A 72089-nucleotide genomic window follows, 5' to 3' on the forward strand; every position below is an offset into this window, starting at 1 on the left:
GGTGGTTTATTTATTTTCTGTAACTTTCCTAAATTATGAGCACCCATGGCAGTTCAAATGAATATTCGATTTTTATGCAATCATATGCTTAAAAAGCATCAACTGGCTCATGAGTTTACCGGGACGCCAGTCCTCCTTCCGAGGGAGCCTATAATGTCAACATGGAAGCAAGTGCACTGAATCCTCCCTGTGAAGTTTGGTTTGATTATCTGCTTTTCTTGTTATGAGATTTGAATCGTTACACAATTTTTGGAATGAATATCAATTTGAAATTAGAGACTTGATGATCACATGTTTACAAGATTTTAATATCTTTTAACTTTTCTATAACCATCAGCCTTGTGAACTGAATTCATGTGTACCTGAATTAGAATAAAAAAAACCTAATTAATAAATTGCCGATGAAATCTTGTACTTCTGTAATTGCAGATGCATAAAGTGCTGTTTCCATTCTTTCTTGCACTATCTGTGAATGCAAGTATGCAAAGCCTTGAAGGAACTTTGCTGGTAAGTTTACATGCTGATGGAGTCTTTTTTTCTTAGCAATTTCTTTATAGTCTGTGTTAGTCTAGGGTGCGTTCCTTCTTTAATTAGACTTCAGATCATAAATTAAAAACAAATCTGAAATCATAAAAAATGTGCCCTTGATTCCCTTGAAGAAAGATAAAGTGGAGGTGAACAAAACTTTGCACTACAGATGATCTGTGCATGTTATAATTTAACTGATGGTATCCTGTGCCGCTGGATGCAAATGAATTTTCAACACCTGAAATTCATGCTTCATCTCTGCTAATTGTTGAGCACCTTGGAGTAACCTGTTTAGTAAATCCATCTGTCTTTGCTGTTTTCTCTCTCTTTTTCAAGTTTCTCTTCAGCAGCCATTATTATCATAGAACAAAAGTTTGAAGACAAATATATAGAACCTTATCTAATATCAAAATTTTGGTTGGCCGCTTGCAGGCTGTACGGGATTTGAAATTTATTAGTTCATCAATGAGCATACTTTTCTCTTTGGGTGCTCTTCTTTTGCTGGTATGCTTATTTCACTTCTACTCGCTGGGGATCAGTTTTATGATCTCTTTTGTCGCTTAATTTTTTTAGACTTCTTTTTCTTTTAAAAAAAAAAAAGCTAAATCCCTTTCCTTTTTATCTCGCCATTTTATGTTTTGTTTTTGTTGAGAAACTGGGACAATAAACTTGATGTCCTTGAAACCAAGTATGAACTGGAAAGTTTTTTTTTTTTTTTTTATTGGATGCTTTTTCGCCAGCTGTTGAGCAGCAGAGGATGTGGTTTGCGTGGGTGCTGGTTTGCTCTTGTTGCATTTCAATGGGTAAAAAACCACAAATTTTTGGTTGTATACTGCTCATTTACTTTTCTCTGGAGTTTTCTGATTGCTTTTATTTCTTGTTTATCTGCAGTCTTTATTTTCTGTTGCTCTATGGCGTCTTACCTTGCCAAATGGGATACTTTACGTGGAAGACTTGCATTCTAATCAGATGGATAAGCTGAAAGTAGCATAATTTTGGAGCATATAAGAATGGTTATAGATAGCTTTTAAACTTTTGGTGCCCTAGGAACAGCTGCATATACGAGAATACCAAGATTAAGGCTTCATAATTACACATGAATGAAAAACAGTAAATACAGGTGTTGCGAGTCCTACAAAACTTCATTGAACGCCAAAAGATCTGCTTTAGCAAAGTTGTATAACTTGTTTCACAGGCATTGTAGTTTACAGGGTATTTTGTTTTACCTTTTTCTTTTTCTTTCATCAAATTTGAGTATAATAAATTGTTGTACTTAAAGTCCAAGGATATTACAATGTAAATGACAATTTTGCTTTTACTGTACTGTGATGTAACTTGAACCTTTTTAATATCTGAGTACCAGACGCCATTTGCTGAAATCAGTTTTGAACAAATGAAGGCTGATGCCTAGGAATGTGTTCCATGTTCTACTCTTTCTTTTCTTGTATGTTTGACAAGCCGCCTGTTCCCACAAAAACCATTGTTTGTGTAAACTAAGAAAAAGGAAAAGAAAATACTTTTTCTTCGTATTTTTGGACTACACAATATACAAATATATATACATAAGTGTAACCTAATTTAGATTCTAAAATCATGCTAATCTAAATCAATCTATTACCTAATTAATATATGATACTATAATCAATCAAATCTAATCTTTCCTAATATTTATAATATCAAAATTTTTCATAATATCAGATCACGTATCTTCAACACTCCCCCTCAAGATGGAGCATAGATGTTAATTATGTCCATCTTGCTACAAATGTAATCAATTCTCGGACCATTCAGAGGTTTAGTGAAAATATCAGCTAACTGTTCTCCAGTTCTCACATGACTGGTTGAGATCAAGTTTTGCTGAATTTTTTCACGAACAAAGTGGTAATCAATTTCGATATGCTTTGTTCTCTCATGAAAAATTGGATTTGATGCTATATGAAGGACAGCTTGATTGTCACACCATAACTTCATTGGAAGTGAATTATTGATTCCCACATCACACAATAATTGACGTATCCATATAAGCTCACAAGTGGATTGTGTCATAAACCTGTATTCAGACTCTGCACTAGAGCGAGATACTACACTATGTTTCTTACTCTTCCACGATACCAAATTACCTCCAACGAAGACACAATATTCAGTTGTAGATTTTCGATCAATTTTAGAATCTGCCCAATCCGCATCTGAGAAGCATTCAACATGAGAATGACCATGATTACCATATAGTATACCACGTCCTGGAGCTCCTTTAAGATAACATAAGATTTGCTCTAAAACTGCCCAATGGGTGGTTCTTGGTAAGGACATAAATTGACTCACAATACTAACCGGATATGTAATATCCGGACGAGTCACAGTAAGATAATTCAACTTCCCCACTAATTTTCGGTACATTTCAGGATCTGAGAATAACTCCCCATCATCTGCTGTAAGTTGCATGTTGGGGATCATTGGTGCACTGCATGGCTTAGCACCTAGCTTTCCTGTTGCTTTCAAAAGATCAAGAACATACTTCCTTTGGCATAAGAAGATATCTTGTTTACATCTTGTAATCTCAATGCCTAAAAAGTATTTCAACATAGCCAAATCTTTTGTCTGGAAGCGCGATTGAAGAAAATTTTTAAGAGCTGCAATACCTGCATTGTTACTACCAGTAATAACAATATCATCAACATAAACCACTAATAAGATAATACCAACTTCAGAATGTTGATAAAAGACAGAATGATTAGAATTACACTTTTTCATGCCAAACTCTTGAACCACCTCACTGAATCTCCCAAACCAAGCACGAGGACTTTGTTTTAAACTATATAATGACTTTCGGAGTCTACAAACTTTATCAGACTCCCCCTGAGCAACAAATCCAGGTGGTTGCTCCATATAAACTTTCTTTTGCAAATCCCTATGAAGGAATGCATTCTTAACATCTAACTGGTACAAAGGCCAATTATTAGTAGCAACGGCGGAAATAAATAATCGAACAGAGGTGAGTTTTGCTACAGGAGAAAACGTGTCTGAGTAATCCACCCCATATGTCTGAGCATACCCTTTTGCAGCAAGACGAGCTTTGAGGCGAGCAACAGAACCATCAAGATTGACTTTTACAGCAAACACTCATTTACAACCAATAGGTTTCTTACCTGTTGGTAGATGAACCAAATCCCAGGTACCATTATTATCTAGGGCCATCATTTCTTCCTCCATAGCAGCCCGCTAACCAGGATGTTCCAAAGGCTTAGATAAGTGTTGAGGAAGAGATATTGAATCTAAGGAAGCGGTAAAACAACGCAAGGAGGGAGACAAATGATCATATGAGGCAAATGATGAAACTAGCTAAGTGCACTGTCTTTTACCTTTCTTTAAAAGTAATAGGCAAATCAAGACTGGAATCTAGAGATTGAGAAAGCGGTGGATTAGGACTCAGATCTATAGACAAAGAAAGTGGTGGAGGATGTGAGTCTATGTGTTGAGAACAACGAGAATACACTTGAGTGATCGGTGGTCTTGTAGGAACAATTGTTGTAACAGTGTAGACTAGAATATCATCTCCCTCCTCCTAACTACTATAGACATTAGACTCAAGGAAAAATGGATGCGCCTCAAAAAATATAACATCAACAGAGACTAAATAACGATCTAAACTTGGAGAATAACATCTATACCCTTTTTGAAGATGTGAATAATCCAAAAACACACACTTGAGAGATTTGGGATCTAATTTAGACACCTGAGGACGGGTATCACGAACAAAACAAGTACACCAAAATATGCGTGGCTCAATAGGGAATAAAAATTGGGTTGGAAACAAAATTGAATAAAGAATCTCACCAGCAAACACAGAAGATGGCATGCGATTAATTTAGAAACAGGCTGTTGAATCGCATCTATCCAAAATTATTTAGGAACCTTCATGTGAAATAGAACGACTCTAGCAATTTCTAATAAATGTCTATTTTTCCTTTCAGCAACACTATTTTGTGATGGTGTGTTAGGACATGAAGAGTGGTGAAGGATTTCATTTTCTGACATATATGAATTAAAGGGTTTAGAAAAGTACTCTTTTGCATTATCACTTCGCAAAATGCGGACATGTACATTGAATTGTGTTTTTTTTTCAGAACAAAAGGAACAAAAGATATTAAATAAATATGACCGACTTCTCATTAAATATAACCAAATAACACGAGAGTAGTCATCAACAAAGGTGACAAAATACTTAAAACCAGCCTTAGATACTATTGGACAAGGGCCCCATATATCAGAGTGCACTAATTCAAAGGGGGATGAAACCTGTTTATTGACTCTAGGCAAATAAGGCAAATGATGATGCTTGGCAAATTGACATGACTCACAATCTAAATGGGATAAATTCTGAAAATTTGGACACAACTTTTTCAAGGTGGGTAGAGATGGATGACTCAAACGACAGTGAATTTCAAACGGAGTCAAGGTGGAGGAACATGCAACAGGTTTCAGCATTTTCGATGAAGGGGTTTCAAGTGTATATAGGCCGCCAGACTCACGTCCTTTACTAATAATCTTTCCTGTCATAAGATCCTGAAAAACACAATATTCAGGAAAGAATGAGACAGAACACTTGAGAGCTTTTGTAATTTTACTGACTGAGAGTATATTAAACGAAAAATTAGGTAAACATAAGACTGAATATAAGGGGATAGATGACATACGAATTGCTATACCAGAACCCACAACTGAAGCACATGACCCATCAGCCAAAGTAACGTTCGGATGATCTTTGTTAGGATTAAAAGAGGAGAGGATACCTTTATTACCGGTAATATGATCTGTTGCACCGGAATCGATGACCCATTTGTTAGAAGATGACACAAGGCATGTAGTAGGTTTACCTGAGTGATCAATAGAAGGAGAATTGGTACTAGAAGATGGGTTAGCAAATTTTTGTGAGGCCTGGAACTCAGTAAAGCGGGCAAACTCATCAGCAGAGATGAGTATGGATTTGTCAGAAGGCACATAATTGTTTTCCTGGGTTGCGAAATTTGCAAACGGGGGCTGCTATTGAGGTCTACCATGAAGGTCCCAACACGTACGTATGGTATGGCATGATTTCTTACAATGATAACAGACTCGCTGATTTGAGTTGTATTGTCCATGACCAGCAATCCCACCAGTCCCATTTTTGCCACTGTTTCTACCATTATTTCCTCGACCAGCTCCACTCCGACTCATGAGAGCACTAGTAACATTAGAAGTAGACAAAGATCCCTCGGTTCTCAACACTCGTGTGAAAGTTTTACGTAGGGAAACAATCTCTGTACTAGAGAGAATTTGTGTTCGAGCAGCATCGAACTCAATTGGTAATCCTGCAAGAAAACTCATTACAGCCATTTGTTCTCGTTGAGACTGTTGAGTTTTTACATCAGTACTAAAAGGAAGGAGAGAATTCAACTCCTCATACACACGTTTAAAATCCATAAAATATTCTGTAAGGGATCTCTGCTATATTTCCGGACGGTAAAATTCCTTGCAAATATCATATATATGATTTAAATTACTCTTACCAGAATACAAGAAAGCCAAATAATCCATAAGATCTTTAACAAACTCATAATGATTGATGAGACTGACTATCTCATTATCAATAGAGTTTCAGATCTGCAAAAATAGTTTTGCATCTTCCCTTAGCCAAACGTTCTTTTCTTCCCCATCAACGGATGGGTCATCAGTGAGATAATCATCTCTATCAATGCTGCGCAGATATATCCGAATAGTTTTACTCCAATCCAAAAAAAAATTTTCACTCAATTTGTGTTCAATAATTTTTGATGTTGTAGGAATAACATCAGAAATTACTGTTTTCATCTCTCTACTATTACCTTTCATATCTGCCATTATAATTCACACAAAAAAGACCTAAAAGTGACTCAATAGGGTCACGTCAAAAGACAAACTGATAAGAAAGGCTGAAACTCTGATACCATGTAAACTAAGAAAATAGGGAGAGAAAATATTTTTTTTCATATCTTTGGACTACACAATAAACAAATATATATACACAAGTGTAACCTAATTTAGATCTTAAAATCATACTAATCTAAATCAATCTATTACCTAATTAATATATGATACTATAATCAACCAAATCTAATCTTTCCTAATATTTATAATATCAAATCTTTCCATAATATCAGATCACATATCTTCAATAGTTTGCACCCAAATTTAACTGAATATCTTCCTCCTAACTCAGGTTGTAAGTTGAAGAGCAGAATTGCTTCTTGGTACTCTGATTTGATCAACAACAATTGAAGGCTTTAAGTTCTGTATAGATCCACAAGAAAGTTCCAATCGGCTAATTGGTGTTGCTGTCTAGAGTGTTGAGACACAGTATTACGTAGTAAGATAACCTGCATACAAATAAAAATGAAGAATCCTTCTTTTCAAAATTAGAATATAAAGGCAAAGATGAATAGATTGATAGCATTTCTTTTTTTCTTCAAAAGAAAAATAGTTGTCATTAAAATTAGCAAACCAAACAGTTACCTAAGGGAAGTTTCTGGACTGATTACATCATTGTAAAGAGTGGAAAAAGATAACTTGGTGGATTTCTAAGTAAAGTATATCCTTCTACAATATATTTTTTTTAAATGTAGATGCTTGGTTAGAACATCAGCAGCACTGATGCATTTCCCTTGGTCTGAATTCAGAGTAAGAGTTCCAGATTAAGCTCAAGATCTTTGACAGTCAGCAAGTAGATTGGCTTTCTTGTGTTACTATCCTACAAACATTAACTATCATCACTTTAGAATCCGAATGGACTATCAAATTTGAACAACTATGACTGGAGAGGAATTGCCAATCCTATGTGCAACACATATAACTCAGCGACTATATGCCCACGTTTCTGATGGAAGTTATTTCTGTACTGGTTTGAGTGCTGATTCTTATGCCCACGTTTCATATTCTTTTTCTTTGGTTTCAGTTGGGCATTATTTTTTGCATTCTTCTCATTGGACATGTTGTCATTGGAAGTAATGAAATTTACCTTGGTAGTACCCTTTTCATTACCATTCTATCCACTTTTGGCATCCTGATTTATTGCTTCTTCTTCAATCCTTAGACGAGTGATGAGACTTTCTAACGAAAACTCATTTTGCTTGTGTCGCAAGCTCTTTTGGAATTCCTTCCAAGATGGTGGAAGTTTATCCACTATCATAGCAACTTGAAGTTGTTCATCAATTTTAATTCCTTCAGACCTTAACTCATGTACAATCATTTGAAGTTCATGAGTTTGGGCCACCACAGATTTTTCATCCACCATTTGAAATTTGAAGTAGCGGCTTGTGGTATATTTCTTTGCGCCAGCTTCTTCAGTGTCATATTTTTTCTGCAAAGCTTTCCAAATCTTTTTATCAGTAGGATATGAATTTTCACAAAAATCATAAAATTCATCAGAAAGACAATTTAACAAGTAATTCTTACAATGAAATTCATCGTCTTCCCATTTCTTGATTTTTTTCTTCAAGAACTTTCTTGCCCTCATTACTCATCTCATTTGTTGAAATTTTTTTCGGATTTTTCTCCATTAGAATGTAAGCCACTTTCATCAAACTAAGATAGAAAAGAACTTTCCCTTCCACCGTTTGAAGTGGACTCCATTAAAATGAAATGGCTGGTTCAAATCACTTGAGTCTTCGATATGAACTTGTGAGTTGGTCTCCATTTGATCTGATTCACCTTAAAATTGTTGTTCACCTGGAACAAAAAATAAAAACTAATATGCAGAAAAAAAAAGATTACACAATAACAATACATTAGTACTCTCAAGTGTAGAGGGTTGAGGCACGAGTATCTCGTTCTCTTTAAGGTGATTCAAGCTTCTGCGGAAGAATTAACTCCAGTGTAGTAGCTTCTTTAGCTTGTCACCCCCAGGATATAACAGTTCAATCACACTTACTAACACTCTCTCTAGACTGCACAATTAGGAGAGTATAACTCTACAAACACCTTTTGTTTCTTGCCTAACTATGAGATAGAAAATAGTGAATTTGTACTCAAAAGACATAAGTTGTTGTAGTGGAACTTTTCTATCCCAACTATGCATATATATAGGTGAAGAAAAGCTAGACAAACATAACCTATGTTACTAATAAGACACCAAGTAAATGCTGAAATTATTGGCTATTCAAAACACATTCAAATTTATAGGTTAAAAAAAACTTATTGTAATTAAAAAATCATAATTTCACATAATGATTCTTTGGTCAATACCCATACAAATCCAAATTTGAATTGTCAGTTACAAAACTTCAATGTAATTGAAAAGCCATAACTTCATACAATAAATCTTTAGTAAAAACCATTCAAACACCTATAAATTTCAAAAAATTTTATCAATTTATTTCCCTTGTAACATGCACATTTAATTGAGAATTTAATTATTTTATTAAAATACTACAACAACTGAAAATGTAGTTGCCAACGAAGAGCTTCATTGAAGATATTCCAAGGGTCATATGCTTGGTCGTCGAGGAGTTCATTATTCCTTTCTTTACAAGATTGCCAGAGAATATAAAAGCAAAGTAAGATTAAAAAAAAAAAAAGAAGGAGAGCAGGGTACAACAGTAGCAACTGTTTTGTGACTCGACATTTTCACAGGAAATATGAACATTAGTTTCAATATCTTGTTTACAAAGAGGACATATGTCCAAAGGTGCAACAAGAAGAAGACTTTAATGGATTTGGTGCAACATGGAGTGTCTCTTGAAAGCCACAAGAAATGCTTGACCTTTCTTGGGACTTCTATTTTCCAAATTATGAACCAATGATGCAGTGAATGTTATACAAATGTACATATACATGTATTAAGTAGCAAAATACTAACTTCTAACTTAGGCCTAATAAAAAATACCGATGAATAAATGGAAAATCATAGGCTATTTATAAACTAGGTTAGGGATCCTCGCTGATATATACCAAAATTTCTAAGGTTTCCTTCAATAAAAAAAAAATCTTACCATAATTCATAAATGAATATATTTGACCAATTGATTGATGTGATTGATTATTTGATATCAATTAACAAAAGATATCAATCAATTATCATTAATAGGATATACTAATTAATCATAGATAAAATGTCAATCAATTAATTAAGATATCAATCATTATACAATCTTATAGTGAAAGGATTTAGGGATACTTTACATTTAGGAGACTCCAATAATTTCCTTTTAGGGAGCAGGCCCCTAAAAATATAAATTTGAAAAACAAAAAAAGATACTTGTAAATAAATAATTAGCGCCAATTCAACTTTATATGACCAAAACTGTTAAAATATGCAACTTTCTGTAGATTTTCTAGATTTTGTAGCACTAGAATAAATAAAATAGCTATTGAATAAATCTAATTATTAGGAGTTGTTCCACATTTTTAGTTTTTGGTTATTTCTAGTTTGTTAGAAGTTTAAAAATTTTTGTTAAGATTGTTTAGAAGATTTGTTATTTGTGTTGAGTTGTTAACAAGTATTTTTAGGTTAAGATTTACTAGGAAATACTTGTAGTTTGTTTGTTATTCTAAAGGAGAAATTAATGAATAAAAAGAAAGCCTTTTTTTTTGCAACACTAACTAAGGTGTGCCCTAAAGACCAATATAGTATCAAGAACTTGTGTCTTAAGGCATCTATTGTTTTTTTAGAGTTGTTTTTTGAGTGTGAGTGCATTCGATGAGTATCCTTTATCAGTTCAAAATCATGACAGGAAAAAACTTTTTGTCAAATGCTTTAACTTTTAATAGTGAAACTTGCCAATTTTGGGCTTATTTGGTGGTCTATGATATATGGCTTATGGTAGAGACAAATTTTGTTTTACCACTATTTGAAGAACTGATTGATGTACAAATTAAAAACCATAGAGTTGTAGTTAGATAGACATCAAGACTAGCATTCACATATAATTTTTGATGTCATTCTTAAAAGGATTTTGACAATTCAAAAGTGGAACATGATGAAATCAAGAATTCAAAATTCAAGAGGAGATCATTGATAAACCAATCAATGGTAATGACAAAATTTATGAAGAATCATATAAAAGTTTTAAGACTTTTTTTATATATCTCATTACAAGTATTTTATGTGTTAAATATTTTCTATACAGGTTCAAATATCGTAGATGAGTGTTCCACTTTGAACCTATGAAAAGGTCATTTCAAAACATCAAAGAAGCCATCTTTTATTTGAAGTTTGGAGCAAGAAACCAAAACACATGGCTAATCATTGGTTGCAAAGTTTTTTACAAATGTTTTGTCCAAAACAAAGTCCAAAGATTTGAAATGACAATTCAAAATCTATAACAAAAGTAGTACGAAGGAGTGTTAGAATATGGAGCTTCTCCAGAGATTTTTCTAGATTTTCTAGCCCTAGAATAAATAAAATAATTATTGAATAAATCTAATTATTAGGAGTTGTTCCACAATTTTTTATTTGGCTAATTCTAGTTTGTTAAAATTTTAAGAACTTTGTTAAGATTGTTTAGGAGATTTGTTACTAGAAGATTGTGTTGAGTTGTTAACAAGTATTTTTAGGATAAGATTTGTTAGGAGATATTTGTGGTTGGTTTGTTATTCTAACTCCATAAAAGATGAAATTGATGAATGAAAAGAAAGCTATTTTTTTATAACACTAATTAAGGTGTTATTTGTTAATTGATGGCCTAAAATACCAACCAAGACCAATATTTTATGAACACCATTTTTTTAGCCTCTTATCAACTCATGACCCAAGGCTATAAGTTGTACTAATCGCTATAAAAATCAAATCAAAATAGACAAAGAAAAGAGTATTGTACTCTATCATAATCACTTGAAAAAAGATAAATAAAATTCAGCTTGTTGTAATTTATAAAAGAAAACAAATAGTCATCCCAAAAAATGAACAAGATAGAATGTTAGAGAAAGGGGATGAGAAGAAAGTGACTTTTGATTTTTTCTTTAATTTTTGACCTCTACTTATTTGATATGTGTGTTATGTATAAAGTGAGGTTTAATATAGTCATTTTTCAATTGCCAAGGAAGGTAAGAGATATTTTTAAAATCTCAAAGGTATTAAGTGCTATTAAGAGAAATTTCAGAGAAGGTTTCACATTATCCCATAAAAGAAACCTAAGATTGATGATACAAAGAGTATATGACCAATTATACAACACCAAGCATCAAATTCAATTAAGGGGTACATACATTAACCTTAATGGGTCAACTTAGTTGTTCTTAGGCCCAAGCCCATAAAATTTATTAAGGCCTACTTTGTGAGAACTAAAAAAATTGCTTATATTTGCTTATAATCCTATTTTATTTTGAATAAGGTAATTTATACTTCCTTTACTACTAATTTACTCCCTTAATAGTTGTAATAAATAATAGAATCGAGGGTTTTACTTTTACTTTTATAGTTAGAGTAAACTAGGGCTTTGTGCATTTTGGTAATGTGATTAATTGGTGAGTTGTGTGTACTAAATTTGATGGATAAGAGCGAGTATTAAGTAAGAGGAAGTGTGTGATTAGAAGTACTAAGAATAAGTTAGTGAATCATAAGTTAAAACAAAAGTACAAAAGAATTAAGAAAGTAGGCTTGAACCGACGTACGCCGTTTGTTACTGATTGAGTACATCACTTAACCAATACTTTCTTTCCCTAATCTCCTTGTTTTTATTTCATTTAATCTTCCCCAAAATTAATCTTAAGCTGGCCGAAAATATTGACTAGGAGGAAGGAAAGAAAAAAAAAGGGAAAACTTGGCCTAGCCAAGTGTCAATGATCCAATACATGTTTGACTAAAAAACTTTCTTACTGTGACAACCCCACTTCTCTTTAGGGCGAACCTTAGGGTTTCGGCGGACCGCCTGCCAAACTCTCGTCAGGACTCAAGCACTCATTCAAGCTTAATAAAGGATTACAAATCAACCATCGACTTAATTAAGAAATACTTCGAATATACAAGCCACAACTTCTAAAGCTAGCAATTACAATTACAATCCACCATATCCAAAATAACAGAATTTACACTTTAAGAATCTCCAATAACAAACAAAAGGTATACTAGCTTCCACCAAAAGTCGCTAGTCTAGAACCTCCAATTTCCACTTCCAAATCCTGTTAAGGAAAACAAACTTAAAGGGATGAGCTAACGCTCAGTGAGGCCGAGAAAACCAGCAAGCAAGCAAGTAGAACCAATTAAACAAATAGTATATTTGAAAGAAACTTTAACATGAACTTTTATTTAAATGCGCAAGTAGGAAACAACACACATGAAAGGATATAGGAGCTCTCAGGAGCTCTTTCCACGTCCCGACTGCTTCAAGCCATCCGAGGTTGACTCTCCGTCAACTCAAGTAGTAACATGACCGTAGTGCTCCATTTACTTCCTCTATCCAATATAACACTCTCTCGGATCCGGAACCAAACATGCACGAAATGGCAGTACTACTCGAGTATGCCAAGCAAGATCTCAAAAGATCAAACTTTATAATATCTCATGGTTCACCAAGCTTCTCGACCAAACCCATGCCAGCTCGAGTTACAAGTTTAGCCAATGGAATTTGGGCGTCCCCACAAGTACAAGTTGATGAGATTTCTCTCAAATCGACACCAAGTCACGCACAAGCACGAATATGATTATAGAGTACGAGCAAGTCAATTATCAAGTCAAGCAAGAGAGAATGAGTGCGATAAAGTACACTCTCATCTCGACAAGTCCAATTCACATATTCAACAAGAAGTAGTTCAAGTATTATGCAACACTTCATGCACTTGACACTCACCAAAAGTCAAGGCAAAGCAAGAGCAAAGCGAGAAGTCAGATGAGTTCTTCGGCGTCCTCGTGATCACCTGAGACATGCACAATCGTGATTACCTTGGTACTCGACCAAGGTTATAAAGAATAACATTTTCTTACTACCCACTCTCAAGGTCACAAGTCAAGTCAAGTTAAAGGAGCTTTTCTTGCTAAATTATTGAAATAATGCTCAAAGAGAACTCACAGGTCGTTTTTTATTCAAATCGTGGTAAATAATCCCAATTCCAAAAGAAATTACCATGTTTGCTTTTGACATGAAAATCGAGAAAAAGGTAGATGGTTTTTATCTCTCAAAACTTCTAATCTCATGTCCAAACTTTAGAATATAAGGAACGTTTTCATTTTTCAAACTAATGGAGTCAAAACTCATCCAAAACTCCACTCATTTTCATAGTAAATGGCAAAGCTAAAGGTTCCAAGTTTCGAGTATAAAACTAGTGAAATTCTCCAAGAATTACCCTTTTTAAAAGTTCAAACTCGTGGAAATCAAGGGCACAAGAATAGGGATTTGAAGTCCATAACTTCAAGTATGAAAAGAGGTGCCATTAACCAAGAAAGTTGAACAACCAAGAAAACGCATCAAAATAGGTTAAATCCTTTGGAAACCAAGATTCAAAATGAAAGTTTAAAGTTCAAACAGACTTTGTATCCAACCATGAAATTAAACTTAAAATGGACTAGCAATCTCAAAGGAAGATTGAAAGTGCTTAAAAGAGTCCTTTGTTTGAAACCAGAAAATTTCTAGCTTGGTGTGACACTAAGTGGAAAAATCATATCTCGAGTTCCATAAGTCCAAAAATTGGAAACTTTATACCGTTGGAAACTAGACTCAATGCACTAAAACTCTCTCGAAGACAATTTTCTTAGTCTCCAATTCAAAATCATTCAAATTTTAGCTCAAAGTTACTATTCTAGACAGGACAGAACAAAACAGGCTTACAATTTCAGTAAAATTTGGAAATTCGGCAAACTTTGTAGTAATGGAATCAGCCCTTGAAATTTATACCACTAATAGAAATCCAAATCTAGTTTCAATGCAATGAAAGGAACTCAATTTGGACCTTTTTACACCAAGATACAACAGTTTTAAGAAAACTGATTTTTGGAATCTGTTTCACGAAATTTCCAGTTTTGAAGTACTTGACAGGGTTTCAAAAATCTGGTCATAAATAAAGTTACACAACTCAAAATTTAGCATGATTTACGGTGTTGAAAACTTGATTCAAAATGCTAAAGTTCACTAGAAGAAACTGTCTTAAAATACATTTGGCAAGATAGGAGAAAATGAGTTACAAACTACAGCTACCCTTGTTTCTCGGATGAAAATAATGAGGAAAATCAGTCATCTTTGCCGATTCACTACGGCTCATAGAAAACAAATTAGGGGGTGCATTTTATACTGATGGAAAGCCCTCGGAGTCTAGTTTTAGATGCCATAAACGGCACTTGATTTCAACTCCAAGAAAAAAAGTTATGGTCCAAAACTTGAACACTGGTTGGGTCTCCTAATCAGAAAATTTTCCAAATTTCTTCCTCACTTTAACTCTACTTTAACTCAACCAATTGTAAAGCTTTTGTAAGGATCGGAAACAACCAAGTGAAAGAGATAAACAATGCAAAGATCATAAATGTAACAATAAGTAAAAGGAAAGAATTGCAAACCAATTAACTACCCAGCTCCTCTTGAGCTTCAAACAAGCTACTTCAAATTGATGAATTACAATCACTCTTGTGTACAAAGGAAGGTTCACCTCCTCCTTGCCCCGAACTCCCACGGTCAAGCCAGGACGTTTTACTATCCCTCAGGACAACCCTCACAGAGCTACACTCATGAAGTATTCACTCACAAATGAAAAGCTTACAATGAACCTCACACCACTAAGACTACAAATCTTCTTTGAAGAGTATTTTCTCACTAAAATCTCTCTAGATCTTTTGTATTTTCAGTGTGCCAAAGTTGTTTGAAGTGTCTGACCAACCACTATTTATATAGGGCCAAGAAAGTGCCTCATTAATGCTTCCAACGGATAGAAAGTAGCTCAACAGTCAACTAGCCGTTGGTAGTGTCGGACGTCCGATAGCCCTGTTTTATGCGTCCGACAGCAGGCAGTGAGTTTCAGAGATTTTCTTCAATTCTTTCGGACGTCCGGTGCAAGCTCTTTGTGCGTCCGACAGCAAACAAACAGATTTGAGAAATTATCTTGTTTCTATCGGACGTCCGGTAGAGACATATTCAGCGTCCGATAGTTTCGTCGATTTCGAAGGACCCTATCGGACGTCCGAAGCATGCGTCCGAAGTTGTGCAATGATTATCGGACGTCCGATCCTGACTTCTTGAGCGTCCGACAGCTTCAGCATACTTTGTCATCTTTCAATTGTACTTGATCTTTGGAACTAATTTGCTTCATAACTGAATAGATCTTTTAAGAGACATTAGTAACATCCATTTGTTTTGTAAACATCAAAAGATAGGGATCAAGATCAACAGCTTTTTTGGGAGATACTTAACACACATAAACACCAACATATAGCAAGCATTATAGCCCCAAAATAACAACAAAATTCAAAATCAACATGAGAGATTCAATAGGCTAAAATTCGGACAGCAATCATCCTCCATTCTTCTAGTGTTCTTTTCAATTTTCCAACCAAAACTAAGCCATAATTTCTCAAACAAGCAAGTAAACACATAATAATCCTCAAGGCCTCTATCTATGAAGCCACCTCAAGTCCTCTACCTAGTGTCAAGGTTCTTATGAACCCATCAACAACCCAAAGACTAACTAGATTAACTAACTAATCTAACCATAAGTTAAAGGAAAAGATGAGAGCTTTAGGAATTTTATCTTTCTTCCAAGTATAGGGTGCAAGACTACAAGGGAACCAAGCTCTAAGACTCCAAGTACCTTCTTCCTCCAAGTTCCCTTTCAAGCTTGTGTGATGAACCAAGAAATGAAGCAAGTTTTGAGAGTGTTTTGGAGCAAAATGGAAGACAAGGGAGCTGAAATTTTTGGTGAGGAATTGGGGAAGGGGAGTCGGCCAAGAGGGGAGGAGGAAGAAAGGGTTTTGGGTGGTAGGTGGTGAAGTGGTTGAGTGAAGAAAAGAAATGACATTTGATACCCCAAAAGTCAACAAATGAATAGGAGGCCATTAGTGCTCCTAATTGAGTTTAATTTAACTCACTCACCTCTAATCTCTCAATTAACCTTTTTTAGTCTACTATTGATCATCCTTAATTTTTCAAGGTCATTGCCCTCTCGCACCGAATTTTATCTCGAAAAACGTGTAATCGCTATTTCTCACTAAACGAGCCGCAGAAAAATTAAATTTGCTAACAAAATGTTTTGGAATATATAATGAGACATTGTTCCAAGCTAATGAATTTAAAATGTATGAAATAAATTAATCGGAATAAACGAATAAATAAATGATTAAATAATCCCGTAAAATAAAATAAAAGTAAGTAAAATTAAAAAAAATTGGGTCCTCATATCCTTCCCCCGTAAAAAGAATTTCGTCCTCGAAATTCATACCTTGATTCAGAAACAACTCTGAATACTTCTTTCGGATTTTCTCTTCTACTTCCCAAGTCGCTTCTTCTATTCCATGATTTCTTCATAAGACCTTCACTAGAGGGAATTCCTTGCGTGTTAACTCCTTCACTTTTCGATCTAAAAGTTTCACCAGCCTTTTCTCATATGACAAATTTTCATCAATTTCTATTTCTTCCAGTGAAACTCACACTTATTGAACTTAGCAAAAAGTTGGCGCTCTCTCAGGGTTTGTAAAACTATTATCAGGTATTTTTCATAATCTTCTCGAGCCTTAGAGTATACAGCTATGTCATCAATGAATGCCACCACAAATTGATCCAAATATGGTTTAAAATCCCGATGCATTAAGTCCATAAATGCTACTGGTGCAGTAGTCAACCCAAAGGCATAACTACGAATTCAAAGTGCCATATCTTGAATTGAAAGCGGTTTTAAGCACATCAGTTTCTAAGATTCTCAACTGGTAATAGCCCCGCCTTAAGTCCAACTTGGATAATACCACGGCTCCTTGCAGTTGATCAAATTCTCATCTATGTGAGGCAAAAGGATATTTGTTCTTAATGGTCACATTGTTCAAGTCTCGATAGTCTATGTATAACCTCAAACTTCATCCCAAGTATCATATCCTGTCCCTTAATTGTTAGGCTCATTAAATCCATCAACTATTTCTTTCACCAACCCAAATCTCACAATTTTAATATATCAAGTTGGCAATCAAACATTGGTTCCCAACTTCAACCATAAGTTCTCGATTTTTGGTCCACCACCAATCCCTGGTCACCTCTAAGACCTTGGGGTTGACTATGTTCTCAAGTACGATCTCGACCACGTCTAATACCGTTTATGTCTTATCACAAATCAAAGGTGTGGGACAAAGTTTAAATATACATATAAACCATAAAATCAATTAAAAGCAAAATAAATTTTCATATGTTATAAAAGATCATAATAGTTACATCAAGTTAGGATAGATTTATCAAATCATTTCAAAAGAAATGAGGAACAACATGATCATAGCAAAACGTGCCAAGTTGCAAATATATATAACAACAAAATGATTCATCCCTACACAAAAGATTACAACCTCTAAAAGTGTCAGTCTAAACTAGGGTATAACCATAACCCCTATCTCCCAAATGGCGTCAAATCCATCCCCTCTCGTAGAACTCCCACTACTTGGATCCCTCTCACAGCCATTAGCATTAATCACTTCCTCTGGCACACGACTGATTTGCCGCGGTCCTAGCAGGCTGTTGAGTATTTCCTCTTTTTTTAGAAGCACTAGAGCAACTTGAAATCTGATGTTTGGCACTACCGTAGATCAGACATTTCCTTGCTTTCTCCAACACTCAGCCTCAATATGGTTAAACTTACCACAGTATCTGTAAGGCCCAAAGACAACCTAAGAGGGGGGTGAATTAGGTTGATTAAAATCTTAATCAAATTTATGCAATTTTTGCTTAATAAAAATTTACCTTCTTTTCTAGTAATGATCAATCAAGTAGATTAGAAGAAGAGAGCAATATTGATTCGAAAAACAAGTATAGATAAGCAATGAGAATTTTATTAAACAAAAAGAATAAGATAGAATATCAAACCGATTGTCTACCAAGCTTTCCTCAAACTTGAAGACCAATCACTAGGTTGAGCAACTTCTCTTTGATGAAAGATGATCAACTAGATGTACAATGGAGGGAGCACTTCCTCCTTGCCCTAAGCCTCACTTAGTCAAGCTAAGAAGTTTTACAATCACTCAGATAACCCTCAACAAAGCTACACTAATGAAACTTTCAACCACAAGAGAAAAGCTCACAAGAAATTCACACCACTTGGAGAACAAATCTAGCTTTGGAGACTATTTTCTAGCTAAAATATCTCTTGAGATCTTGTAAACAAAGTGTTCAAAAGTCACTTCTTCGTTCAGAATCGTTTGTATTTGAAGGGGACCAAAAATGGGCTTCATTAATGCTTCCAACGGATAGAAGGCAGATGAAGAGTCAGCTAGCCGTTGGGGCTGTCGGACGTCCGACGGCTTAGTCATCGTCCGATCCTATCGTCCGAAAATCAGTCAAGTTGTTGTTCGGACGTCCGATGGGATTTTATCGTCCGAGCTTCTGTGTCCGAACGTTGTCCAGAGAGTTATCAAATCTTCGTGGAATTTTTAGGACGTCCGACACGATCACTGTGCGTCCGAAGACTACGTCCGATCCATCCGGACGTCCGATGCTTCCTCACGATCGTCCGACAGAGTTTCCTTCTTGATGTTCTTCATCCTTTCGAACGTCCGACCGATTCCTTCGGACGTCCGACATGAGTGTCCTGTTTTTGCTTCTTCTTTTGATTGATTTTCATTTCTTGACATATTCGTACCTGATTCTTTGATAGGCAAAAAACACTTATATTTGAAGAGAGTTAGATAAACATTTCAAAGTCCTTTGTGATCATCAAAACCAAGAATAACAGTATCCACAAGCCACACGAGAAGTCACGGCCTGACCAACTTGACCATTTCCCTTGTGTTTCTTTTCCAATTCCACGTTCTTGTGTAGCAACTCAATTTTCTCCGCATATTCTTGTTTCCATCGCCCTTCCCAGTAGTCAGCCAATTTCTTTTGAAATTCTACCTCCTTTCGAAGAATGTCTATTTCCTTATGCATCTCTCCCAAATTTGTCATCTCACCGATTGGGTTAAATCAAATGCTAGCTTGCCAGACAATTCAAAGGATCAAAATGAGTAACTATTCACACTGGAAAACTCTGGTCATTTTACTCTTCCGTTCTTTTTCTTACAGGTTATCCCAAAATATAAATCTTAACTATTCTCTACTTGATATGGATGAGTTCTTGGGTCTTCCACAAGGACTACTATCGTCATTTATACACATAACAAAATATGGAATCATATTCCTTAATATAAAAGTTTCACACCCTAACTCACTCTCCAATACTCACTTACAAAGTGCTCAAGAAGAATCCCTAATCTCTTACTCTCACCAGTGCCTTATATTATCCTCTCAACCCAATTTTCTGCTACTTCAGAATCAGATCCTCCATGAAACCTAGGTGGGGCGAACTTCAGGAATCGTTCTAAAGCTCTATCCTCACCCTTCTTTTGGTTCCTAGGTTAGTTGACTGTGTCAGGGCCTTGACGCTCAATTAAACACTCAAAAACATCAATTATGCGGCTAAGGGTTGTAGTCACTTAGTTATCCCCTTTCATTCCTAGGGTTTTGATTCGGACCAGTCACTTATCCCTCATCTCTCTCGGAGTGCGGGGTTGTCGAAACCCACACTCAAGACCCCGACCACATCCTCGCTGGTCCATTTAGCAAGATTCTAAACGCATAATTAAAAGAGAAAAAATAAGCGTAGAATTTTAAAACAAGTACAAATTGCAAGAGCACTTTAAAATCAAAGCATAAATCTTTACATAGGTTAGAAGTCGTGTCACATGTCAAGAGTGCATACAACGAGTCAATATTATCAAATACAGAACATAGGCATCCAAGTGCCTCAAAATACAGGGGTACATGCAACAAAATACAAAAGGTCTCAAAGCGAGAACTATCCCTACTAAGTTCTTAGCAAAAGTCAAAAGGCCAAAAGATCACCAATGTCAGTGAACCGAACTAGTCGATCCTACAATCTCAGAAGGGTCCTCTCCGGGGTCCTCCTCGGGATCCTGATCCATAGGCTCCATCTCCTCCTCAATAACAGGAGCAGCCTCCCCCGGTCCATCTCCAAGCAAAGCCTCCTCTAGACGGTTGGCCATAGTCACACATTCAGCCATAATACCATCCACGCGGTTCCCTGCCTCCTCAACAATCCGGATGAGACGCCCCTCGGTCTCCTGAAACTGAGCATGGGAGGCGTCAGCCCTTTGACGCTCCTCAAGTACCCTACCTCTAACTCTTGGATCCGGGTAGTCTGGGCCTCCGTCTCCTCTCTCTCAGCTAGTGCTATCTTGAGGTCACGAGTCAACTGCCTCCGCTCCTCGGCTACCCCTAACACCAAATGGTTATGGTAGGAGAATCTCTCTCGACATGGGCTCGTCCTATCCCGCCTAGCAGGTGAGTACTGCAGAAGGGTCCGCCTCCAATCCTCCGATACGGAATCACGGGGAATGGTCCATCAACCCTATCATCATCACTGCTGCTATCCATAACCTCCAAATAACCCACAAAACTAAAAGTGTACTCCTTATTTCTCGCTAAACGAGCCCTAGAAAAATTAATTTTACTAATGAGACGTTTTAAAATATAATTAAGACATTATTCCATGTAAATAAGTTTAAAATGATTGAAATAAATTATTCGGAGAAAACGGGTGAGTAAATAATTAATTAAGCCAGTAAAATAAAATAAAATGAGAAAAAATTCGGGTCCTCACAACCTTCCCTCCTTAAAAAGAATTTCGTTCTCGAAATTCACATCCAATCCAAGATTACATCATACCCCTTAATAGCTAAACTTATCGAATCGATCAACAACTTGCTCTCTCTCCGATTCATATCCCATAATTTCTATCTACCTAAGAAGTAATCAAACTTTGATCCTCAATAAGTGTTTTAATTTCCAAGTCATAGAATAACTTAATCGACCTCATGTCTACCTTACTCATGAATTTAGCGTTTTCAAAAGAATGTGTCATATCATAGTTACTTAGAACCTTAGCTAAACAAAGTCCACCAATATCAATTACTTTCTCCAAAATCCAAAATACATGATCCCAACATGTCCTCAAGATTCTAAATTGCCATCTCTGACTATCCATCAGTTCGTGGGTGGTAGGAAATGCTAAAATTCAATTTAGTTCCTAGCATTTCTTGCATCTTCTGTTAGAACCGAGAAATAAATCGAGGTCTCAATCGGACACAATACTTACAGGTATCCCATGTAACCCTATAATTGCATTTGAAACCACACTTGGAAGTATCTGTATAAATTTTAAAACCATCTCCTCTGCTGGGTAAGGCTAACACAGGTGCATCGACTAAACACTTTTCACTTTTAAAATTCTTTCTCACATTTAGAATCCCAAATAACTTGCCAAGTTTTGCACTCTTAGAAAAGTCCTTGATAAACCAAAGGTAATATTCAGCTAATTCTAAGAACTCTAAATTTCGATAGGATTTTCTGGTCGTTTCCTCTTAAACAGCTTCCACTTTAGCAGAGTCAATAACAATTCCTTCCTTCGATATTGTATAACTTAGAAAGGCTACTTCTTCCAATCGAACTCACATTTATTGAACTTAACGAAAGTTGGCGCTTTCTCAGGGTTTGTAAAACTATCATCAGGTGTCTTTCATGATCTTTTCAAACCTCAGAATACACCGATATATTATCAATAAACGCCACCACAGATTAATCCAAATACAATTTAAAATCCTGATGCATTAAGGCCATAATTGCTGCTAGTGCATTAGTTAACCCAAAAGGGCATAACTGAAAATTCAGAGTGTCCCTATCTTGAATTGGGAGCGGTCTTAAGCACATTAGTTTCTAGGATCCTCAACTGATAATAGTTTTACTTTAAATCCAATTTAAATAGTACCACGGCTCCTTACAGTTGATCGAATTCTTATCCATGTAAGGCAAAAGGGTAGCTGTTCTTAACGGTCACATCGTTTCATTCTCGATAGTCTATATATAGCCTCAAGCTTCCACTCCAAATATGATATCCGGTCCCTTAATCATTAGACTCATTAAATCTATCAAATATTTCCTTTCACTAACCCAATTTTCACAATCTTAATATATCAATTTGGCAATCAAATATTGGGTCCCAACTTTAACCCTAAGTTCTCAATTTTTTTTTCCACGGATCCCTGGTCATCCCCAAGATCTCGGGGTTGCCTACGCTCTCAAATACAATCTCGACCATGTCTACTACCGTCCATATCTTATTACCAATCTAAAGGCGTGGGGCAAAGTGTAAATATACATATAAGCCATGAAATTAATTAAAAACAAAGTACATTTTCATATGTTATAAAAGACCATAATAGTTACATCAAATTGGGATAGGTTTATCAAATCATTTTAAAAGGAGAAGGGAAATGACAAGGTCATAACAGGATGTGCCGAGTTGCCCAGATACAAAACAACAAAAGACCTTCTCTTTTATAAAAGATTACAACCCCATAAATGCCAGTCTAGACTAGGATAAAACTACAACCTCTATCCCTCGAGTGGGGTCAAAACCATTTCCACTCATAAAACTTCCACTACTTGGGCCCCCTTCGCAGCCATTATCACTAAATAATCCCCTTCTGGCACTCGATTGCTTTGTAGCGGATCTAGCTGGCTGCTGAATATTTCCTCTTTTTAGAGGTACCAGGGCAATTCGGAAGCTTATGCTCGGTACTACCGCACCTTAGACATTTTTCTTGCTTTATCCAGCACTTGGCCTCAGTGTGGTTAATCTTGCCATAGTATTCACAATTTGCGTGAGAAGTGACGGCTTAACCAGTTTGAGGTTTTCATTTGTATTTCTTCTCCAGTTCTGCGTTATTGCGTAGCAACTCAGTTTTCTCTGCATATTCTTGTTTCCACCGTCTTTCCCAGTAGTCAGCCAATTTCCTTTGAAATTCTACCTCATTTCGAAGAATATCCATTTCCTTACGCATTTCTTCCAAAGTTGTCATCTTACCGATTGGCTTAAGTCAAATGCTAGCCTGCCAGGCAAATCAAAGGATCAAAATAAGTAGCTATCCACAATGGAATCTCTGGCCATGTCACTCTTTCATTTTTTGACTTATAGGTTACTTCAACTTATAAATCTTACCTGTTCTCTGCTTAACATGGACGGGCTCTTGAGTCTCTACAAGATTACTATCATTACTTCTAAACATAACGAAATATGGAGATCTTATTCCTTAAAAGTGCCACACCCTAATTCACTCTCCAATACTCAATTACAAAGTTGCTCGAGAAGAAACCCTAACTTCTTGCTTTCACTAGCGCCTTATTTTATCCCCTCAAATCAATTCTACTATTTTAAGGTTAGATCTTCCATGAAACCCAGATGGACGAACTTCAAGAATTGTTCTATCCTCTCACCTCTCTTGGTTCCTGGGTTGGTTAATTGGTTTAGAGTCTTGGTGCTCAGCTAATCATGCTAAAATATCAATCATATGGTCAATAGCAGTAGCTACATGATTGTTTCTTTCATTTCTAGGGTTTTGGTTCGGCCCAATTGCCATTCCCTAAACCTCCTCTTGAGCTTGGGTTACTTAACCCCACGCCCTCGGTCCCTTTTCACTTCTTTGGCTGCTCATAAATTTAACATTTATAAAGCATGACGTAAAATGAGTACACATAGGCGAAGTTTAAAAATTGACACTTTAATCATGCAAAAAAAATGAAAATAATAAAATAGACACCGAAATAGTTGCAGCTGTGTACACCCATAGCATAGTTTTGAAGTCATAGAGCAACAAAGTCAAGCACCTCATAAGTAACATTCAATTGCTTCAAAAAGGTAGGAAACATAGTCAAGTAAAACACAAAATGCAATGGCCTTTGAATAAGCATCACCCCGACTAACTTTGACAAAATCATTAAAGTAGACTAAATCACTAGCTTAGTGATTGGTGGAGCCAGAAGTATCTGCTACTTCAGTAGGATCATTTTCATTTCCTGCACTAGAAGTTTTAATCTCATGTCCCTTATCGAGTATCTTGCCATTCTCCACTTGTTCAACCAAGGTAACACACCCAACCATCGACTTATCCATCCAGTCTCAAATTTCGTGTAATACCCTAGCAAGTCGGTTCTTAGCTTTTTGAAACTTCTCACAAGGAGCCTTTTTCTTTTCCTCGCTCATCAAGTACATCCGTCTCCACTTTAGGAATTCTAGTAGTTTGGGCCACCACAATTGCCCTTAGTCCCCGATTATCCTCCTGAACTACCCTAGTTTGCTCAGATACCCGCCTCCGGTCATCGATTACCACTAACACTATATTATTTGGGTACAAGTAAGTCCTCTAGCAATCCCATGGAGTCCTAGTTCGGCGAGTTGGGTTATACCTCCAATGAGTTCCCCTAGGCCCTTCTCGACAATGGCCACTGGAATGCGTCCCCGAGACGGTTCAATACCACCGTTACCTTCCGTAACTTACAATTAAAATTAAAAACTTAAATGAGTCCAAGTATACTAAATAGACTAGATTTGATCATCTCATACTATCCCACATATCTCTTACAAGATCGAGACTCCTACTTGTCCATTAATTCAAACCTAGGTTTTAATTTTCATCCCCACAAATAGTCACTTAACTTTCAAACCAATCCCACAGTCCGGCATACTAAACTTCAAGTCTAGGATACACTACAAAGATCTGAACCCTAAGCTCTGATACCAACTGTGACGCCCCCACTTCTCCCTAAGGCGAACCAAAGGGTATCCGCGGAACGCCTGCCCAACTCTCGCCAGGACTTGGTACAATTCCCGTTCAAGTTTAATACAATACTAGCTAATACGACGAGACAAAGTAAGAAAGTGAAGTCGCTTCCACATATAAATATTCGATCTTACACCACAAGGTCAAAATACATCAATTTTCCAAAAAATATACAACTGCCCAAAAGATGTCTAGTCAATTACAATCGAAACCCTGATACAAAAGTTCATCCCAATGGTTTCTTCGAGTTTCACTCCATATTCGTTCCTGTTAAGGAAAATAAATTTACGGGGTGAGCGATTGGTTGTGAGGCCAAGAAACACACATGCAAGCACGCTGTCCAAATAACAATCCCATTTAACAAGTAAAACAGTAATATTCAAGTAAATAACAATTCGGGCGAGAAAAGTAAATAGAAACAATTCAAAGATATAAGAGCCCTCGGCGGGCTATTTTCCACTTGCACAATTGAAAACCTCCACGAGTTGACACTCCGTCAATCGGATAGGTTATAATCCGTAGAACTTCATTTACTCGTTTGCCGTTCACCGTTCACCGTTACTCCCCTTGCTCCAGGCCCGCATGTTCTTTTGTTATAGGCCATACTGGTCGAGTATGCCAAGCAATATCTCCCCATTAGATCAAGTTTCTACACGTTTCTCATGGCTCACCAAGTTTCTCAACCGAGCCCATGCCAGCTCGAGTCGTAAGGTCGGCCGATAAGATTTGGGCGTTCCCCACTAGTATCACTAGGAGTCGAGGAGATTCACTCCAATCGACTTATGCAGCCATAGCATAATTAATCATTGAAACACTTCACTTAATTCACTTAACAAGTCACTTCAAGCAATTCACTTCAAGTAATTCAAGTACACTTTGTGAAGACTCACAAAATTTATCTATTTTAAACTCCTAATTCTAGCTCATTTAATTATTTAATTGCCTGTTTGCCCCGAATATTATTTTCTAATCTTTTTAGACCTAATTACATGGGTCTATAACTTAATTATATTTTTAAAGTGACTTGTTTCAAAATTTAATTTTTGAAAACTTGTTAAGTGAGAATAGTGAATGCGCGTTTGGAAGCAATAACCGATTTGAGAGTACAATAAGCTTGGAAAATTAAAAACTTGTACATTAGTCTTAAAATAGGTAATTTTATACTTAAGTATTCAAGTATTAGTTAGTGATATAATCGTTATAAGAATTTCTTGGAGATTTCATGTTATCGCGCAAAAATCGAAAATACGCGTTTTCACACGCGCGATATAATTGAGGAACTTAAGACCATTATTTTAGACCATTAAGAGTAAATAATAATAAGTATGAATATAAGTGCATTAGAGGTTTAGTGCACTAGTGAAACAAACTCGAGAGGAATCGAGTACAAAACGCGCGAGGAGAGAGTTGACCTTCGCTTAATTTTGGGCCACACATTAAAGCTTCTCAAGGAAGCCTCACTTTTGATCAAACACTCTCTCTCTCTTCACTAAGACAGCCGGCCATCAAGCTTGAAAAACAACTCAAGAGTTCTTCAAATTCCTTCATCAAATCTTCATCAAACATCCTCCAATTCACCTCAAATTTCACCTACACATAGCTAATCACTTGGTGAACCACTCAAGCTACAAAAAGGGGCTGCTTTCCACGGTTTTCTTGAGCATTTTTGGACTGAAATTTCTGCCTTGGTTCATCTAAACAAGTGGGTGATGATCAACCTTGAAAATCTTGATTTATGGAAGTAATAGTGCACATATAAGCTCATGCATGCATGTGGGTAACTTGTTTATGTTGGAAAAATTATTGTGCGGGCTCTATGAACTCCCACTTGGATTGGTATGGACTGATTTGATGAATGTTGATGTTATTAATGTTGGTTTAGTGCTTAAATTAGTGGAATAATGTTGGATTGTTGATAGAAATTCAAGTAAGGTGCAATGAACAAAAGTGACTATTTTACCCCTGCCATGTTCGTGCACTTTGGTACGAATTTTTGAGATTCTAATGACTTGTTTGTGATGTATACATGTTATATGAATGGTGTAGAAAGTTTCATTGAAAAATAACATGATTTGGTTGGTCAATTGTAGTGATTTCAAAGGTTTAGCAAAACTGGAAAATTTTCCCGGATTGCCCAGGCAGTCCTTTTCTTTCGGCCATAACTTTTTACTCCAATGTCAAAATCGAGTGCCGTTTGTGGCACTGGAAACTAAACATTACCAGATTTTCAATGGTATAAAATGTACATCCTGATTCCACATGAATAATCCGTACCAACCATTTGAACTTGGATGCCCTGTTTCATTAGTTCCCTGGAAGGCAGAACATGAACTACAACTTGAGGCTCAAATGTGGATTAGTTGTGGATAGATTTTGAAAATGATTTCTTCTGAGAAATTGTAGCTTTAGGAATTTTGTTTCCAACGCCACCAACCATGTCCAATTCTGAGTTGAATTGAGTGATTTCTGGCCGTATTTCGAAACTAACTTCTTGAAGGAAAACCCTCCTTTTGGGCAGAATTATTACTAAACTTGATTGAGACTTGTTAATTCGAGATTCTTGGTGTTAATCACCTACCAAACCAATCTTGGAAAGTTTATTAGACCTTGTCTACACCAATGAACCATGTTGAGGGAATTTCCTTGGTCAAATGCTTGAAAACGAAAAAACGGAAGTCTAAGGCAGATTTGCCTTGGAACTTCTTGGGATTTCAGTGGTTTCGTTAACCAATTTATCGTACATATTTTTCTATGAATTTTGGCAGAGGAGTAGCCCTTATATGGTAGTATATTCATACCAAATTTGGTGCCGTTCTGAGTCCGTTTCGATACCTAACCAAGGTCCCAAATTTTGAAGTTTAAATCTGAAATTTTGTTTAACAGTTTCGGTTTTTCACCAATTTTGAGCTATCATATATTGGTGCTCAACACTCCGACTCTTGTTCCGTTTGTTTTGTCTTAAACTTGGTTTGCAACCCTAATAGAGTTCCAAATTTCAGAGGTTAGTTCAAATCAAGTGAATTTTACCGAATTTTAAAAGTTGGCCAAAAACTGACCTAAACCTGTCTCAAGTGCCCCAAAACAGCAACTTTGAGCTAAATTTTGAATATTTTTCGTTTGGAACCATGAGAACGTGTATTCTAGGAACTTTTAGTACTTTGGAAGTAGTTTCCAACGGTACCAAATTTTCCAATTTTGGACTTGTAGAGAGTGAGATACGATTTTTTCAAAGTAAGTGTAATAATTCTGAAAATTCATAACTTAAAGGAAATTGAGTTTTTTTTTCAAACTCTCTCTTTTCCTTTGATATCACTTGATCGTTTTACACCCGATTTTAAAGATGAAAATCAGTTTTTCTTGTGTTAATAAACCTCACTTCTAAACCTTAATTTTGAGTGGCTAAGGTCCTCGATTTGAGGTATTGAATAGTCTATATGAGTGTAACTCCTTTCTTGATTAATGAGTGATTATGAGTAGAAAATGCTTATTAATTGTTTCAGGTACTCAGGCGAGTCTTGAAGAGAATCCCGGAGGGGACAACTAAAGATTTTACTCGCTCAATTACTTTTGAATTGGTGAGTGTCAAGTGCATGACTTGTAGCGTTTACTTAATTTACCAGCTTACATACGTGAATATCACTTGATGAGACGAGTGTGTACTTTATCACACTCGCTCTCCTTTACTTGAACTTTACTTGCATTAATTTGGTTTTCAAAGTTGATTTGAGTGAATCTAAATATACTCATTTTCATGTACATAACATGTTATCGTGCGTGTCGTGTTGTCGGGTGGAGTGAATCTCCTCGACTTATGGGGACGCCTAATTCTCTTAGTCAATCTTGCAACTCGAGCCGGCATGGACTTGGTCGAGAAGATTGATAAACCAAGAGAATAACAAAACACAACTTGATCTTTTGAGATCTTGTCTGGCATACTCGTGGAGTATCGCCCTTTTTGTGCGTGTTCTAAAAATCAAAACTTGAACTCTTGAAATCTCGTTCAGCATACTCGACGAGTATCGCCTTTTTCATGCGTGTTTGGTTACGGATCCGAGAAGGTGGAATGTTGGCTGGAGGTAGTAATAACTAAAGTTTCAATGGATATAATACCCACCCAGATGACGGAGTGTCATCACGAGGGGGTATCCGATCGAGGCGTGGCGAAGCAAGTGAAAAATAGCTCCTGAGAGCTCCTATATACTTGAATTGTTTCTGTTTACTTTTCTCGCTCGAATTGTAATTTACTTGAATATTATTGTTCCACTTGAATATTGGGATTGTTACTTGGACAACGTGCTTGCATGTGTGTTTTCTTGGTCTCACGAGCAATTGCTCACCCCGTAGATTTGTTTTCCTTAACAGGAATGGATGGAGTGAAACTCGGTGGAACCCTTTTGATATACTTTTGTAATAGGATTTCTAATGTAACCGACTAGACATTTTAGCTGTTGTATATTTTGGGAATTGATGTATCTTTTGGATCCTGATGTAAGAATTGGGTAACTGATGTATTTTGAACTCGTGGTGTAAGATTTGGATATTCGATTATGGAAGTGACTTTTCCTTATTAGACTAGTAGTAATTGTTATATATTATTAAGTTTGAATCGATTTATCTCGAGTCCTGGCGAGAGTTGGGCAAGCATTCCGCGAATACCCTTGGGTTCGCCCTTGCGAGAAGTGGGGGCGTCACACTTGGTATCAGAGCTTAGGCTTCAGATTTTTGTAGTGTATCTTAATCTCAAAGTTTAAGATGCCGGACTGCGGAACTGGTTTGAAAGTTAAGTGACTACTTGTACGGATAAAAATCAGAGCGGTTTCGCGTGGTCTCTGTGCGGAGTGAGCTTGGGCCAAGTGGTGATATGGTCCCAATTATGTGAATATGTATAAAGGACTAAATGTTCTTCTTGTGCGTAAGTTGTGCACTACGAAAGTGGTAAGCGTAAAACCTTTATCATGCTACTTGAGGTAGATAGATATGTACGTCAGGTAGGGATCTTAAACTTTATTGATTTGCACTTGGGAGCGTACGGCCTGAGTTACAAATTCTCTTAGTTTTGGATTCTTGTACTTGAGTACTAAATACTTTTCCTGAGGGAATGCTTGTGACTTCGGAAGGGATATAGTCTCGTGTATTATAATGTGAATAGAAATCATAAGTGGTTTTGAGATAAATTCTAATGGCAAAGGTCAGAGCACAGAGCATTCTTGTATTGGACTTGAGATCTCCATTATGGGAAATGAACGAGAAAAATTGGACCCTTTTGACTAATGTAGTTAGAATTAGTTGGGATGATCCTAGTGCCAAGGCCATTGTAATTTTTTTTTGTATGACTGTGTGGCCTACTTTTGAGGCACTTGACTACTTTAGTTGTATGTGACTAAAAGTGGTTTTGTCGCACCTGTGTGCTATATTTTTGTAATTCTCCCATGACTTGCTAACTTTATGAACCTTAAAGTATAAATACATGTTAATTAATGTTATCGCGGATATTTTCAAGATCGGCTCTTGTTTTAAGAAATTTCTCGCGTGACCACTTTTATTTCTTGCGCTAGGCACTGCTAGAATTATGGACGGACGAAAGAATGGACGAGGTCATGGGCGAGGGTCTAGACAAGCCCAACCTCAAGGGGATGAACAAGGATCGGCAACTGGACCGACCCAAGAATAAGAGAATATAGAGGTTAACCAAATGGCTACTGCCATTAATAGGATGACTGATATCCTAGAACGATTAGCTGAGAGACAGGAACCAGGACCACTTAACCAACCCGGGGGCCAGGATGGAGGGGAAGATAGAGCCTTGGAGAAGTTCCTTAAATTCAACCCGCCTAAATTCACTGGTGAGCCTGATCCTGAGGTAGCGGAGAATTGGCTAGAAAGAATGACTAACGTTTTCGACGCCCTAGATTATGTGGAGGAGAGGCGAGTGACTTTTGCTGTCTTTCAATTTGAGGGTGCAGCACGTGCTTGGTGGGATATGATAAGGGAAAAATTGGAAAGAGTACAAACTCCTTGGACCTGGGAAAACCTTTTAGGAGAATTTAATGAGAAGTTTCTTCCGCCCTTGGTTCAAGAGAAACGGGAGGACGAATTCATAAAAGTGAAGCATGGGGCGTCTAGTGTGGCCGAGTATGAGGAAAGATTTACTAACCTTTCTAGGTATGCCCCAGAATTGGTAGCCAATGAGAGGAGAAGGATAAGGCAATTTGTACAGGGACTTAACGTGGAGATTCAAGAGGGGTTAGCAGCGACCCAAATCTCTACTTTCACTGAAATCCTAGAGAAGGCGCAGAGAGTCGAAAGTGCAAGGCTGCAAGTTAACGATTATCATGCCAAGAAAAGGGGCACTTCTAGTCATCCTCTTGGACAAACAGATAAGGGTGCCCCACCTTCTAAAAAGGAAAAAGGAACGGGAGGAATAGAGACATCTAATACACAAAAAAGGACTCAATCAAGAGGAGGCACAATAGACGAGATCAACCGAGGGTGACACCTCCAAGTGGTCAGCCTGTGGCTCCTCAAGTTATTTGTGGTTATTGTCGCAAGCCTAATCATACAGAGAATGAGTGCTGAAAGAAATCAGGAAAGTGTTTGTATTGTGACAGCACCGAACATCAGATCGCGAACTGTCCGAATATACCGAAAGAATGAGGTAGTACTCAAAGGCATGAAAAGTCAACCGCAAAGAAGTCTAGTGCTGGAGGAAGTCGATCTAAAGCACCAGCTAGGGTTTATGCCTTAGGCTATCAATAGATTTCCATTCCCGCTAAGGTCATTGAAGGTATGATTCTTACTTCCTATTGTTTAATTAAGGTTCTAAGTTACCATAGTACGACACACACTTTTACAAAATCCTAGATTCATGAGATAGAATCAAAGTTTGACTACCAATTGGATGAGTAGAAATTGTGAAAAATGGGTTGCAGAGTGTAAGTTATTGATTGACCTGATAAGCGTGACTATTAAGGGGATGACTATTATCCTAAGTGTGAATTTGGGAGACGAAATTCATTTAAGGAGGGGAGGATGTGAAGACTCACAAAATTTATCTATGTTAAACTCCTAATTCTAGCTCATTTAATTATTTAATTACCTGTTTGCCCCGAATATTATTTTCTAACCTTTTTAGACCTAATTACATGGGTCTATAACTTAATTATATTTTTAAAGTGACTTGTTTCAAAATTTAATTTTTGGAAACTTGTTAAGTAAGAATAGTGAATGCGCGTTTGGAAGCAATAACCGATTTGAGAGTATAATAAGATTGGAAAATTGAAGACTTGTACATTAGTCTTAAAATAGGTAATTTTATACTTAAGTATTCAAGTATTAGTTAGTGATATAATCGTAATAAGAATTTCTTGGAGATTTCATGTTATCGCACAAAAATCGGAAATACGCGTTTTCACACGCGCGATATAATTGAGGAATTTAAGACAATTATTTTAGCCCATTAAGAGTAAATAATAATAAGTATGAATACAAGCGTATTAGAGGTTTAGTGCACTAGTGAAACAAACTCGAGAGGAATTGAGCACAAAATGCACGCGTGTACGCGCGAGGAGAGAGTTGACCTTCGCTTAATTTTGGGCCACACATTAAAGCTTCTCAATGAAGCCTCACTTTTGATCAAACACTCTCTCTCTCTCTCTTCACTAAGACAGCCGGCCATCAAGCTTGAAAAATAACTCAAGAGTTCTTCAAATTCCTTCATCAAATCTTCATCAAACTTCCTCCAATTCACCTCAAATTTCACCTACACATAGCTAATCACTTGGTGAACCACTCAAGCTACAAAAAGGGGCTGCTTTCCATGGTTTTCTTGAGCATTTTTGGACTGAAATTTCTGCCTTGGTTCATCTAAACAAGTAGGTGATGATCAACCTTGAAAATCTTGATTTATGGAAGTAGTAGTGCACATATAAACTCATGCATGCATGTGGGTAGCTTGTTTATGTTGGAAAAATTATTGTGTGGGCTCTATGAACTCCCACTTGGATTGGTATGGACTGATTTGATGAATGTTGATGTTATTAATGTTGGTTTAGTGCTTAAATTAGTGGAATAATGTTGGATTGTTGGTAGAAATTCAAGGAAATTGCAATGAACAAAAGTGACCATTTTACCCCTGCCATGTTCGTGCACTTTGGTACGAAATTTTGAGGTTCTAATGACTTGTTTGTGATGTATACATGTTATATGAATGGTGTAGAAAGTTTCATTGAAAAATAACATGATTGGTTGGTCAGTTGTAGTGATTTCAAAGGTTTAGCAAAACTGGAAAATTTTCCCGGATTGCCCAGGCAGTCCTTTTCTTTCGGCCATAACTTTTTACTCCAATGTCAAAATCAAGTGCCGTTTGCGGCACTGGAACTAAACATTCCCAGCTTTTCAACGGTATAAAATGCACATCCTGATTCCACATGAGTAATCCGTACCAACCATTTGAACTTGGCTGCCCTGTTTCATTAGTTCCCTGGAAGACAGAACATGAACTACAACTTGAGGCTCTAATGTGGACTAGTTGTGGATAGATTTTGAAAATGATTTCTTCTGAGAAATTGTAGCTTTATGAATTTTTTTTCCAACGCCACCAACCACGTCCAATTCGAGTTGAATTGAGTGATTTGTGGCCGTATTTCGAAACTGACTTCTTGAAGGAAAACCCTCCTTTTGGGCAGAATTATTACTAAACTTGATTGAGACTTGTTAATTCCAGATTCTTGGTGTTAATCACCTACCAAACCTATCTTGGAATCTTTATTAGACCTTGTATACACCAATGAACCATGTTGAGGGAATTTCCTTGGCCAAATGCTTGAAAACGAAAAAAAGGAAGTCTAAGGCAGATTTGCCTTGGAACTTCTTGGGATTTTAATGGTTTCGTTAACCAATTTATCGTACATATTTTTCTATGAATTTTGGCAGAGGAGTAGCCCTTATATGGTAGTGTATTCATACCAAATTTGGTGTCATTCCGAGTCCGTTTCGATACCTAACCAAACTCCCAAATTTTGAAGTTTAAATCTGGAATTTTGTTTAACCGTTTCGGTTTTTCACCAATTTTGAGCTATCATATCTTGGTGCTCAACACTCCGACTGTTGTTCCGTTTGTTTTGTCTTAAACTTGGATTGCAACCCTAATAGAGTTCCAAATTTCAGAGGTTAGTTGAAATCAAGTGAATTTTGCCGAATTTTAAAAGTTGGCCAAAAACCGACCTAAACCTGTCTCAAGTGCCACAAAACAGCAAGTTTGAGCTAAATTTTGAATACTTTCCGTTTGGAACCATGGGAAAGTGTATTCTAGGAATTTTTAGTACTTTGGAAGTAGTTTCCAACGGTACCAAATTTTCCAATTTTGGACTTGTAGAGAGTGAGATACGATTTTTTCAAAGTAAGTGTAATAAATCTGAAAAATTCATAACTTAAAGGAAATTGAGTTTTTTTTCAAACTCTCTCTTTTCCTTTGATATCACTTGATCGTTTTACACCCGATTTCAAAGATGAAAATCAATTTTTCTTGTGTTAATAAAACCTCACTTCTGAACCTTTATTTTGAGTGGCTAAGGTCCTCGGTTTGAGGTATTGACTAGTCTATATGAGTGTAACTCCTTTCTTGATTAATGCGTGATTATGAGTGGAAAATGTTTATTAATTGTTTCAGGTACTCAGGCGAGTCTTGAAGAGAATCCCGGAGGGGACAACTAAAGATTTTACTCGCTCAATTACTTTTGAATTGGTGAGTGTCAAGTGCTTGACTTGTCGCGTTTACTTAATTTACCTGCTTATATACGTGAATATCACTTGATGAGACAAGTGTGTACTTTATCGCACTCGCTCTCCTTTACTTGAACTTTACTTGCATTAACTTGGTTTTCAAAGTCGATTTGAGTGAATCTAAATATACTCATTTTCGTGTACATAGCATGTTATTGTGCGTGTCGTACATGTCGTGTGTGTCGTGTTGTCGGGTGGAGTGAATCTCCTCGACTTATGGGGACGCATAATTCTCTTAGCCAATCTTGCAACTCGAGCCGGCATGGGCTTGGTCGAGAAGATTGATAAACCAAGAGAATAACAAAACACAACTTGATCTTTTGAGATCTTGTTCGGCATACTCGTGGAGTATCGCCCTTTTCGTGCGTGTTCTAAAAATCAAAACTTGATCTCTTGAGATCTCGTTCGGCATACTCGACGAGTATCGCCTTTTTCATGCGAGTTTGGTTACGGATCCGAGAAGGTGGAATGTTGGCCGGAGGAAGTAATAAGTGAAGTTTCAACGGATATAATACCCACCCGGATGACGGAGTGTCATCACGGGGGGGGTATCGGATCAAGCCGTGGCGAAGCAAGTGAAAAATAGCTCCTGAGAGCTCCTATATCCTTGAATTTTTTCTGTTTACTTTTCTCGCTCGAATTGTAATTTACTTGAATATTATTGTTCTACTTGAATATTGGGATTGTTACTTGGACAACGTGCTTGCATGTGTATTTTCTTGGCCTCTTGAGCAATTGCTCACCCCGTAGATTTGTTTTCCTTGACAGGAATGGATGGAGTGAAACTTGGTGGAACCCTTTTGATATACTTTTGTATTAGGGTTTCTAATGTAATCGACTAAACATTTTGGTTGTTGTATATTTTGGGAATTGATGTATCTTTTGGATCCTGATGTAAGAATTGGGTAACTGATGTATTTTGAACTCGTGGTGTAAGACTTGGATATTCGATTATGGAAGCGACTTTTCCTTATTAGATTAGCAGTAATTGCTATATATTGTTAAGCTTGAATTGATTTGTCTCGAGTCCTGGCGAGAATTGGGCAGGCGTTCCGCGGATACCCTTGGGTTCGCCCTTGGGAGAAGTGGGGGCGTCACACACTTCACGTAAATAGTCAGTTCAAGTATTTCATGTCAAGTAATTATAGTACACTTCACTTAAATGAGAACGAGTGCGGTAAAGTACACACTCGACTCAGGATTTTCAAAATATTCAATCACTAATAACGATTAAGCAGGTAATAAGTTCACATACACTTGACACTTACCAAATAATTTAAGGAAGTAGTGCATAATTCAAGTGTTTAGGCGTCCGCAGTGGGATCCTCTTGAAGGTCCCCTTGTGTGCCTGAGCAAATAATAATTAACTATCACTTACTATCACTTATAAATCTCTTGTTAATAAGAGAGATCGTACAATTGTACAATCTAAGAAAATGTCAAGAAATTGAGCTTTATTTGCTCAAAATCCAAGGTTTAAAAGTGGTGTTTAAAAACACAAGGAAAACTGATTTCCTTCATGAAAGCAAGTCCAAAATGGTCAATTAATATTGAAGGATAGGGAAGAGTTTCCAAAAACTCAATTCCCATCAAGTTTGAAAATTTCAGATTTAATGGGCAGTCTTTGAAAAATCGTATCTTACACTTCGTAGGTCCAACATTGGAAAGCTTGGTACCGTTAGAAACTAGTTTCAAAGTACTAAAAGTTCCTAGAAGACACTTTTCTAAGATTCTAAATGGAAGGCACTCAAATTTTAGCTTAAATTGGCTGACTTACACTTCCAAGACAGATTCGGGTTTGGTTTTTGGTAAATTTTGGGAACTAGCCTATGAAATTTGTACCTCAATTAGAATTCTAATCAAGGTTTAAAACACAACAAGAGGAACTAAAATCGGAGTTTTGAGCATCAAGATATAGCAGTCCAAGGTTAGCTAAAATTAAGGACAGATTGTACATTTTCCAGATTTGGAAAACGACTTTTGGACCATCATTTGGGTATCGAAATGGTCTTGGATTGACACCAAAATTGGTACAACTCAACTTCCATATGAGGACTACTCTTCTACCAAATTTCATTTGAAAATTCACAAGGGAAGGTAGTTAACTAAACTACCAAAATTCAAGAAAATCCCAAGTCCAATCTGTCTTTTGCTTTCTTCGTCTCTTTCAAACATCTTGCCCAATGAAAACGATTCAAATCTGGCTCATTTATGAAACAAAGGTCTAAGAAACATCCAATATACATTTGGTAGGTTATTGACACCAAAAGTTTCAAAATAACAAGTCCCAATTCGAGCTAGGCCATTCGGCTAGCCAAAATTTGGGTTTCCTATCACTGGTGCAGTTTGGCAATTTGGCCACAACTCACTCAATTCAACTTGGAATTGAGCATGGTTGGTGGAGTTGGAAACTAAATTCATAAGGCTACATTTCCTCAGAAGAAAGCATTCTGAAATTCAGTTCATAGCTAGCTCAAATTCAAGCAACAAGCCTCAGCTCATCACTGACCCTCGAGTAAAGCAATAAAACAGAACAGGTAACTTTGGTGAACTACTACGGCTCACTCACTTTGAATCAGAGAATGCATTTTATACCGTTAGAAAACTACGGATGTCTAGTTTCAAATGCCACAAATGGCACATGATTTTGACATCGAAGCAAAGAGTTATGATCATTCAAAGTTTACTGCCAGAGAGCCCCTATTACCCATTTTCCAGATTTGAAGATTTTCAAAATCCAAACTTTTACCCAACCAAATCAAGTGATTTTTGGTGGAAACTTTCCACACAACCTATACAATATATCTACATCAAATTCAAGGTCATTTGATCACAAAAAAATTGAACCAAGGGCTTGGCAAAACAGGGCAAAATTCGGCCCTCTCTCTATGCAACTTCCCTTTGGTTTTCCTTTCACTTTTCCAACTTATATCCACTTGTTTAGCACTTAATCAATATAAATAACTCCCATAAACATCATATTAGTCCAACATGTCTATTGTGGGATTTCATAGAGCCCACTCCAATCATTTTTAACCAAATAACAACACCCACATGAAGCTACAAGCTCCAAGGCCAAATTAAACTCACTAAAACCAAGTTTCAAGGGTTGGATGATTGCTACCTCTTAGATGATGAAAAATCAGAAATTTTGGGTCACCAAAAGCTCCAAGAAACTTGGCTAGAAGACCTCCTCCTCCAAGCAAAGGTGAATCTCCAAGTGTTTGTGAGTTTGTGTGAGAAATTTCAGTGAAATTGGAAGCTCAAATGAGGTGAGATGAAGAGAAGTGCTCCTTCTTCTTCCTTGGAAGTGTCTCAGCCAGCTTGGGAGGAAAGAGAGAGAGTGTAATGGTTGATGGTGAAGCTTTCCTTGGAAGCTTGATAAAACTTGGGGCCAAAGTTTGATAAAAGTCAACTACCAATAGTAATCGCGCGCGCGTGTTTCGTGTCCGTTTCTCTCGGATTTGTTTCACTTGTGCACTAAATCTCAAATGTACTTCCTTAAATATTATAATTATTCACTCTTAGTAGTCTAGAATAAGTTTCTTAAATCTCCACTTAGCCGGTCCGACTCGATATACGTGAACTTTCGATTCGCGCGCGATAAGGCAAAATTTACGAGAAATTCATATAACGATTATATAATTAACTACTATCAATGTAATTAATTATAAAATAACCATTTTAGAAATAAAAGATGAGTCCTCACAAATATTAATTCCTCAAGTCTCCAATTTGTCGAACGGTACGACTTTCGAGAACTATCGACGCGCGAGCAATAAAAGATTCATTTAACTTAATCACATCCAATCTCTCAATTAATTCTTCTTAGTCTACTATTAGTCATCCTCAGTTCTCCAAGACTAATATACTCTCGGATCGACCATAGCCTCGAAAAACATGTACTCCTTATTTCTCGCTAAACGAGCTCTAGAAAAAATAATTTTACTAACGAGACGTTTTAAAATATAATTAAGGCATTATTCCATGTAAATAAATTTAAAATGATTGAAATAAATTATTCGGAGAAAACGGGTGAGTAAATAATTAATTAAGCTAGTAAAATAAAAGAAAATGAGAAAAATTCGGGTCCTCACAATTCAACCAACAGAAAACCAATATAAAGAAAAGTCGCTTCTTTCAAATTGTCATTCAATTCTTACATCACAATGTTCCAAGAGGTACATCAAATTCACCAAAAATACAACCATTCAAAGTCAGTTAACTCATTTACATCCGTAATTGGTCCAAAATACAATTAAGCCAGTTTCTCCGAAATCTTTCCACTCCGAGTTCTTGTTAAGGAAAACAAACTACGAGGGTGAACTAACACTCAGTGAGGCCAAGAAAAGCAGGCAACAAGCAGGTACATCTAGCAATAATAACATATAAATAAAAGGCAGCTATCATATTCATGTAAAATCACAAAAGGAATTAAAAACACAATCAATGAAGGATACGAGAGCTCTCAGGAGCTAAATCCACACTGTTCCACTGATAGTCTTGATCCATAATTTCCAGCTATTGACACTCCGTCAACCGAGCAAGCAACAAGTCCATAGAACCCCACTTTTCACCAATTTCCGTCCACTGTTACACCCCTAACCGGGCCCGAACGTCAAAAGTTTTGGTATTACTCGAGTATATCGAGGCAAATAGTGTATGAGCCCAAGGTTCATCAAACTCCTCAACCAAGCCCTTGCTGGCTTGAGTTGAATGGCTAGCCATTGGGTTTGGGCGTCCCCACGAGTATGAGTGGTCGATGAAATTGCTCTCAAATCGACGCCAAGTCAAACACAGGTATAATTGTCAAGTACGAGCAGATTAATTATCAAGTCAAGTAAAAGAGAACGAGTGCGATAAAATACACATTCCTCTCGACAAGTCCAATTCACATATTCAACAAGAAATAGTTCAAGTATTATGCATCAAATCATGGTATTATGCATCAAATCATGGTATTATGCAACAAATCATGCACTTAACACTCACCAATATCAAAAGCAAGTGAGCAAGAAATTCCTTTAAAGTTCCTCGTCGGAATTCCTTTCGAATCCCTCTTGAGCACATGAAGAAATATTAATCAACTATCACTCACGGATACCCTAGGTCATAAAGCATACAAAGAAGAAAGTTCATTTGCCTAGAACTAGGAAAATGCATCAAAAAGGGTTTAATCCATCGAAAACCGAGATTCAAAAATGAAGGTTTAAAGTCACAAGTTCGAGTCAAGTTAAAGGAGCTTTTCTCGCTAAATCATTGAAATAATGTTCAAAGAGAACTCAAACTTCATTTTTGATTCATGTCGTGGTAAGTAAATCTTAACTCCAAAAGAAAGTACCATATTTACTTTCGGCACGAAAATCGAGAAAAAGGGTGGATGATTTTCATCTCTCAAAACTTCTAATCTCATGTCCAAACTTTAAAAATGTAAAGAGCATTCACATTTTCAAACTAATGGAGTCAAAACTCGTCCAAAACTCCACTCATTTCATCGTAAATGTCAAAGCCAAAGGTTCCAAGTTTTGAGTAGAAAACTAGTTAAAATTCTCCAAGATTTGCTCTAGTTAAAACACTCCACTTTTAAAGTTAAATGTCATGGAAATCAAGGATATAAGCCTAGGGATTGAAATCCATAACTCAAGTATAAAAAGAGGTGCCCTTAACCAAGGAAGTTAAACAAGCAAGTAAACACATCAAGAGAGGTTTAATCCTTTAAAAACCAAGATTTAAAATGAAGGTTTAAAGCTCAAAAGGACCTTGTATCCGACCATGAGATTAAACTTAAAACGGCCAACAATCACAAGGAAGGTTGGAAGTGCTTAAAAGAGTACTTTGTATGAAACCAGAAAATTTCCAGTTTAGTGCGACACTACTTGGAAAAAGCATATCTCAAGTTCCGTAAGTCCAAAAATCGGAAACTTTATACCGTTAGAAACTAGACTCAATGCACTAAGAAGACACTTTCTCAGACTCCAATTCGAAATCATTCAAATTTTAGCTTAAACCCACTGTTCTAGACAGGACAGGGCAAAACAGGCTTGCAATTTTAGTAAAGTTTGGAAATTCGGCAAAATTCGTAGGAATGGAATCAACCCTTGAAATTTATATCACTAATAGAATTCCAAATCTAGTTTCAAATGCAACAAACAGAACCCAATTCAGACCCTTCTACATCAAGATAAAATGGTTTCAAGAAAACTGAATTTTGGAACCTGTTTCACGAAATTTCCAGATTTGAAGTGCTTGACAGAGTTTCAAAATCTGATCATAACTAAAGCTATGCAACTCAAAATTTGGCATGGTTTGTGGCATTGAAAACTAGATTCAAAATTCTCAAAATCACTAGAAGGAACTGTCTTAAAATTCGTTTTGCAAAATAGGTGAAATTGAGTGACAAACTGCAGCTAGGCTTGTTTCTCGGATGAAACCAGTGAGAAAAATCAGTCATCTTTGCCGGTTCGTTACGGCTCTCACAAAACGAATTAGTAGGGGAATTTTATACCATTGGAAAGCTTTTGGTGTCTAGTTTCAAATGCCACAAACAGTACTTGATTTTGACTTTTGTACAAAGATTTATACGCAATCAAAGAGCCCCTGGTCGGCTGACCTGGGTAACTTTTCCAGTTTTCTTTCTTTCTTCAAAACTCAAGTTTTACCCAACCAATTGAAATGATTTTTGAAAGATAATTTTTACACCCACAATACATTGTATAACAAGCATTTTAGCAGCCATTTGAGCAACAAAATTCGAAATCAAAGCAAGGAAACAAGACAGCAAATTTCGGTCAGCCCTTCCTTAGATTCCTTCCAATTTTCTCTCCACTACCAAGCCATAATACACAAAAACAACAACAATCAAGCAAGAAGCCTCAAGTCCGCTACCTTAAAGGCCACCCCAAGACCACTACCTAAGGTATAAAGCAAGAACAAGGGTTTCCTCAAGTCCTCTAGCTTAGGTTTTTGGTTAGGGTCTCAAACCCTTGTAAATCAACCACTAACCACTACTAATCTTTGTAAAATTTAAGGATTCAAAGGAGATGAGCTTGTTACCTCTTCAAGTTCTTGAACCCTAGTGGAAGGCAAGACTTTCACCAATACTTCCACCAAAACCACCCCAAGATAGCACCTATCCTCTAGCTAAAGCAATATCCAAAGGTCTTGATGGTTGGATGATGATCTTTGAGCAAGATTGAAGAGCAAAAGATGAAATTTTCTTCCTCCCTTTTGAGCTCCCAATCCTCAGCCAAGAGAGATAAAGTGAGGGAGTTGGAGTGTTTGATTTGTGGTGAAAAGGTTGGAAGAAAACTAGCCTTTTGTTTCGTGAAAAAAAGTCAACTTCGAATAGTGGCTCCAATAGTGTCATGCACTACCAATTTCCTTCTTGTTTGCTACACTTAAATACTAATCCTCCAAGGTAATTCCTCTAGCCCTATAATTACTCATTCTTACTCGTCTAAAATTAATTCTCCACTCTCCAATTAGTCGTGCCGACGTGACTTTTGAAAAATTTTGACGCGTAAGCGATGAAAATATAATTTAAGTAAAATTCATGTTAAAATAATAAAATTAAATAACACCAATGCAAATAATTTTAAAATAGGCTAATTTAAGAATAAAAATATGAGTCCTCACATGTAGAAGATTTACAATTTATGCCAGAAATGATTATTTCTTATACTTTGATACTTTCACTAATAACTACTCAAAATGGATGTGTGCTTTTTATGTAAAAATCTAAAGTTTTGAGAAGTTAAGGAGTTTAAGTATAAAGTAAAGAAATAGATTGGTAAAGTATTAGAACATCTAGATATGATCTATGTGAATAATACTTGATCCAAGTTGAAGTATTGGAACACCAAGATTTGATTGAGGTGAAAATACTTAGTTCAAGAGTTTCAAAAATGGCTAGTGAAGAATGAGATTCTCAAGTAAAATAATTCTTCCTAAATATCTCGATTCTTATTGAGTAATCTAGATAAAAAATTATATCTTATTAGATAACATGCACCTTGCAATTTTACCAAATGAGTTTTGGGGTTTGTCCTAGATAAATTGTCTTCCATATACTAAATCTTATTTCATGTATATATTTGTTCAAAATATGCTATATGAGATATAGAGTATCAAAGAATCCAAATCTTTGTGAAAGATTGGATTACCCTACTTATGAAGTAGGTATAATCGGACAAGTTGCAACTAATATTTGATTAAAACCTTTTGTAGATTGTTCTTGAGAAATAAAGAAAACGAAAAAGTAGCCAAAAAGAAGAAGAGCAAATCAGCTCTCTCTACTTCATTGGTTTGATTCCTTCTAAGTCTGAGTTTCCTTATTTTCTCCAAGAATGCTATCTATCAATTCCAAGAGTAAAAGTGTTTTTATCTCTAAAACTACAAATTTTTAGATAAATGGTTTATTCTAGATAAACTAGTGGGAGTAAGATAGAATTTAAAACTTGAAAGAATTTCAAGTGTGACAAAAAGGAAGTTGAACAAATGCATGGAGTTGAATCTTGCATTTCATGATGATAAGGTGCTGCGAAAGCTCCTAGAACAAGGTTTTTCATAAGTTTTAGAAATATAAGTTTCACATGTTTGATCATGAAGTCCCAAATGACTTATGAATAATTTTACAACTCATAACAATGGTTAAGAACCACAAATCTAAGATGGATTTCATATTTGACAAAAAGTATCGATCTTAGTCAATTCACCTAAGGATATAAAAGTCCTATTAGGTGCACAAGAGTCTTTAAAGTAAAGACTAACATGGAAGGTAAAGTGTTACCTATAAAACTTGATTGGTATAGAGGTTAACATTAAAGACAAGTAATTATCTTTAAATAAATCTTCTTACTAGCCAACGAGCTTAAATTCATTTAGATTTACTTGCTTTAGCTATGAGCAATAGCTTGGCAAAGAAATATTAAAACTGTGACGGCCATCTCCCCCTAGGGCGTACCCCAGAGTTCGGTGAATCGCCTGCCTAGCTCTCCTCAGGACTCACTCACTCAGAACTCAAGAAAAATAACATACATCCATAGAAAATAAATAACACAACCACTTCAACTTAATATATACATTGATGCTCAAATCCAGATACAAAGCTTCTACACACCAAAATACTTCAAAACGTTTACAATTCAAGTACAACCAACCCTAGTCGGGTGCTAGTGCGAGTACAATTCAAAATTCAAAAACAACTAGACTACGCTAGTCTGTACACGTCTCACGCCTCGCTCGTACCTCCTATAAGGAAAATAAATGGCGTGGAATGAGCTAAAAGCCCAGTGATGTTCCAAATAACAAGGTGACCATTATAGAAAAGTACAAATATCACGTAACAAAATAAGGAGCATGAAAAGTTTATAAAAGTGAGCAATAACAGTTCAAATAGCAAATCTCTAAGTAAGCGAGTGTAAAGTTTTTCTTTAAAACGAAATAATAACATGATAAGTACTAATCATTCCAAAGTATAAGGATACGGATGGCTCTCAGGAGCCAAATTCCCATTTCATCACCAGAACTTGATCCAGTAATAGTTGACACTCCGTCAACTTTCAAGTAAGGTAACTAGTCCAGTAGTACACCACTTAACTCCAATCTCCGTCCACCAACCAAACCCCTTACCGGGCCCGAACTCCAAGATAAACACTGGTGGTATTACTCGAGTATACCGATTAGTCGAGGAGCAACACTCCACTCGACAACACTAGATACCCATGGTTCGTTATCTAATCGACCAAGCCCGTGCCGGCTCGACTCGATTAACTAGCCAGTGGGGTTTGGGTCCCCAAGAAGTCGGTGAGATATCATCTCCAATCGACTAAATCAAAATAAAAGTACAAAGACGGGAATGAGAGGCACCTCCCACTCACATTGAGTGTGGTACATGTTGCCGCTCAGCACTTACAAGTCAAGTACAAGTATATCAAGTCAATTGCAATAATAAACAAGTATATATCATATTAGGGCAAGTGCGATAAAGTACACTTTTGCCCGATCCAACAAATTACATATCATTAAATCACATTGGTCAAGTATTGAAAACAAGTGTCCAGTTCCATCAGATATTTGGAAGCACTCACCAAAGGTCTAGTGCCTCTCAAAAGTCATGTTCAGAACCAACTCCTTGGTTGGAGTCCAAATCTACGATAAAATATCATTTACGAATGTAAAACTCTCTAGAGTTCGAAACATAGGAGTTTCGTTTCAAGAAAATCAAGTAAATGCAACTCGTTTAAATAGTATTCAAGATACCTATCAAATTTTGAAAAATTTATGCTCGCTCGTTTAGTTATGATCAAGAAGCGGTTTCGACTTTAGAAGTTACACTTGGTATCAAAGACCGGGAAAATCGTATTTTGAAAGGGTCGCTACTTTCACTTTTCAAGGGTGCGAGTTCCAGCAAAATTTTAGCTTATATACCCTGACTAAAGAAAACTCGAATAACATAGGCGATCCCAGTCCAACTTGACCTCAAATCGTCGCTCAAGTCGCAGGTACATATGCCTAACTCTCGAGTGAAAATTTGGGCAGCATGCGCTTTGTGTTTACCTATTTTCCAGCCATTTATGACTTCATTGTTTTTCTCAATCAACCCCAAAATCACACACAAATAATGTTACCACCATAGCATTTCAATTAGGCTCCAAAATAATCCAATTACAACACAAGTCTTAACAAGGCAACCGGAAATCAAGTTTAAAGGCAAATAGCTAAATGGTAGATTTGACGTCTCTTAGCGTATTGGTCACAACCGAAGCTATGCTTATCGGATTGGGGTAAATTTGTACCGTTTCGAAGCTAAGACAAAGGGCTACAACTTTGATGAAGACAACTCAACCCAGTTCACAGTTTATCTAGGTCAAATCTACAAATTACAGAACCAGAAGTTTATGACCAGGAGGGTTGTCAGTACTGAATTCAAACGGAAATAACTCAGGCTACACAATTCCGTTAGAGATGTTTTTAGTTGTATTGGAAAGCTGAAACATAGGGCTAAAACTTTCTTGTTTTGGGCAAAGGCTGATTTGAAACGGATCAGGGTGAAAAAATGCAGCCAGAATGATGAAATGTCAAAACTGTCAGCAAAACTATACCCATGGCAGTCAATGGTAGTTTTGTCATTTCAAGTGCTACAGTGCTAGGATTGAGATGAAATTTTACATACAGCTATAAAACATTTTATTTCCCACCACTTTCATGTTTTGAGTTAAGCCCAATTCGGCCTCCATCATGGCCGAATGAAACTGGTCAGAACAGGGTAGTACAAAAACTTAAAGCTGGAATTAATGCATTCAAGTGATAATCTTCTTATTCGTGTATAAAACCACTACTACCACTCCCTATCTAAGCTTATTCACATCATATTCTAGATAAATAACACTAATAAAAACAGAAAATTACAAACCCTAGCTGAAAATTATAAGTTAATAAGCCAAACCATGAAATCTTCCATACAATACACCACAATCAAGCCATGCTTTGCTTAAATTGCAAAATAAGCAAGAAACAAGGGAGGTTTCTAGTATAATACCTCAAAATCTCCAAAATAACTTGTGATACAAGAACTTTCTTCCTCCCAAAAATTCCACCCAGCTCACCTCCAAGCTTTCCCAACGATTGATCGGAGTAGAATCAAGTTTTACGGTAATTTTCTCAAGAATCAAGCAAGCTCTCAAGTTGGAAAAATTAAAAATTTTCTCTCTTCTCTTTTTCCTCTCCTAAGTCACGACCAAGAATGAACAAAATGAGGTGTTTTTGGTTCTATTTTACAAGATGAAGACTAAGGAGAGTCTTGGTCAAAGGTCTTGGTTGGATTTTTGACAAATGGCTTAATCACAAATATTTCCACCAAAATATCTCTCTTTTTCTTGTCAATAATGGTGGCTGACTTAAGGGTTAATTAAGAGCTAATTAGCTCAACTAAAACAAGGAGATTAAGGTAATAAAGCAGTATTCAAGTGATGCACTCAATCGGTAATGAACGGTACACATCGGTTCAACCCGTTTTTCCCTATTTCGCATGTACTAGGGTTTTCACTTATAATTCAGTAACTTATTATTATTACTTCTAATCATACACTTAATATCATCTAAAACTCACTCTAAATCACTAAATTTGATACACACTCCGTACCGAATAATTACACTACGAAAAGACAAAAAAACCCTAGTTTACCTTAACGATGAAAATAAAGGGAAAACCCTTGGTTCTATGATTAATTGTGACTATTAAGGAAGTGAATGAGTAGTAAAGCTAATGTAAAATAATGGATTCCAAATAAAAGGAATTTTTTAAGAAAATATGAGGGATTTTACAAGTCTTCACAATCACACTACCAAAATGCACACAAAAACACACACCAAAACCCTAGTATGCACAAAAACCCTAATTTATGCCCTTCCTTTCGAAAAATTATAACTTGAGTTATAAATATAAAAAATTTATATAACTTGGCTTGTTAAAAAAACTAGACCTCAAATACTAAGAATCTTTAGTAGACACCTCAAAGAGATTTAGTTCATAAGTTGGTCCAAATTGAGTCATAAGCTACAATAACATTCCTATGTTTACTTGTGCAGGGCAGAATTTTCAGTCAAATTTGCCAATTTTCTAGAATTTGTAGACATTGAATCAAATTCTGAATTTTACACCGTAGGAAACCCTCTGAGTGTAGTTTCCAACGCAATAAACGGAACTCAATTCCGACTTTCCTATACGAAGTTATAGCCAATTTTCCAAAGCTGCGCAGAGCTTCCTGCGAAAATTTCTAGATTTTTTAGCAACTTGAGATTATGAAACTTTTCTTAACAAAATTCACTCCCTTGGCTCAAACTCAACCATTAAAGCAACCAAAAATCAAAGGCAAGTGAGTTCACATAAGGGTTATAAAGACAAGTGAATTTTCGGGGTCTCATACTCTCTTCCCCTTAAAATAATTTCGTCCTCAAAATTCTAATCTTTGCTCGCACAAAACTTGATGCTATAGAACTTTCCTCCAACTCTCAAATGACTTTCTCTTACTTATAGTACAACAACAAGCTTACCTAGAGAGAAAATCTTACCACGCAAAGGCTACGCTAATATGCTAGGGAAGTTTAACAAAGAAATAAACACTTATCAAGTCCTCACAGTCATAGGAGAAGGAAACAGATCTTCCGTGCAAATTTCTCAACGTACTCTACAACCTGGACATCCTCTATAGAAACCCTAGCCAGATGATTGCTAGATTCGTCCATGATAACACCCCGAGATCCAATCCCCTTGATCAGTCCAATGATTAGGTCAAATGTTAGAATCGTCCACGCCTTAACCTTTGCCATCAAAACTCACCTCAAGTGCAATCAAGATACAGACCCTTATTCTAGCGCTCTCCACTATTTGGTACCCAAGTACAAGAATCCACAATAAGACAATTCACAACTCGAGCCGGCCGGTCCCAAGAGTAAATCACCCATATTAGAGATTCCTACCTGACATACCTAACTATTGTCCCCAAAGTACCATGATAAAGGTTTAAACCTAGAACGTTTCATGATACGTAACTTATGCTCAAAAGAGTACTTAATCCTTTACACCAATTCATGAAATTAGGACCATAACACCACTTGGCCCAAGCTCACTCCGCGCAGAGACCATGCGAAGTGGCTCTGATACCATCTGTGACGGCCCCACCTCCTCCTAGGGCGTACCCCAGGGTTCGGCGGGTCGCCTGTCCAACTCTCGCCAGGACTCACTCACTCAAATCTCAAGGAAAATAACGTACATCCATAGAAAATAAATGACACAGCCACTTCAACTTAATATATACATTGATACTCAAATCCAGATACAAAGCTTCTACACACCAAAATACTTCAAAGCATTTACAATTCAAGTACAACCAACCCTAGTCGGGTGCTAGCGTGAGTACAATTCAAAATTCAAAAACAACTAGATTACGCTAGTCAGTACACGTCTCACGCCTCGCTCGTACTTCCTGTAAGGAAAACAAATGGCGTGGAATGAGCTAAAAGCCCAGTGTGGTTTCAAATAACAAGGTGACCATTATTGAAAACTACAAATATCATGTTGCAAAATAAGGAGCATGAAAAGTTCATAAAAGTGAGCAATAACACTTCAAATAGAAAATCTCTAAGTGAGCGAGTTTAAAGTTTTTCTTTTAAAATGAAACAATAGCACGATAAGTACTAAGCATTCCAAAGAATAAGGATACGGATGGCTCTTAGGAGCCAAATTCCCATTTCATCACCAGAGTTTGATCCAGTAATAGTTGACACTCCATCAACTTTCAAGTAAGGTAACTAGTCCAGTAGTACACCACTTAATTCCAATCTCCATCCACCAATCAAACCCCTTACCGGGCCCGAACTCCAAGATAAACACTGGTGGTAATACTTGAGTATACCGATTAGTCGAGGAGATAACACTCCACTCGACAGCACTAGATACCCATGGTTCGTTTTCTAATCGACCAAACCCTTGCCGGCTCGACTCGATTAATTAGCCAGTGAGGTTTGAGTCCCCAAGAAGTCGATGAGATATCATCTCCGATCGACTGAATCAAAATAAAAGTGCAAAGACGGGAATGAGAGGCACCTCCCAATCACATTAAGTGTGGTACATGCTGCTGCTCAGCACTTACAAGTCAAGTACAAGTATATCCAATCAATTGCAACAATAAACAAGTACATATCATATTAGGGCAAGTGCGAAAAGTACACTCTTGCCAGATCCAACAAATTTCATATCATTAAATCACATTGGTCAAGTATTGAAAACAAGTGTCCAGTTCAATCAGGTATTTGGAAGCACTCACCAAAGGTCTAGTGCCTCTCAAAAGTCACGTTCAGGTCCAACTCCTTGGTTGGAGTCCAAATCTGCGATAAAATATCATTTACGAATGTAAAACTCTCTAGAGTTTGAAACATAGGAGTTTCGTTTCAAGAAAATCAAGTAAATGCAACTCGTTTAAGTAGTATTCAAGATACTTATCAAATTCTGAAAAATTCATGCTCGCTCGTTTAGTTATGAACAAGAAGCGGTTTCGACTTTAGAAGTTACACTTGGTATCAAAGACCGGAAAAATCGTATTTTGAAAGGGTCGCTACATTCACTTTTCAATGGTACGAGTTCCAGCAAAATTTTAGCTTAGATACCCTGATTAAAGAAAACTCGAATACCATAGGTGATCCGAGTCCAACTTGACCTCAAATTGTCGCTCAAGTCGCAGGTACATATGCCTAACTCTCGAGTGAAAATTTGGGCAGCATGCCCTTTGTATTTACCTATTTTCCAGCCATTTATGACTTCATTGTTTTTCTCAATCAGCCCCAAAATCACACACAAATAATGTTACCACCATAGCATTTCAATTAGGCTCCAAAACAATCCAATTACAACACAAGTCTTAACAAGGCAACCGGAAATCAAGTTTAAAGGCAAATATCTAAATGGTAGATTTGACGTCTCTTAGCGTATTGGTCACAACCGAAGCTATGCTTATCGGATTGGGGTAAATTTGTACCGTTTCGAAGCTAAGACAAAGGACTACAACTTTGATGAAGACAACTCAACCCAGTTCACAGTTTATCTAGGTCGAATCTACAAATTACAGAACCAGAAGTTTATGACCAGGAGGGTTGTCAGTACTGAATTCAAACGGAAATAACTCAGGCTACACAATTCCGTTTGAGATGTTTTTGGTTGTATTGGAAAGCTGAAACATAGGGCTAAAACTTTCTTGTTTTGGCCAAAGGGTGATTTGAAACGGATCAGGGTGAAAAAATGCAGCCAGAATGATGAAATGTCAAAACTGTCAGCAAAACTATACCCATGGCAGTCAATGGTAGTTTTGTCATTTCAAGTGCTACAGTGCTCGGATTGAGATGAAATTTTACATACAGCTATAAAACATTTTATTTCCCACCACTTTCATGTTTTGAGTTAAGCCTAATTCGGCCTCCATCATGGCTGAATGAAACTGGTCAGAACAGGGTAGTACAAAAACTTAAAGCTGGAATTAAAGCATTCAAGTGATAATCTTCTTATTCGTGTATAAAACCACTACTACCACTCCCTATCTAAGCTTATTCATATCATATTCTAGATAAATAACACTAATAAAAATAGAAAATTACAAACCCTAGCTGAAAATCATAAGTTAATAAGCCAAACCATGAAATCTTCCATACAATACACCACAATCAAGCCATGCTTTGCTTAAATTGCAAAATAAGCAAGAAACAAGGGAGGTTTCTAGTATAATACCTCAAAATCTCCAAAATAACTTGTGATACAAGAACTTTCTTCCTCCCAAAAGTTTCACCCAGCTCACCTCCAAGCTTTCCCAACGATTGATCGGAGTAGAATCAAGTTTTACGGTAATTTTCTCAAGAATCAAGCAAGCTCTCAAGTTGGAAAAATGGAAAATTTTCTCTCTTCTCTTTTTCCTCTCCTAAGTCACGACCAAGCATGAACAAAATGAGGTGTTTCTGGTTCTATTTTACAAGATGAAAACGAAGGAGAGTCTTGGTCAAAGGTCTTGGTTGGATTTTTTAAAATGGCTTAAACACAAATATTTCCACCAAAATATCTCTCTTTTTCTTAGTCAATAATGGTGGCTGACTTAAGGGTTAATTAAGAGCTAATTAGCTGAACTAAAACAAGGAGATTAAGGTAATAAAGTAGTATTCAAGTGATGTACTCAATCGGTAACGAACGGTACACGTCGGTTCAACCCGTTTTTCCTTATTTCGCACGTACTATGATTTTCACTTACAATTTAGTAACTTATTATTATTGCTTCTAATCATATACTTAATATCATCTAAAACTCACTCTAAATCACTAAATTTGATACACACTCCGTACCAAATAATTACACTATGAAAAGATGAAAAAATCCTAGTTTACCTTAACGATGAAAATAAAGGGAAAACCCTTGGTTCTATGATTATTTGTAACTATTGAGGAAGTGAATGAGTAGTAAAGCTATTGTAAAATAATGGATTCCAAACAAAAGGGAATTTTTAAGAAAATATGAGGGATTTTACAAGTCTTCACAATCACACTACCAAAATGCACACCAAAACCCTAGTATGCACAAAAACCCTAATTTATGCTCTTCCTTTAGAAAAATTATAACTTGAGTTATAAATATAAAAAATTTATATCACTTGGCTTGTTAAAAAAACTAGACTTCAAATACTAAGAATCTTTAGTAGACACCTCAAAGAGATTTAGTTCATAAGTTGGTCCAAATTGAGCAATAAGCTACTACAACTTTCCTATGTTTACTTGTGCAGGGCAGAATTTTCTGTCAACTTTGCCAATTTTCTAGAATTTATAGACATTGAATCAAATTTTGAATTTTACACCATAGGAAGCCCTTGAGTCTAGTTTCAAATGCAATAAATGGAACTCAATTCTGACTTTCCTATATGAAGTTATAGCCAATTTCCCAAAGCTGCGCAGAGCCTCCTGCGAAAATTTCTAGATTTTTTAACAACTTGAGATTATGAAACTTTTTTTAACAAAATTCACTCCTTGGCTCAAACTCAACCATTAAAGCAACCAAGAATCAAAGGCAAGTGAGTTCACATATGGGTTATAGAGACAAGTGAATTTTCGAGGTCTCACACTCTCTCCCCCTTAAAATAATTTCGTCCTCAAAATTCTAATCTTTGCTCGCACAAAACTTGATGCTATAGAACTTTCCTCCAACTCTCAAATGACTTTCTCTTACTCATAGTACTATAACAAGCTTACCTAGAGAGAAAATCTTACCACGTAAAGGCTACGCTAATATGCTAGGGAAGTTTAACAAAGAAATAAACACTTATCAAGTCCTCACAGTCATAGGAGAAGGAAACAGATCTTCCGTACAAATTTCTCAACGTACTCTACAACCTGGACACCCTCTATAGAAACCCTAGCCAGATGATTGCTAGATTCGTCCATGATAACACTCTGAGATCCAATCCCCTTGATCAGTCCAATGATTAGGTCAAATGTTAGAATCGTCCACGCCATAACCTTTGCCATCAAAACTCACCTCAAGTGCAATCAAGATACAGACCCTTATTCTAGCGCTCTCAACTATTTGGTACCCAAGTACAAGAATCCACAATAAGACAATTCACAACTCAAGCCGGCCGGTCCCAAGAGTAAATCACCCATATTAGAGATTCCTACCTGACATACATAACTATTGTACCCAAAGTACCATGATAAATGTTTAAACCTAGAACGTTTCATGATTCGTAACTTATGCTCAAAAGAGTACTTAATCCTTTACACCCATTCACGAAATTAGGACCATAACACCACTTGGCCCAAGCTCACTCCGCGCAGAGACCACGCGAAGTGGCTCTGATACTATCTATGACGGCCCCACCTCTCCCTAGGACGTACCCCAAGGTTCGGCGAGTCGCCTGTCCAACTCTCGCCAGGACTCACTCACTCAGAGCTCAATAAAAATAACGTACATCCATAGAAAATAAATGACACAGCCACTTCAATTTAATATATACATTGATGCTCAAATCCAGATACAAAGCTTCTACACACCAAAATACTTCAAAGCGTTTACAATTCAAGTACAACCAACCCTAGTCGGGTGCTAGTGTGAGTACAATTCAAAATTCAAAAACAACTAGATTACGCTAGTCTGTACACGTCTCACGCCTCGCTCGTACTTCCTGTAAGGAAAACAAATGGCGTGGAATGAGCTAAAAGCCCAGTGTGGTTTCAAATAACAAGGTGACCATTATTGAAAACTACAAATATCACGTTGCAAAATAAGGAGCATGAAAAGTTCATAAAAGTGAGCAATAACACTTCAAATAGCAAATGTCTAAGTGAACGAGTGTAAAGTTTTTCTTTTAAAATGAAACAATAACACGATAAGTACTAAGCATTCCAAAGTATAAGGATACGGATGGCTCTTAGGAGCCAAATTCCCATTTCATCACCAGAGTTTGATCCAGTAATAGTTGACACTCCATCAACTTTCAAGTAAGGTAACTAGTCCAGTAGTACACCACTTAACTCCAATCTCCGTCCACCAACCAAACCCCTTACCGGGCCCAAACTCCAAGATAAACACTGGTGGTAATACTCGAGTATACCGATTAGTCGAAGAGATAACACTCCACTCAACAACATTAGATACCCATGGTTCGTTTTCTAATCGACCAAACCCTTGCCGGCTCGACTCGATTACCTAGCCAGTGGGGTTTGAGTCCCCAAGAAGTCAATGAGATATCATCTCCAATCGACTGAATCAAAATAAAAGTACAAAGACGGGAATGAGAGGCACCTCCCACTCACATTAAGTGTGGTACATGCTGCCGCTCAGCACTTACAAGTCAAGTACAAGTATATCCAATCAATTGCAACAATAAACAAGTATATATCATATTATGGCAAGTGCGAAAAGTACACTCTTGCCCGATCCAACAAATTACATATCATTAAATCACATTAGTCAAGTATTGAAAACAAGTGTCCTGTTCAATCAGGTATTTGGAAGCACTCACCAAAGGTCTAGTGCCTCTCAAAAGTCACGTTCAGGTCCAACTCCTTGGTTGGAGTCCAAATCTGCGATAAAATATCATTTACGAATGTAAAACTCTCTGGAGTTCGAAACATAGGAGTTTCGTTTCAAGAAAATCAAGTAAATGCAACTCGTTTAGTAGTATTCAAGATACTTATCAAATTCCGAAAAATTCATGCTCGCTCATTTAGTTATGATTAAGAAGCGGTTTCGACTTTAGAAGTTACACTTGGTATCAAAGACCAGGAAAATCGTATTTTGAAAGGGTCGCTACATTCACTTTTCAAGGGTACGAGTTCCGGCAAAATTTTAGCTTATATACCCTGACTAAAGAAAACTCGAATACCATAGGTGATCCAAGTCTAACTTGACCTCAAATCGTCGCTCAAGTCGCAGGTACATATGCCTAACTCTCGAGTGAAAATTTGGGCAGTATGCCCTTTGTGTTTACCTATTTTCTAGCCATTTATGGCTTCATTGTGTCGCGCCCTATTTTTGAGAAAAATGGAAAAGTAGAAAAAAGTCATAATGTGTAGTGTACATGAAATATATGAAGTGTGTGAATGTGAAAAATAAAGGGAAAGGTCATGGGACTTTTTAAATGGGACAGTGTGGCCAAAATGATAATCTAAAAAGGTTTTTAAACATAAAAGTAGGAGTCGCCACTTGGTATTGAATTGGGGTGTGCCAAGTCACCCAAAAAGTAGTTTTTGAAAAAATGAAGCAAAAACCTTTTTAGATGACTCCTAATCTACGAAAATCAAAGAGACGAGTTCAGAGGTCACGGTTGATGAAAGGGAAGGCAAAGACAAAGTCTAAGGCACCCTTTTACCCTAACCTAAGCTAGTTGTGTGATTTAGTGACAATTTTTCCTAATTTTTATCCAAAAGATGCATTGCATTTTGGATGCGTCTAACATGAATGCAAATCTAAATCTAATGAGTGGTTTGAAAGGGATAAAATGTCTCTTTAGAGACTCGATTGGTCCTAATCACATGAATTGTGATAGCCAATGGTGAACCCTCAAAGAGGTCATGAATAAATACAAATGAATGCTCAAGTAATAATGAGGAAAAATGAGTGTTTGCGAAAAATGTCTTTGAGCGTAAAAACGAGTGCCAGGTGCAAGTGTGCAAAGTGCAAGTACGCAAATGGGTGTGTAAAGTGCAAGGGTGCAAATGAGTATGTAAAAGTGCACTTGTACAAATGTGAGAGAGTGTAAAGTAATAGTGTGAAGAGTGAGAATGTATAAAGTGATAGTGTGTGAAGTGAAAATGTGAAAAGTGGTAGTGTGAAAAGTGAAAACGTGTAATGTGCTTTGGAAATGCATGAGCCCTAGAGGAATACAAGCAAGATGGGTACGGAGAGACCCTAAATCGTGACTTTTGATTTGCCTTTTGGTTAGAAAGAAAACAAGCGTGCTAAGGCTATGTGTAGCCAAACTCATCAGTTTCCCTTACTAGAAGGGTGACTCCCTAACCTAATCAAGCAGATGATCCTAATAGCAAGAATGAAATGCGAAGTCCTAAAGATCGTGTTTCAAATGCGGGAAAAGGGTAGAGGTTCATGCAAAAATGTAAAAATGCTAAAAGGAAAAAATGAATGAAATGTAGTGAAGGCATGCGAATATGTACTAGCGAGAGGCGGCCCTATTGGGTCTAGCATTGGACTAACCCTTTACTAACGCTCTCTCGCAAGCAGTGGACTTGTGAGAGCTCGAGGGGAAGACCATGACTAGCATTGGACTAGCCACGGTAACGTGCATTCCATCCACATAATTAGATATAATACTAAAATCAAATAGACATGCAAGGCACATATTTTCACATAGCACGTAGCACATGAGCATGCTTATCTAGATGCAGAAACCTAGGGAAAGCAGTAACACATAGCACATAAGCATACAAGACACACGAAGCAAACAAGCCCTAACTATTACATGTGGGGGGGCCTCCTACAATCTAGAAGGGGGAAATGAAATAAATAATTAAAATAAATACCTAACTATTACAAATGTGGCATTCAAGTGCCTTTCAAATGATCAAAATTGAACTAAAATAAATATACGAAACTAAAGCCAATAAATAAGTAAATAAAATAATAAATATAAAACACTTTCAATAGACATGCAATTAAACACATAAAGTCACATAGGGCACGTAGGGTCAAATAAAGTGAGAAAAAAGGGATAAGGTGTACCTTCCTAAAGTTGGAGCCCTAATGACGCGAATTCACTTATTTACCCTCCAAAATAATAAAAAGAGTCAAGGCATCACTTTAATTAAGAAATAATCACATGAAATAGGAATAAGCGTGAAATTGAATCAATCAAAGGCACTTAAAAGGAGGCAAACAACCCAAGAAATTAAAACAAGTAGAGACTTGCTTTTTAAAAATCAAAGAAGTTCGAGGGGTCAATTTATTAAATATTAGGGGTCTAAAAGGAAGGAAATTAAATTAATGGCTCAAGATGAAAACTATCAATCAAACGACAAAACTCACGAAAATAAATGAAAACCTATTTACCATGATTGAACAACAAAATGCCAGAATTCCAAAAAATTCAAATTAACTATAAATCTAGAAAAGTTATTAGACCCTTCAAATTCATCCCCAAAATCCATAAAAAAACTGTCCACAAATCACATGAAAGCACGTCAACGAAAAAGGACATGTTAAAGGAACCAAATTGATGAAATTATTCAATTGGTTGGGTCATAGCAGCATTAGGTGGAAACATGTGGGGTTGAATTGCAATATTTTCTTTTGATTTCTCATGCATGCATACGAATGAAGCTTTCTTCATCTTCTGAAATATTCCAGCCGTGGCTTGCTTTTCATTTCATTATCTCAAGCAAACAACATTTCAATATCTCAAACAACTAATACAACACAATCACTAAGCATTCCTCTCACTTTCCACCATAAGATCCTTATGTTTAAACATCAGAAACTCGGACAAAAGATCATACAAGCATCGAAATAACATTCTGCAATTTTTTGGCCATTACAGGAATTTGATTTCCAGCAAACATTCGAGCTTGATCTATGCGCCTTTGGACCAACAACACGCAAACTCACTCATCCAATTTCCTCTTTCAAACTCAAGGTTAAATAACCTATCAGGCAATGAAACCCAGAAAAGAATTACAAAGCAAAAGCTGCATTTTCGGATTCGTGAATGCCATTTCTTCTCATTCAAACATAGCTTATGACTGTTGCTTTTTCCTTAACTCGGCTTTGTCGAGATTCAAGTTCAAATGCATACATAATCTAAACACTCAAACACATGAAACCAACATCCGCTGGTGTAGAGGGGATTTTAAACTAATGACTTGCGGGAACATGGGGAAGAAAATAGGAAGGTAGCAGAGAACAATCAACCCAGAAAACAAAGCAACATAACGTAGCAGCAAAATTCAACAAAGCAGCAAACGTTCAACCCAAAAACCACAAAACATACATTCTACCGTTAAGGTCTCATCCCATGTTTTGCATTTGCCAAAGATTTCCCAACCCAAACCGTTTCAAGAAGATGAAAACACAGCAAAGAAAGAAAGAAAGAATCTTGCGCTAGACATGTACATGGAAAACCAGTCAAACAACAAACAAAACACGAACTTCAAGCAACCCAAGAGCTCAAGCAACCCAAAAAGAAAAATGACCCCTTCGACATGGCTGTAACTCTGGATAACCAAACAGAGGAGATTTGGATATATAAAGAACAAAAGAAACTGGTTCTACCTGTTGAAAACAAAGGACCGGACCAACTGTGCAGCCATGACATCAAGATCTAACCTCTAATCATGTCTAATGCTCGTGTAATAAATCTTTTAGCGATTAAAACTCAGATCTTTGAATCAAAAGAGATCAGAAAAAGGAGCTAACATATAGAATATGCATTAACCAAGAAAACTCATGCGAGGGTTCACCAAATCTTCATAAAAAGGTTGAGTTGGCTAGATCAAGATGCATTTGTTACCTGCACACAGTTGGAGAGTGAATCGATGTGAGGGAAGCCAAGAACTTGGGCCTGAAGTGATGGGCATGTAGCAGAAAATTTTTCGTAGCTTCAACCTCCTGAGTCTCCTCTTTCGGCTTGTTCCAGAGCCTTCCTTCCCAAGTTCTCCTTTTTCTCAGCTTTTCCGTTTCTGCCCCAGAAACCCCAGGCTTTCCCTAGTTTCTTCCCTTTTCTCTTCATCTATCTCTCTCTGAATCTCTCTTTCGTTTTGCCTCACCCGAAGCTCTCACTCTTCCCTTTTCTTTCAGTTTTTCCCAGCCTTTTTGGCTTCTGGTTTCTTACCCGCAACCCCCTCTCTCAATCTCTCTGTTGTTTCACCCTCTCACGATAACTCCCTAACCTTAGCCGCCACCAAATTCTCTATGCTCTCTACCCCTCAAACCTCAAACAAGATCTCCTTTGCTAGCTTTTATAGGCATCGAATATCCCTAGAACCTAGCATCAATGGTGCGGCTGAATTAATTTTTTCATGGTGAATTGTAAACCATCGGATGAGCTTTTGTACTATGATCATCTTAGTGTAGGGATCAAAGCCAAATGGCTTGAGATTAAAATGATCAAACGGAGCTAAAAAAATGAGAAAAATGAACGAGAAAAGGCTGGAAAAAATCACAGCTGTTAGCTCATGTTGCTTTGCATTTGTTCGTACGGCACAAAGAAGAAGCAGCACGCGTGACTTCCTCCCTTTTTTTCTTTTTTTTTTCAATGATTTTCTTTAAAAAAATGGAAATAGACAAAAAAAAAGTGATTTTTTAATAAAAAATGGAAATAAAATAAGATCAACTAAAAGTAATACAATGCTACAAATTTTTCGTATTTGAATGATGATTTTTCTTTCTATTTTTCTATATATTTTTTTTATTTTTCTTAAAAACTGATTTTCATTACTTTCTTTTCATCAAAAACAATGTTAATCTCTAACTAAAGTTACGTGGCAACAGATTTTCATTTATTGGATCTAAACGGATTAAAACACATTTTTTGTGAAATATTTCTTTTTTTTCGATAAAATTTTAAAATGCTGCACAAAGTCTTAAAAATAAAACTAAGAGACTAAAAATGAATAATAATTAACATTTAATCAATGAAAATAAAAATTAAATTAAATTAAAAATTTGGTGTCTACAGCTTGCCCCTCTTTATCTGAGTTTCGAAGAAACTTGAGACAAAGACGTAGACACCAAATACTTACCAGTATTTATTCTTCCTCGAACATGAAAATGGTTAGCGGGATAACACCCGGACCTTCTGTGACATCGGCCAGTGGAATAAATACTCGAGCCTGCCGAAATTTGAAATCCAACATGACAAAACGGTTAGTGGGATACTACCCATACCTACCGACATTCCAAATTCGGTGCGATAAAACGGTCAGTGGGATACAACTCAAGCCTGCTGACATTGGTGGCATAAAATCTAAGCCTAATGTGATGTTGGTGGTACAAAATTCAAGCCCAATATGATGTGAACGATCAGTGGGATAAAATTCAATTCTGTCGTGGTTGGTGGGATAAAACCCGATCCCAACGTGCCATTGGTCAGTGGATAATATCCGAACCGCCTTCAATTGGTCAGTGGGATCAATCCCCGAGCCTGCCTTCAATTGGTCAGTGGGATCAACACCTGAGCCTGCCCTCACTTGGTCAGTGAGATAATATCTGAACCAACCGTACTATTGATCAGTGGGATAACAACCCGAGCCTGCCATAGCATCGGCCAGTGGATAATATCCGAACCGCCATTCCATTGGTCAGTGGGATCAATACTCGAGCCTGCCTTCAATTGGTCAGTGGGATCAACACCCGAGCCTGCCTTCAATTGGTCAGTGGGATCAACACTCGAGCCTGCCTTCACTTGGTCAGTAAAATAATATCTTAACCAGCCGTACTATTGATCAGTGGGATAACAACCCGAGCCTGCCATAGCATCGGCCAGTGGATAATATCTGAACAGCCATTCCATTGGTCAGTGGGATCCATACCCGAGCCTACCATCAATTGGTCAGTGGGATCAACACTCGAGTCTGCCGAGGTTGGTCAGTGAGATAATATCTGAACCAACCGTACTATTGATCAGTGGGATAACAACCTGAGCCTACCATAGCATCGGCCAATGGATAATATCTGAACCACCATTCCATTGGTCAGTGGGATCAATACTCGAGCCTGCCTTCACTTGGTCAGTGAGATAATATCTGAACCAACCGTACTATTGATCAGTGGAATAACAACCCGAGCCTGCCATAGCATCGACCAGTGGATAATATCTGAACCGCCATTCCATTGGTCAATGGGATCCATACCCGAGCCTACTATCAATTGGTCAGTGAGATCAACACCCGAGTCTGCCGAGATTGGTCAGTGAGATAATATCTGAACCAACCGTACTATTGATCAGTGGGATAACAACCCGAGCCTGCCATAGCATCGGCCAATGGATAATATCCGAACTGCCATTCCATTGGTCAGTGGGATCAATACCCGAGCCTGCCTTCAAATGGTCAGTGGGATCAACACCCGAGCCTGCCGAAATTTCAAGTCCAATCTGAGATTCCAACTCGATAAAAACGGTTAGTGGGATACTCCCAAACCTACCGTTCTATTGATCGAGAAATTAAATGTGATTTACAAGAAGGGGGGGTAGGAGGTTGCGCGGCGAATGCTGAGACATAGCTAACAAGAAATTAAACTTGATTTGATCTTTGGTTTTTTTTTTTGCTTCTTTTTGAATTTTGATTTTTGATTTTTTTTTGATTGATTTTTTGATTTTTTTTTTGGTTTTTTGGTTTTTTGATTTTTTTCTTTTTTTGATTTGTTTTGATTTTGATTTTTCGGGAGAATTTTTTCAAAAATAATTTGCCCCAGATTCCACGAGTTATTACGCAATCAATCATTCAATTTGCATTACGGCATGGTTGCTCCTCCTTAGAGATTTGATTAACCTCTTCCTCTGTCTGAACCCTGAATAAAAATTATTGGGCGACATTCCTCAATTCAAAAATTTGCCCCAGTTTCGTTATTTGAAACAAGTATGAACCTGCAAAAGAAAGAATAAATAATGCCACCACCATTCGATCAATTCCTCCTTCAAGAAATGTGTAAACATGAGTACTTTTGATGATTTCCCCTCGATGTTACGAAAACTCAACTTTGCTCTGTGATCTGATCACGTTTCCTCAATTTCCACTACTAACAAGACCATTGGTGTCCAGTCCATCATAGGGGTTGCCATTTGATAAATTCTTGACCCAATTTCGCTCCTCGAATTACATCACCTATTCTTAACTTCTAATGCTAATAAGACACTTGGTATCCAAGTAATTTCAATAAATCACAGGGATTGCCATTGGATAAATCCAAAGAGATAAATCAAACGAAAAAAATATTCTATTTACACAACAATGATGAAAATCTCCGTAATTTGAAAACAATCATTCATTTTGAAAGAAAGCTAATTTAAGAAAAATGAACCTGTAAAATTAAAATTTTATGTGTGATGAACCAAAACACTTTGATTCTCGAACAAAATAACACATTTGACCTTTTGGATATCATTCCTCCAGCGTTCAATGTCGGCAATAGATCCACAATATGAAGAGAAATTTTAATGAGCTAAGTCTCCAGCCATTTCATCCCAATCTCACCTTCTCCTTATAAAGCCCTACCTTAGTGCCCTTCTGGGTTTTCACTAAGGCTAAACCTGCCTTTTTATTTTCTTTTTCTCATTTTTTCATTTTCATTTCTCCTTTTCTTCTCTTCTTTTCTTTCTTTTTTTCTCTGGATAATCTTTCTCTTTTTCTTTTTTTCTTTTCTTTTTTTCAAAGATGCCTTTCCGGATTTCCTTTTTGACAAACAAATCCCATCAATAGTCTTTACCAATTGGGAAATATGTTTTAAGAAATGATGGCATCAATACAACAATCCTCCCCTTGCAAAACGGGTGAAGATGGATTGACATCATTTGCCACGTGATTTAGAAAATTTCCTTAAAAGAGGTGATGCCAAGAATGGAAGTCAGGACTTCTAATTTTTTGTAATGGGGTCTGGTGAGGTGTTTAGAAAAGGTTAAGGTTTGAAGGCGGATTTTCAAAAGTGGTTTAAATGATCTGAGATCGCATTTTCATGTTAACCCTACTTTAAGGTTAAATCAAAACTTGCCCTAATTTATTCTCAACTGAGATTCTCTTTTCTTTCATTTTCCTTCTTCTCTTTTTTTCATCCATCTTTTTGTAATTTTCAAAATTTGCCCCAGTCTATTTTTAACTGAGATTTTCTTTTGTTCATTTCCTTTTCTTTCAGCATTCGTTCAAAAATTGAATTTGCCCCAGTGCGGGATTTTCTCTCTCTTTTCCTTTTCTTTTTTTCTTTTCAAAACTAAATTTGCCCCAGTATGGGGTTTGCGATTCTCAGGGGTTGCCAAACGAAATAATTTATTCTGAAGGCTCAAAAGGGATAACTAGGGATATAATGTCTCAATGGGAAAGGAAGAGAGCCTGACTTTCATTCCATTCTTCGCATTAACCCTAAAAAGAAAACTTTCTTTTATCAGATAAAGAATTTCTTACATATATCCGAATTGATTGGTTGAGGAAAAACTTGTCTATTCCACTTCTGTGAGTACGAGTGCTCCACCAGGCAATACCTTTTGACAATTAACGGGCCCGCCAATTTGGTATAAATTTGCCCTTAGCCTCCTCTTGTACTAGCAACAGCCGTTTCAACACTTTATTTCCTTCTTCGAATAGTCGCGGTTCGCCCTTCTTGTTGTAAGCACGGGCCATTCTCTTTTGATAGCACTGGCCATGACAAATGGCATTTAGTTGTTTCTTAACAAGTGGCCACTGATTTTCATTCCTTAATCTTGATCTTTATTCGGCTTGAATTTCTCCTTGTACCATTTGGGCCTTTTTGAAACATTTTCGGATGTCTCCTCGATGCCCCTCTCATTTTGAAATTCAAATTCACATTCGTGAGATATTGCTACCATCAAAACTTCGGAATAGTGATACCCAAAGGGTTGGGGGATTTTACTTTATTTTTGCCATTTAAAAAGAATACGTAAGTAACAGAGTACATAGAAAACTGTACATTTTATTGAATTTCAAGAAAAAGATCAAAACGTGTCTTCAAAAGTCACTTGATTGAAAACTATTTACAAAACTCAGTTAAACAAAAAACACACGCATGAACGATTTTTCCATTGGATTTGAACCAAAGACGATTCCCCAAATTTATTGAAACTTCCCTTCAAGAGGGAGGGATCTCACTAACTCAACCCCTTTCAGGAGCTTCAAATTTCTTCATTGGTGTTCTTGTGTTCGGGAAGAGGATTCGCATTTGTGCTCTGTCCTTGTTCTTCCCTTTTCCTGAACACTATATCTCCTACATCGATCATATCCTGGATTTTATGTTTCAATGCCCTACAATCACCGGTGGAATGCCCAATAGTTCCAGAATGATAAGCGCAGATGGCTTGAGGATCATAATCACGGGGAAACCCTTTATGATAGATTTTGGGAGGCATAACACCAATTTTTCCGGCAGCTTTGAGTTGTTCGTACAATTGATCGATGGGTCAGCCTAGGTTGGTGAAGGTTCGATATGGGATTGGGTTTCAAATTTTTCGATTTAGATGATAAGTTCAGTCATTTGGTCGAAAGGGTCTTGGACTATAAGGAGGGCGAGGTCGAGTTTGAAGATTGGATTGAAAGATTGGGACAGGTAGTATAGGTAGGTTTGCATAGTTCGGCTGAGATCGAAGGTGATTGATAGTAGTTTGGTAAACAGGGCGTGGATTATATGGGTAAGTGTATGAACAGGTTGGTTGACTAGCAGGTAAGGGTTTAGACTGAACACCATTGTTGCTACCAGTGACCAATTGATCAATCATGCGCCGTTGTGTAGCCATCTCCCTGCTTAACTCATTAAATTTGTTTAATGCTTCGCTCAGTTGAGCTCCCAAATTTGCAATGTTGGTTGAAGGTGTCGTAGCAGACCTATCGGATGATTCGGAATGTGTACTCATGTTTACACGATTTCTTGAAACTTGATTATGTGATCGTGTAATGATGAGGCTTCTTTTTGTAACTATGTTTGCAATTATCTGAAAATTTAGAAAAACCCTTCTTAGATTCCCCTTTGATTAACTGCTGCCAAAAAGAAAAGAAAGAAAAAGAAAAAGACACAAGTTAATATATATTGAGGTAATCCGGATGCATGTCCTATTGGGGGGCCCTTTTTGTGCCAAGGATAGGCCTAACATGATGTAATCCTCTGAGGTAGGCACTATACCATACCTGATGAATCCGACCAACTTATTGAGTGAAAAATAATTTTAACAAATTTGGTCAATTGGAGTGAGAAGAGACATTTGTCCTAAAAATGAGGACAAAGTCCGAATGGATTGCTTGCTTTGATCAACACATAAAATGATGTGTAAAAGAGTCTACTCTTGAAAGGATTGCAATGTCTCGACTAATTTATTTAGTGAACCTTAGACTTAAACCCTAAAGGGAATAAGCGGGTCAAATGAATAGGATGAAATTGATAATTTATTCAAAATTGAATAGATAAACTGGTCCAATGAATTGAATGGAATTGATGATTTATTCAAAATTGATCAGATCACCCTAAAAAGGGTAAATTGATCGAATGAAATTGATGATTATTCAAAATTAATCGGATCATCCTAAAAAGGGGTAAATTGGTCAAATGAATGAAAATGATGATTTATTCAAAATTGACCGAATTGTCCTAAAGATGAATGAATGGATTGACAAAATGAAATTGATGAAAAAAATTGGTCAAATGGTTTGAACGGAATTAATGATTTATTCAAAAATTGATTGAATTGTCTACCCATTGGTAGTTTCAAAAAACTCATTGCGATACATTAGTCTATGAGCTTTCTAAAATCAAGATTTAGCCTCAGTACATTAGTCTATGAGCCTTCTAAAATCAAGATTTGGCCTCAGTTATATACATCGTCTCAACAAAGTGGAATTATTTGTGAATTTCTTCAACTTAATGTCCTTTACGCAAGGGGTTCTTTACCAATTTTGATAAAATGGCCAAAAAGTGATTATTAGATGTTCATATTCTAACGTGCAAAAATTGCTCTATTATCTTCAAAAAGATCGGATCCTTACCTTAGCTCATGCACTACCCTTTCGGACAGTACAAGAAATATAAACGTGCAAGTCTCCATGGATTAAGTATCCGAGACACGAGGTGGCTTTATTCCTAAAACGGGATTCCCTACATGGCATTCCCTCTCTAGGGTTTATAAATGATGTCATTTTATCAAAACGAGTAAATATGAAATGTAACCTAAAGGGATCCCCTTTTAATTGCCGAGGTAAGCCTAAAATGATATGTTATTACGCTACAAATGCAATGCATTTAAACGTGTTATAACAGGGTGACTCTTAGAGAGTACCATGCCAGGACTCTTATTTTTTAGTGCTTATGAATGCAATGGAGACAAAACCCAAGAAAAGTTAGTTTAATCTGATAAATACACATAACACATTGTAGCAAAGCAATACAAAAAGATAAAGCAATAAAAGGAAAAGAGGGGTTGCATCCCTCCCCTCGTGAATAGTGTCCCTAATAGGGTAAGGCAGACTCTACCCTAGGTCAACTATCATGTATACATGAGGTATTGGCTCACTAATGTATCTAGACTCGATAGGTTTTAGGTCCCCGAGCCTTCAGACTTAGAAACCAAAGGTCATCAATCCTAAGGTTCTTTGTCGGTGGCTCAAGCGATTCCCCAGACACTGCTACGCACACATCGTGTCACGGTTACATGTCTGAGTGAATCTATCAAAAATCCTCAACCTTCGACTAAAAGCTAAAGGCTATTAACCCAAAGCTTGAAATGGAAGATTGAATGACCCCTCGGATCATGCTACGCACACATCGTGTCGCGATCACACGTCCAAGTGGGTCGCCTAATCCTAATAGGGAAGAGTGGCGTGACAAGCCACTAAAAGAAAAATAAATGAGAGATAAAAAATAAAGCGTATGCACGTATGCTAGTGCTTCGTTTGGAGGGGAGGGATCGAGAACCAACGTGAGGCTCTAGGGTAATATCCCCCCATCCAAATGCAATGCAAAACGCGGGATAACATAAATAAACCATCCATCCATCAAATCAATCGTACGCAAATGCGTGAGGGAGTGAGTTGATACGCGCGAAATGTAAAAAATCCTAAAAAGGAAAAAATGCAACCCTAAACATCCAAATGCGATACATGAAAAGGGTAAAAAAAGAAAAGAATAACTAAATCAAGTGCTCGGACCCACTTAGGAGGTCCCCAGTGGAGTCGCCAAGCTATCGCGCCCCATTTTTGAGAAAAATGGAAAAAGTAGAAAAAAGTCATAATGTGTAGTGTACATGAAATATATGAAGTGTGTGAATGTGAGAAATAAAGGGAAAGGCCATGGAATATTTTAAACGCGACGGTTTGGCCAAAATGATAATGTAAAAAGGTTTTTAAACATAAAAGTAGGAGTCGCCACTTGGTATTGAGTTGGGGTGTACCAAGTCACCGAAAAAGTAGTTTTTGAAAAAATGAAACAAAAACCTTTTTAGATGACTCCTAGTCTACGAAAATCAAAGAGACGAGTTCAGGGGTCACGGTTGATGAAAGGGAAGGCAAAGACAAAGTCTAAGGCACCCTTTTACCCTAGTCTAAGCTAGTTGCGTGATTTAGTGATAATTTTCCTAATTTTTACCCAAAAGATGTAATGCATTTCGGATGCGTCTAACATGAATGCAAACCTAAACAAAGCAACATAACGTAGCAGCAAAATTCAACAAAGCAGCAAACGTTCAACCCAAAAACCACAAAACATACATTCTACCGTTAAGGTCTCATCCCATGTTTTGCATTTGCCAAAGATTTCCCAACCCAGACCGTTTCAAGAAGATGAAAACGCAGCAAAGAAAGAAAGAAAGAATCTTGCGCTAGACATGTACATGGAAAACCAGTCAAACAACAAACAAAACACGAACTTCAAGCAACCCAAGAGCTCAAGCAACCCAAAAAGAAAAATGCCCCCTTCGACATGGCTGTAACTCTGGATAACCAAACAGAGGAGATTTGGATATATAAAGAACAAAAGAAACTGGTTCTACCTGTTGAAAACAAAGGACCGGACCAACTGTGCAGCCATGACATCAAGATCTAACCTCTAATCATGTCTAATGCTCGTGTAATAAATCTTTTAGCCATTAAAACTCAGATCTTTGAATCAAAAGAGATCAGAAAAAGGAGCTAACAGATAGAATATGCATTAACCAAGAAAACTCATGCGATGGTTCACCGAATCTTCATAAAAAGGTTGAGTTGGCTAGATCAAGATGCATTTGTTACCTGCACACAGTTGGAGAGTGAATCGGTGTGAGGGAAGCCAAGAACTTGGGCCTGAAGTGATGGGCATGTAGCAGAAAATTTTTTGTAGCTTCAACCCCCGGAGTCTCCTCTTTCGGCATGTTCCAGAGCCTTCCTTCCCAAGTTCTCCTTTTTCTCAGCTTTTCCATTTCTCCCCCAGATTCCCCAGGCTTTCCCTAGTTTCTTCCCTTTTCTCTTCGTCTATCTCTCTCTGACTCTCTCTTTCATTTTGCCTCACCCGAAGCTCTCACTCTTCCCTTTTCTTTCAGTTTTTCCCAGCCTTTTTGGCTTCTGGTTTCTTACCAGCAACCCCCTCTCTCAATCTCTCTGTTGTTTCACCCTTTCACGATAACTCCCTAACCTTAGCCGCCACCAGATTCTCTATGCTCTCTACCCCTCAACCCTCAGACCAGCTCTCCTTTGCTAGCTTTTATAGGCACCGAATATCCCTAGAACCTAGCATCAATGGTGCGGCTGAATTAATTTTTTCATGGTGAATTGTAAACCATCGGATGAGCTTTTGTACTATGATCATCTTAGTGTAGGGATCAAAGCCAAATGGCTTGAGATTAAAATGATCAAACGAAGCTTAAAAAATGAGAAAAATGAACGAGAAAAGGCTGGAAAAAATCGCAGCTGTTAGCTCATGTTGCTTTGCTTTTGTTCGTACGGCACAAAGAAGAAGCAGTGCCCGTGCCAAGCACGCACACGTGACTTCCTCCCTTTTTTTCTTTTTTTTTCAATGATTTTCTTTAAAAAATGGAAATAGACAAAAAAAGTGATTTTTTAATAAAAAAAAATGGAAATAAAATAAGATGAACTAAAAGTAATACAATGCTACAAATTTTTCGTATTTGAATGATGATTTTTCTTTCTATTTTTCTATATATTTTTTTAATTTTTCTTAAAAACTGATTTTCATTACTTTATTTTCATCAAAAACAACGTTAATCCCTAACTAAAGTTACGTGGCAACAGATTTTCATTTATTGGATCTAAAAGGATTAAAACACATTTTTTGTGAAAAAATTTCTTTTTTTTCGATAAAATTTTAAAATGCTACACAAAGTCTTAAAAATAAAACTAAGAGACTAAAAATGAATAATAATTAACATTTAATCAATGAAAATAAAAATTAAATTAAATTAAAAATTGGTGTCTACACATTATTTTTCTCAATCAGCCCCAAAATCACACACAAATAATATTACCACCATAGCCCTTCAATTAGGCTCCAATTTATCCAATTACAACACAAGTCTTAACAAGGCAACCGGAAATCAAGTTTAAAGGCAAATAGCTAAATGGTAGATTTGACATCTCTTAGCATATTGGTCACAACCGAAGCTACGCTTATCAGATTAGGGTAAAATTTATATCGTTTCGAAGCGAAGAAAAAGGGCTACAGCTTTGATGAAGACAACTCAACATAGTTCATAGTTTATCCAGGTCGAATCTACAAATTACAGAACCAGAAGTTCATGACCAGGAGGGTTGTCAGTACTGAATTCAAACGGCAATAACTCAGGCTACACAATTCCGTTTGAGGTGTTTTTGGTTGCGTTGGAAAGCTGAAACATAGGGCTAAAATTTTTATGTTTTGGCCAATGGCTAATTTGAAACGGATCAAGGTGAAAAAATGCAGCCATAATGATGAAATGTCAAAACTGTCCGCAAAACTATACCTATGGCAGTCAAGGATATTTTTGTCATTTCAAGTGCTACAGTACTCGGATTGAGATGAAATTTTACAGACAGCTATAAAACATTATTTCCCACAACTTTCATGTTTTGAGTTAAGCCCCATTCGGCCTCCATCATGGCCGAATGAAACTGGTCAGAACAGGGTAGTACAAAAACTTAAAGCTGGAATTAATGCATTCAAATGATAATCTTCTTATTCGTGTATAAAACCACTACTACCACTCCCTATCTAAGCTTATTCACATCATATTCTAGATAAATAACACTAATAAAAAAAGAAAATTACAAACCCTAGCTGAAAATTATAAGTTAATAAGCCAAACCATGAAATCTTCCATATAATCCACCACAATCAAGCCATGCTTTGCTTAAATTGCAAAATAAGAAAGAAACAAGGGAGGTTTCTAGTATAATACCTTAAAATCTCCAAAATAACTTGTGATACAAGAACTTTCTTCCTCCCAAAAGTTCCACCAAGCTCACCTCCAAGCTTTCCCAACGATTGATCGGAGTAGAATTAAGTTTTACGGTATTTTCTCAAGAATCAAGCAAGCTCACAAGTTGGAAAAATGGAAAATTTTCTCTCTTCTCTTTTTCCTCTCCTAAGTCACAACCAAGCATGAAGAAAATGAGGTGTTTTTTGTTCTATTTTACAAGATGAAGACTAAGGATAGTCTTGGTCAAAGGTCTTGGTCAAGACCTTGGTTGGATTTTTGACAAATGGCTTAATTACAAATATTTCCACCAAAATATCTCTCTTTTTCTTAGTCAATAATGGTGGCTGACTTAAGGGTTAATTAAGAGCTAATTAGCTCAACTAAAACAAGGAGATTAAGGTAATAAAGTAGTATTCAAGTGATGCACTCAATCGGTAATGAACAGTACACATCGGTTCAACCCGTTTTTCCTTATTTCGCACGTACTAGGGTTTTCACTTACAATTCAGTAACTTATTATAATTACTTCTAATCATACACTTAATATCATCTAAAACTCACTCTAAATCATTAAATTTGATACACACTCCGTACCGAATAATTACACTACGAAAAGACAAAAAAACCCTAGTTTACCTTAACGATGAAAATAAAGGAAAAACCCTTGGTTCTATGATTAATTGTAACTATTAAGGAAGTGAATGAGTAGTAAAGCTATTGTAAAATAATGGATTCCAAATAAAAGGAAATTTTTAAGAAAATATTAGGGATTTTACAAGTCTTCACAAGCACACTACTAAAATGCACACAAAAACACATATCAAAACCCTACTATGCACAAAAACCCTAATTTATGCCCTTCCTTTAGAAAAATTATAACTTGAGTTATAAATATAAAAAATTTATATAACCTGGCTTGTTAAAAAAACTAGACTTCAAATACTAAGAATCTTTAGTAGACACCTCAAAGAGATTTAGTTCATAAGTTGGTCCAAATTGAGCCATAACCTACTACAACATTCCTATGTTTACTTGTGCAGGGCAGAATTTTCAGTCAACTTTGCCAATTTCCTAGAATTTATAGACATTGATTCAAACTCTGTATTTTACACCGTAGGAAGCCCTCTGAGTCTAGTTTCAAACGCAACAAACGGAACTCAAATCCGACTTTCCTATACGAAGTTAGAGCCAATTTCCCAAAGCTGCGCAGAGCCTCCTGCGAAAATTTCTAGATTTTCCAACAACTTGAGATTATGAAACTTTTCTTAACAAAATTCACTCCCTTGGCTCAAATTCAACCATTAAAGCAACCAAGAATCAAAGGCAAGTGAGTTCACATAAGGGTTATAAAAATAAGGGAATTTTCAGGGTCTCAAAAAAACCACTTTCCTTAAATGGAAGCCATAAATGGTTGTGTATGTGACACAACTTAAAGGTTTCTACATCTTATATGCTAATAAAGCAAGTCTCTAAGAGTTGTATTGTCCGTTTTGATGAGATAATCAAAGACTTTGATTTTATCAAAAGTGAGGATGGACTTTGTATTAATATGTGATTTAATAGGAGCTATTATAGTTTCCTTGTTATATATGTGGTTGACAATAGTACTTGGAAAAGGTATATCTGTACCCCAAAATTATAGGTATAACTATTCAAGATTTTCACGATGGAATTAAGGAGAAGTAATTAGATCTTTAGGAGTAAAGATCTATAGGGATAAAACATGATTGCTTGGCCTTTCATAGCACATAAATGAGATGCTAAAGTCGTTTAGCATGAAGTAATCTAAAAAAGGGTTTTATCTATATTGTATAGAATAATCTTTTCAATATACTAGGCTTATTATCTCTTTTGGTCCACGAAG

General features: G+C 36.8%; 1 protein-coding gene across 4 annotated transcripts in view; it reads left to right on the top strand.

Moving 5' to 3' along the window:
• Positions 1 to 1907, top strand: part of LOC113709229 (protein DETOXIFICATION 46, chloroplastic) — a 6063-nt gene extending 4156 nt beyond the window's left edge. The window contains exons 11-14 of one of the 4 annotated variants that reach the window (XM_027231938.2): positions 430 to 507; positions 961 to 1032; positions 1269 to 1331; positions 1420 to 1907. In XM_027231938.2, the coding sequence (XP_027087739.1) occupies positions 430 to 507; positions 961 to 1032; positions 1269 to 1331; positions 1420 to 1521 (315 nt within the window). In that variant the 3' untranslated portion in view covers positions 1522 to 1907. Of the gene's footprint in view, positions 1 to 52; positions 200 to 429; positions 508 to 960; positions 1033 to 1268; positions 1332 to 1419 lie in introns of those variants that run through there. The other 3 variants (XM_027231939.2, XR_003452622.2, XR_011821456.1) reach the window with 3 other exon arrangements.
• The last annotated feature ends 70182 nt before the right edge of the window (positions 1908 to 72089 follow it).

This window comes from Coffea arabica, chromosome 9e (genome assembly GCF_036785885.1).
Source record: "Coffea arabica cultivar ET-39 chromosome 9e, Coffea Arabica ET-39 HiFi, whole genome shotgun sequence".
In the NCBI taxonomy this organism is placed as follows: domain Eukaryota; kingdom Viridiplantae; phylum Streptophyta; class Magnoliopsida; order Gentianales; family Rubiaceae; genus Coffea; species Coffea arabica.